This window comes from Camellia sinensis, chromosome 2 (assembly GCF_055761805.1).
Source record: "Camellia sinensis isolate YWXY chromosome 2, ASM5576180v1, whole genome shotgun sequence".
Lineage (NCBI taxonomy): Eukaryota > Viridiplantae > Streptophyta > Magnoliopsida > Ericales > Theaceae > Camellia > Camellia sinensis.
In genome coordinates, this window is record NC_138962.1 from 163,436,324 (window position 1) to 163,508,412 (window position 72,089).

Sequence of the window (72,089 nt, forward strand, 5' to 3'; positions counted from 1 at the left end):
TAATAAGGAGTATTACACTACACCTATCAAAACCAAGCATGAAGTGACTTCAAAAACAAAAATTAGAGTTATATCATGGCAAAATGAGACCAAATACACACTGATATGGCAGCTTACAAGCTTAGGCAAAATGACATACGCAATCGCTCATTTTTAAGGCATAAAGAACCAACTCCTTAAAGCATTGAAAGAGTGACAAATGCAAGTGTATGATCACACTACATGTACTGAAATCACATTTCAAATGATGCCAAATCATGAAAATAGTCCAAGTAATGCATGCTAATGGACTCAACACACAAAACTAGTGAGCTAGATTGAACCATGGCTATACAAAGCAATGCATGTATGACTAAAACAACATAAATCAAAGCTTAAGCATGCTAAAACAAGACTAAAAGCTTCTTAGAGTTGAGCCAAAATCATGCTAGAATGATGATCAAAGGCATGATGCATGTTAAGGCAATAAAGAGGATTGCTCTACAAGTGCATGGTGCATGCAGGAGGCTATCAAACCAACCTTAGAAAGAGGTATATCATGCTAAAATAAGGTCTAATACATGCTAAGATGGAGCCAAAACAAGCTTAACAAACATGTTATTTTTATGAGCTATCAATACAAGCATATAAGACATAAGGAGAGGGAATGACCCTCTCCTATTTAAGGCCTCAAAATACTCTTTCCACCACTAAAATTCCTTTGGAATTCAGTGGTAGAAAGGTCATGCAAAGACAAAAACAAAAGCCTAAAGGGGTGGCCCAAAACAAGGCAAAACAAGGCACTTAAGGGGGTAGATCACCCCCAACACCAACAAGACCTCAAACAATCATTTCAAACACATGAAAATGAAGCTTTTCACAGTCAAGAGTTAAGCCAAAATAAGCATGCAAATAAGGCTAAGTAAGCAATGAACACAAAACTTAAAAGGAGGTTAGTGACTCACCCTTGTAGAACCACTTCAAAGAGATAACTCTAGCAACTTTCTGCGTTAAAAACCAATCTTAGAGTTCAAACAAAATCCTCAAGTACCTCAGCAACAAGAGTATGGTGTTCTAGTAGGTGCTTTAGTGCAAAAGTGTGAAGAAATTACACTTTTGAGCACAAACAAGGGTAAATATAGAGAGAGGGTGATATATAACTTCTATATCAATTTTTCAGAATCTCTGGAAAGGGAGAGAGGTCTCCCTTCTTATAAAAATTAAATTCCTAAGCTTGTTGAACAAGCTAAGGACTTGAATCAATCCCTCCATACACGTGTATGGAGGATGAAATATGTGCTCACCAGCTGTCACAACTGGCACAAAAATATCTGCAAAAGCAGGTGGAAAGGTCTCGGCCAAAAGATATGGCCGATTGACCAAAAGGAGTGCCGATCGGCCACCACAAATGGCCGATGGGTTGTGGGGATGGCCAACAAGCCACCCTCTTCCCTCAGAAGTAAAACTACAAGTCCTTGGTCTATAACCAAGCACAAAACAGACAAGTTAAGAGATCTTAAGGCAAGACGCGCAGTCGAGACCTTCGAGAACTCAAAACGAACACGAGCATGGATGATCATTGAGTGTTCAAACGATGACGTCCAAATCTTGAGGACGGTCAAAAATGCGGTGTCTACACTTACAAACACATGCTCTGTGCATCATTATTCAACAACGGGGTTTTCATTCTTAGTATTAGGGCTGAGCAAGGAATCCGTGAAATCCATAATCCGATTCAGTCCAGTCCAATCCGATGGGTTTGGATTGGTTTTTTGAATTCGTGGTTCAGTTCCGGATTGAACAATTAAAAATCCGTAGTCCACGGATTGGTTCCGGATTGAACCCCACGGTTCCGGATTGGAACCGATCCGAACCGTATACAAGTAGTCTATATTTTTATTATACATCCTCCCCATAGTATCTTCTCTTATTCCATATAAAACCTAAACTCAAACCTAAATCCGCATAATACCTTCTTTTATAACTTTTGTTTGTTAGTTTTTAGTTTTAATTTGTAATGGTTTAAATACTTATGATGAAACCAATTTTCTTATGGTTGTTTAAATTCTAGAACAGTATGTCGCTATTATAGAAAGACATGTTGCTATTGTGGAACTAATAGAGCGCTATGTTTATGTTTTTATGAAATTAAAGTGTTATATATTCATTTTTTTGTTATTTAATTATGTGAATCCGTGTTCCTAAACCGATCCAATCCGTGTTTAAATGGATTGGTTCGGATTGGTTCCATGATTTAAACGGATTGGATTGGTTCCAATTTTTTAGGAACCGTAAATAATGGATTGGTCCTAGTTTTACACCCAATCCGGTCCAATCCGGACCATGCTCACCCATACTTAGTAATATCTCAAAAGATATGAAATGACAATAGCCAACAACAACCAAGTACATCATCTTTCTCAATACATCAACCAATATTTTCTAAATTCCCAAATTCACAAGTCTAGAGGGTTTCCATATTTAGGCCAAGTTTGGCATACTTTAAATAATCTATCTTTTTATCTTTTTTCCATCACATCACTTCTCTACTTTTCTGCACATCTTTTCGTAAAACGACAAAAAATACACTTATTTAGGTCATCCCAAACAACTCCTTAATTTCGGGCTTTCCCCAAAGTAGGTATCCAAATACAATTTGTTATAATAAAAATAGATTTGATAAATAACAATAGTGAAAACCCGCCCAAGTCACCAAACCCTAACCTAAAAACACATGCTCTTTCCAAATCAACAACAACCATAACATCAATATATAGATTTTATATTGAAACTAACACAAATATACTAATAAACTCATATAGAGTCAATGAAATAGAAACCTATCTCTTAAAGAGAAGCGGAGAAGATAGAAGCAACAATGAACATGATCAACTATTGGACGAGATTAAAATGATGCTCCCACCAAGCTCTACAATACCCGAGAAAGAGATGGAGATCAAATCCAAGCTTAGATGCCTCAAAACCAAGGTTGAAGCTCTTAAAACTAGGTCAAAATTGCGCGCGTGCGTGCAAGAGAAAGAGAGAGAGAGAGAGTAGAAAGTTGGATTAAAAGTGATATTTTCGTGCACTGCTATATTTTTATAGAGAACAAACCGCGAGAGTGATGGTCTTGATCATGGGTGCAAAATACACAGTCACCAGCAAGACTTAACTCTTTGCCAGCGCAGAACTACACACAAACAAAAGTATTAGAAGGTGGTATTGGTCGCAAGCGCTATCGCGGGAGCGAACCCAACTCGTGGTCGCGACATGCATATCGTGGGTGCGACCATGCAAATCGCGAGCCTCTATTGTGGTCTATCGCTGGCTATGCAATTTCTCAAGGTCTAAGGACCAGAAGGTGTGTATTGGTTGCGGCTTAGTTGTGGGTGCAATACATATACTGCAGGTGCGATCATGCCCAAAATAGATTATCACTCTGTTTTCCTAGAATAGTTCGAAGTGTAAATAATAACTCCCAACAATATGCAAAGTACCAAAAAGGAGTAAACAAGATAATAACAACATCACTCGTCCATTTACAAGCCCACAAGTGTGTCAGGCATCCATACAAGTGGGTTTCAAGTTAGATTATAAAATCGGGACATTTCAAATACATGCTTTAAAATCTCTACAAAATTCATAAAATTTATGTAATAAAATACCACTTATCCATCTATAAAATCATATTAAGAAAAATTAAAGAAATCTTTACCTCAAATTAAAGAAGAGAAGAAAGAAACTTGAAAATCCAAAATGCTCCAAATAGTGATCAGGTCCAGTAAGATCAAAGCCCTCGACACACTCTACAACTTTAATACTCATATTTTTTTTTATCAACTTGCACTCTAAGTGGGTTAGACTGGAGGATTTGTATGTTAAATGTAAAAAATTTACAAAGAGAGAGAAAAAAGAGTTTGAGAGAGAAGAGAAAAATGAGAGAAGAAAAGTGGGAACAAAAGAGGAAAGGAGAAATAAATGAAGCCCTCAAACCGATTGATTGCTCCAAAGAGATTGATCGCCAAGCGATCGAAGCATTTTGTTGAAAAACTATCCCAATAATACAAATAGAGCAGTCAATCACACCAACATATGCAATTGATCGCCTCGAGTTGGATCGATCCCCATTTGATCGCAACATTCTATTTTTACACTATATGAAATTCAAGTATGGTGATCGATCGCTCTTCAATGCTATTGATCACTCTGTTACCAATAATACCAACTTCTTATGCACCAATCCACACGTGTGAGACAACCCCACTACATGTGCAACCACACCTACCCAAGTTTGATTTCTATAGAGGGGCTTCTATACTTCTATTTTTCGTCCTTACACCCAAAACTCGAATATTAAAGAAGGTATATGCTAAACGTGAATTTACATTGATTCGATCACAATCATCAAAGCAAAATCTAACATATTAAGGGTCCAAAAACGTATCAGGATGTTCATATAAGTGGCCTCAAATCGGCTTTAAGGCTTGGGACACTACAATTATAAATGTTAATTGACTTCTTCCTTTGGGTAGGGATAATTCTAAGACAATTTTATTGTGCCATATGTATTATACAATTTGATATTTTTACCCTTTTTAACCAAATTACAAATCTCACCTTTCTATTTTTAATCCCTTTCTTTCACATTCAGTCTCTCTATTTTCCCTCATCTCTCATAATAATGTCATGATCTAGTTTTATATTATTTTTTTTTCTCTTTAAGGTTCTATTTGCTTTTTATACTTCTTTTGTCAAGCATCATTTATTCTTCTATGATTTTCCTTTCTTAGCTCAGATTCAACATAATATATAAATATATTTTTTTTATGCTTTTCTCAAACACAACTGAAAATATAGTTATCTATTTTCATTAACAAACCCATTATCTTCCGTCACTATATATCAGACTATACATTCATCTAATTTGGTTATCGTCTCTCTCATTTATTATTAAAAAACTTTCTATTAAACACACAAAAATTATGAGAAGAAAAAGAAATTAATGGTTGTTGAATATATAAAATTCACAGGAAAAACTTACTATATATTGATTGAAATGGTTTTGATTTTTACTTACAAAAAGAGTGCCCTATTATCCATCCTCACACCTCCTCTATTTGCCCACCATAAGAGGGTTAGGGTTGTTACAATGCTATGGTAAGGGGAATTGGGGTTGGTATGGGAGGGGAGTAGAAGGGCTAAGATTGGGCGAAGGGGGTTGGAAAAGAGAGTTGGTGGTGGGAAAATGCAGTTAAAACCATCAGGGCTCAATTTTGAGTTGGTGCTTGGTCAACTCATTCCAGATGTGGAGAACGTTGATTTAGATTTGACTTTGGCGCCATCGAAGGTGGATGACCGGCTGGCCCCACCATTAGTAGAAAGCTAGCAAGCACTTGTAGTTGTTGATGTATTTCCGGAAAGGGGAGAGATAGCATCATATAGTGATTGCCTTCCTCGGGGGGATTTCTGCCTATGCTTGTTGGCTAAATAGAGTTTCCTTTCACACGTGCATTGAAACCAGGGTCTTCTACTCCTCTTAGGCTAGACCTGAAGTCTCTTGTTTGAACCTCATTCTCCTACTTAAATAAGGCTTGAATGGTGACATAAAAGCCTTGGAACAGCTGTCGTTCCTAATTCGGGCTATGGAGAGGCGAGCAACTATGCTTCCTCGCTTCGCCAAGAAAAACATTTCTTTTTTGGTGAAGGGCACGCTACAGGCCTACACTTGTTTCTAAACGAGAATCTCCAGCTTTTTGGCCATATCTTGATCCTTTTTACGGGGGGCAGAAAGGCTAGTAAGTTCATTCCCTTTGAACTATGGGTATGGTCTCTGTGAAAGTCTTTAATGGCTCTTCATTGTTGGTTTCCCTTGGGGTGTAATGAAAAGGTTGGGGTGTTACCACAGTAAAGAAGAGGTTATGGATAGGTCTACTAAGGGAGGAATGGGTGCCATGGTAGCAACATTAAGGGTGGGGATTATAGCGAGTAGAGGAAGACAATAAGGGTGTTGTTGGGGATTCCATCCTTTTGCAATGGTGGATTCCTCCTGTTTGCAATTTCTTTTCTTTTATTTGTTTACAAATTATTTGCTTCGAACCTCATTTTTTTGTAATTTTTTTTTCTTGGGTACAAATATTTTTTGAAAAATATAATTGTTTCATATTCCTTGGAAGTGAAAATTGTATTCCCCCTTTTGATGATTATTATAAAATCAAGTTTAAAAACATGACATGATTGATTCACTAACAATTGGCCCATAAATAGTCACATGAGTGGTAATCAAACAAAACTAATATCACTCCAGTTTCCTTTGAGAAGCTAGGTTTATCATAAAAAACTTAAAAAATTATTATAAATTGTCAAGTTATTTCCTCTACATATTTTTTTTTTTATAAAAAATTAAAAATTTATTTAAAATAGTCTTCCTGAATGAAATACAAAAAAGCTAAGCAGAACACCCTATTTTTTACACGTGGCTATCCAAAAAAGGGAAGTGCATAAATTTTTCAAACATCCACATGAACCCACTAGCAAAACTCCCTATTAAAGGTCTCAACTCGTGTGCTTCTAGGGCATGTAACGCGTGCAACATCGAGCTAAGCATACTATCTCAGCTCCAAGAAAAGGCCCAAGCCCAGCAAGGTTTAGCTCATCTCTCTCTCTCTCTCTCTCTCTCTCTCTCTCTACAAAAGAGCACAATCAAATACAGGGCCCGAGCTCCGCCGTCCCAGCCATTTCTCTTCTGCTCTTCCTCTCCTCAAAACCTCAGCCTCTCTCTCTACTTTCTCTCTCTAAATCATCTTTATCTATATACAATCATATACACATATATACGTATACGTATCTATATCTATATACGTATGTATCGTATATCTCTGTTTCTCCTTTAATCATACAGTTGAGCTGCGATTGGAGCTTTTTGCTTACTGGTAATACCACTCTGTTATCTTTCTCTTCATTGTTCAAATTCATCAAATGCTTTCATGTTTATACACGCACATAGATACATGTATTTGTGCTTATCTGCAATGTTTTATGTGCCTTTTTTGCTATGTACGGATGCTTTGTTGATTATAACTCATTGATGGTTTGATTCTATTTGCAAATTTTTTTTTTGATGCTGGTTTATTTGCTAAATCACTTCGGCTCCATTTGTTTCGACGTAAAATCTTTTACACAATTAGCTCACTAAAAGGTCGTAAATATCATAAATGACCCTTTATTGAATTGAAATTTCTCTTTTAGGCAATAAAATATTTATATGCCGAAAACAAAACAAAAATATTTTTTCTCTATAAAATCAATTTATAAGAAAAATATTTTTTTTATGTAAAATACTTTGAAACAAACGGAGCCTTCACGTGTTATTGGTTTTTTTTTTTTTTTTCCCGTATGGAGACGATGGAGATTTCAAGTTTACTTTTCTTTCATTTGTTTAGGTATTTTAGGTCTCGTTATATATATATAGCGATTATGAGTTTGGAAATACAGGTAATTTACACGTGTTTTTGCGTGTCTTATTTGTTTGGTTTAATCTGAAAGAGGAAAGGGAATTGGTTCACTTTGTTTTGAATGTGTCTTTCATGATGCCGCTTATGAGCTTAGAACTTTGTTTAGTTTTTTTTAGGTCTTGTTGTATATATAGCAATTATGAGTTTGAAGCTACAGGTAATTTACACGTGTTTTGCATTTTTCTTGTGCCATATTTTTTTTGATTTAATCTGAAAGAGAAAAAGGACTATGTTCACTTTGTTTTGAATGTGTTTTTCACTATGCTGGTTATGAGCTTATAATTTTGCTTGAAATTCAAATGTTATACTTATGTCATTTTATGGTCATATTTTTAGTAATAAGAAGTAGAAATGGCCGGAAAATCGAACAAGGGGAAGAATCGAAGGGGGTCTCATAATACTACGAATGCTGTGGAACCAGCCAATTCTTCTGTTCCTTTGAAAGATAACGTGAGTTCTGCAGAGTCATCCAAAGCCAATGCTAATGGGAACATGCCTTTTAGTGAATCAGCTAGCACGGAGACAGAGGCTAAGCCGTTGGAAAATGCAAATTCAGAGAATCAGGCTAAGCAAGGTGATGTTAGTTTTTGGATGTTCTTTTATCTGTATCATAGCAACTAATCAATCTATTATGCTTATGAGCATACTATTTTGGTTGTGATCTTCGTGTTATTATTTTTTTCACTTTTACTGCTCGGTTGACTAGAAGATTGAAATTACGTATAAATTAATAAAATAAGCACCAAGTATCAAATCCAATGAAGTTTTTCCAGATTTGTTGGCTTGCTAGACAGACAAGGAGTTTTGACCTAGTTGGAATTCCTAAAAATGATACATTGCTTTATGGACTGTTTGGAATTGCTGCACTAAGTTGGAAAGCAATGAAGGCTTGTGTCTTAAAATTGCATTATTTGATAGTCTAGTATTTATAAGGAATAGTTGTGACTTTATAGGAATGCATAATTGCATATACATATATATGCATACATATATATGTAAAACGTGCAGATTCATAGATTTTCATTTCTATATTGAATAAACTTCGTCATCATTTTTTTGTACCTTGCCATTCAATTTAAATGCTTGAAGGTGCAAAAGGCATGCCTAATGAAGTGCCTATATGGTACATGCATCTACCTATCTATAAGTGCTAGTTTGTGCTCATGTGCATGCATACATGCACAAGTGGACACCTACATTTGTTCATATATATATTTGTATATGTGTACATAGGTATGTACATGCTTATGCTTGCACACTTGCACTCATGGATACTTGTATATGTGTTCAAGCATGTATGCATAAATTGACAAGAAGATTCAAGTCGAAATTCCAGACCCAACAATAATAAAAACCAGAACGATCATAAGTAGCAACTAAGCATGTAATACACTATTGTGTTTTTTTGGAAAAAAGGGATACCCTTGATATTTAAAGGTTCACTTTTGGATTTTTCTGGGAGAGATGAGATTAGAGTTCATGGTTGGTTTTGTTTTTGATAATGTGCAATCATCATATGCGTGTGTGTTTTGCCCCCTTGCTCCTTTTAATGAGTTGCTTTATTAATAAAAAAATTATTAGTACTTAAGCAAGCAAGCTATGTGATATAGGACAAGGGTAAAAAAGAAATGTTATGGAAGCTCTTTTTGAGGGTTTTTCCCTTTCCATTTCCTGGTGAACAGTTTAGAGGCTAATGATGTAGGTAGAATTAGTATGTTTGTTATGTTTTAGTACCATAGGAGTTAGTTATGTCTTTTATTCTATAAATAGGTGGTTAAGCTCTTCTATGATTCAGTTTGATGGAATTTGGAATTGTATTTCAGAGCTTAGAGCTCTTGTATCTCTGTTTAGAGATTTTCTCTCTCTGATGAAATCCATTTATTGGTTTGGCTCTATCAGCTAATAGAGTCCAAATGTAGGAGAAGAAGAAGAAAGAGAAGAACGAAAGTCATGTGTCACTTATTATTTTCTTAGATTTCATACCTATGGTTGAAATTGTGCATTGGCGATTTGATGAGAGCTTCACAAATTTTTGAAATTCCCGAATTGATCTCTATTTGATTTAAAGGAGTAAAAGATATCTTAGGTTGTACAATAACAACTTAGAAAACCAAGACCTTTTGTCTTAAGGGCTATTTGATAAAACTGAAAATCAAGCAGTAAAAGTTTTTAATATTGAATTTTCATGTTGAAATATTTGTATTGAATTTTGAAAATTTGGAATTTTAATGTAACTTGTCATTTAAGATTAAAATTGAGAACTACAATCTACTTAGGTTTGTAGGGTAGTAACGGAATGCGCGGAATCAAAATCTCTATGAGTTCCATTACCATTAATGTGATTTCTATGTCAACCTATTCAAGTGTTTGCAATGGTGTCATGAATCTTAAATGATAATTATAAGATATTAAATATTGTGGGACCATCTTACTTAAAAAAAATAATGTGGGCCTTTCTTTCTTTCTTTTTTGTTGTTGTTAACAAGTTAGGTTAGGAATATGAGATTCCTATGGAGTCATGTGGGAATGGGATTCCCTCAGGCTTGGGTAATCTCCATACTAAACGATGGAATGGAGGAAATATGGAACAAGATTCCCATTCCTGTAATCCAAACATGGCTGTAGCGTATTTAGCATTAACAAATAGTGTTTTTTTTACTTATAAGTAATAGACCTTTGATTTAGCTTTCATTTATAAGTGCTGGGTGATTAAGTGTTACAGTTATCAAATGCACTTAATTGCAAGATCGCTGAATATGTCAAATTTTACGTACTCGCTATGTTATGGAACATTCTTTTAGAAAGCCTATGTAAACTAACTAAAAATCATATTAAAGACCTATGGCCAATCGCTAAAACTCGTTAAGTAAAAAACTTTGAAGATTGCTGAAATATCCATGACCACTAAAATGTATATAAAACTGAATCGGATATAAGCAAAAGGAGTATATAAAATGGAACTTGACTAGAGGGTTACTGGAGCATTGAAGCTCCCCAAATGGCCCCAGTTTGAAAAAATGAATGAATTTCCAAGGTTCTCTTCTCTAAATCTGTTTTTCCTTGACGTTCTTATGGGTTGCAACACCATGTTAGACAAATGGAATAAATATGCCAGTTTCAGTAATCTGATGAACTATTCATACTTCCACCCCATTGGTGTATGTATGTGGTTAGTGGTTAATTACTTAAGTGCTAATTAGATTATGTTATCTCACATTATTAATTATTTTCACATATATATTCTTACATATGCCAGTATGTGTTAAGGGTGGGGATATTTGACCCAACATGATAACACAACTCGAACTGTACACAAAGTAAGTGGGTTAGGGTTGACTATTTTTTGACACAAACATGTATATATGACACGACTCGATAACACGAATATTAAATGAATCAATTCAGTGTCAAACCTACATAACACGAAGTTGAGACAGATTATCAGTTTAATGAAAATTAATTGCATTTTTTAATATTATTTCCACTAAAGGGTGCCATGACATTTTTGAATCCCTTAACTCCATCCAACTTACTGGAAAGTATGTAAAATAGGATTTTAAGGTTGATATAATTTTTAATTGAAGATAATGTATTTTGTCTACTATTATGTAGTTAACCTAGTAAAAAAATATAATAATAAAATATAATTTTTATAAATTAAGAAAATAAAATTGAGTTGAAATAAAATAATGTTATGATTTTTTTTTTAATTTATTTATTCAGTAGAGAATAATTTCATTAAATTTAACTTGTGAAGAAAAATTTTAATTTTTTCACACTTGATATTTTGAGCAAAGAGTACATTTTTTTGACATGACACATTACTACGACATGAACTGAAAATAACACGACATGATGACACAAAATAATAAAGGGGTTGGCTTAATGTTGAAATATTCTAACACAAATTTGAAATGACACGACATGACGCTCACCCCTAATATGAGTGATTGATTTGACATTTTTGTAAAATAGTTTTTGATATAATTTGGTTGTAAGCTGACCCCATTTGATAGGACTTAGGCTTAGTTTGGTTTGGTTTGTATAATTTGGATGTAAATTTGTTTAATTGAGCATATAGCCCTTACAAGAGCTACATGACGAAAAGGGATTAATTTAGCTACCTACACTTGATTGGGACAAAAGGCTTAGCTTGGTTTGTATTTGAAATAATTTAAAGACAATACACTAATTTGAATGTAAAACAATACTTATCCAAAAAAAAAAAAAAAACAAAAAAACCCAGATATAGTGTTCATACTAAAGTGGTGCACTTGAGCTTCAAACAAGGTGCTTTCTAATGCCAAGCCAAAAAGAGCCTTCTTGTGTGAGGAAGGTGGGCCACTTTTGGTGTGCCTTTCTATAGCATGCATCCTGGCATGCTTCACTGTTTAACTATCTATGTGTTTGTGCCTTGCTACCTGTTCTTACAGGAAATGGATTTTTAATCATTTTGATATTGTCTTTGTGTATCAGGTACAGTTTCTGTAAATTCCTTCTTTTAGCAGTCTCACTTATCTTTTAGGGAGCATTAATGTTTTGGCACGAAAGTTGAAAATGGGATTTTAGACCCATGATTTTCTGGAAGTGGAGTTTAGTCATGAAATATCACATGAAAAATGTGATTTAGGATATTTGCTAATGCACCAGTCAAATGTGGTGAATGTATTACTAGTTTCTACAAAATGTCACCCTTTTAATACGTGACGGTTGATTGTTTGACTAGTACATAATGCACATGACTGGTTCATTTGAGGGTGTCACTGGTACAGTTGGAGAGCTTGACTGAATCTTATTTTTCACATGAGATTTTGTGATTGAATCTAATTTTCAGTTAAACATGGGTGTGCTACCCATTTTCAAGTTTTTTTCTTGCCTATACATTATTTTTCCCTATTTTATTTTATTTTTATCATGCATCATCAAGGAAATCCAACAATTTGTAGTCATTCAAAAAAGAAGAGGTTTAGCTGGTTTGAATTTAAAGATTTATATGCTTGCTGAAATGGTAGGTGTAAAGCAGTCCTTCTGTTTTGACTAGATTTCCATTTGTAACAACTAGTCATCCTAATTTTCTTTTTCATATTACTTTTAGATAAACTTAGCCCGTCTCAAGTTGACAAAAGGTTATCCTAATTATCTCTTGATTATTTTAACTTTTTAGTTCAAGCCTATTGATCAGAGTTTATTGAATTGCCTTTTTAGCTTCTTAACGTTATACTAATATGGAAAATCTTTCTGGGGATGCAGGTGAAATTCATCTTTATCCTGTTTCTGTCAAAACACAAGGTGGCGAGAAGCTTGAGCTGCAAGTGAGCTAACTGCATTTAATGCTCCATTTCTAATGTTTTAACCCTCTGTTTAATTGCTTGCAGAATGAGACTACTACATTGAGTTCATTAACTTGTTGGCTGCCTTACTTTCTGTTTGTAGTTGTAACTGAATAACTTTACCTTTCATTTTTCCTTGTCCATTAGTTATTTTCATCTTGGGCTCAAGGTTGCATTTTTTTGAAAGATCATACTCTTGACAATGTTTAGGAGTTTCCTAATTGATTTTTTACTCACAGTTAAGCCCTGGAGATTCTGTTATGGACGTGAGACAGTTCCTACTTGATGCTCCAGAGACCTGTTTCTTCACTTGCTATGATTTATTACTGCACACAAAGGATGGTTCAGTTCATCAACTAGAAGATTATAATGAAATCTCTGAGGTAGCTGACATTACAACTGGTGATTGCTTCTTGGAGATGGTTGCTGGTATGTTGGTGCTACATTGTTTGGTTGGCTTTGCAAGTGATATGTGCAACACGATGAATACTTTTTCACACTCACTATTTTTCTTCTTGCATCCAAACACGGTGTGTTAGGTAATTTATATACACATAATGGTTGCAGGAAGCAAAAAGTGAGGTGCAAATTGAGATACCCTATATGTATATATTTTGCTAGTAGTTTTGATTTGTGGGCTCTAAATCAGAAATATCTGTTGCAGCATTATACGATGATAGATCAATCAGGGCTCATGTTCACCGCACAAGAGAACTGCTCTCTCTTTCCACACTGCATTCGTCATTATCAACATCTCTTGCTTTACAGCATGAGACAGGCAAAAGTACACCTGCAAATTCAGGAGGTTTTGGATTTTTATGGCTTTATTTCCTTCCTTTTATATTTATTTCCTTATTCTCTACATCTGAGCGCTGAAATACATTTTGGAGGAGAGTCACAATAACCTTGACTCTTGAATTTTCCTATGAACTAGATTCTGCGAAAACTGAGGTCCCAGAGCTGGATAGTTTGGGTTTCATGGAGGATGAGACTGGTTCACTTACTAATTTGTTGTCATCACCTTCTGAAGAGATCAAATGTGTTGAGAGTATAGTGTTCTCTTCATTAAATCCTCCTCCAAGCTATAGGCGGTTAGTTTTCTTGTGCTATGGGAACTCTTTATAACTTTGTAGAGAAAATTATGGCTTTTTCTGCGAAGTACTATACATTACATAATGCATATTCTTTATGTTGCCTTCAGGCTTGTTGGGGATTTGATTTATCTGGATGTAATAACATTGGAGGGAAATAAATTTTGTATTACGGGAACCACAAAAATGTTTTATGTTAACTCAAGTACGGGAAATGTCCTTGACCCAAGGCCAAGTAAAGCTGCTTCTGAATCAGCCACCCTTATTGGACTCTTGCAAAAGATTAGCCCCAAGTTCAAGAAAGGTAACAAAGCATAGTTAGAGCACCCGTAGTTTTTCCACTCTCTACATAGTCTAATCATTATCGGTATCAATTTCTTATTTGATTTTTCAATATTGAAGCTTTTCGTGAAATTTTGGAGCGGAAAGCCTCTGCACACCCATTTGAGAATGTCCAATCTCTGTTACCACCAAATTCATGGCTAGGACTGTATCCTTTTCCTGGTAAGTTCAATATTGAGGAACTTTTGTCTGATGTTATGGTGGACTTTTTAGGTCAGTTAGTTGTAAAAAGCATGGGATGTTAAAATTTCTTTCGTCTTATTTTTTAGATTACAAGTTGATTATGTTGACTTGAGAGCTTTTTGACTGGAATCAATTCCCCACTTCATGCTTTATTGCTTTCCCTGTAGGGACCATTACAGTGGTTATTCCATGGCAATTATAGCCTTTTGAATAAAAGCCCAACATTTCAACAGATACAAAATGAGAAGAAGAGATATGAATATCTGGGGAATTGACAAGACACCTCATGCTTCTGTGCTGTTAAGAGTATTCCATTGACTAAATCTTTCTGTGCTGTTAAGAGTATTCCATTGACTAAATCTTTCTTTCTTTTGAAAAGAGCTGTACAAAGGGAGGTTTGTGCAGCTTGGCCTAAAAGTAACTGTACCTCCCTTTCTTAGTGAAATGTTTGATCCTTGCTCAATTGCTATGTCTTCTTTTGTTCTCAGGAAAACACTAGTCCCCACCATCTCCAATTTCATATATCAAATAGCCATAGGTTTGCTTTACTTCCTTTTCCAGTCGTGTGAAGTCAAGTTAGTTACCACCTTATTTATTTTAGAGTAACTAGTTGGAGTTGCTATATTCTGGCGGCCTCTTGTCAATATCCATGCCTGGTATTCACATTGATGAGGTGGGTAGGCATACATGAGTTTGAGGAAGGAACTCTTACCACCTCAATTAAGTTGAACCTCATTTTAATTCAAAATCTGCATCTGAGTACAACATTTGTGTGTGTTCTCTCTTCCAAGTTGTCAAAACAATTGATATAGTTCTATTAATGGCATAATTTTGTTTGAACTTCCCATCCACGATGTATCCTACTGTTAGCACCTTAGGACTTGGACACTTAAGTTGGCATGCGATGGCACCTTGCACCTATGTCAACCGTCCAAGTCAGGCATGAAGGAGGCATGCCTAAGTCAAGGTAACAATGTGGTAGTGGCAATGCCACAAGACTTAAAGACAAGTGATGTTTCATGTGGGCAAATGCAAGGCTAGACTTAAGCCGAATGCTGCTGGCAGCACGGGCTTGTTGGGTCAGACAGATTAGTGGGCTTGACACTTAGTGGCAGACCAAGACTCACAAATTCGTGGGTCAAACTTAGGAGGGTTCGAAGGCTGACATGGATGGCAGTTCCTGGCAGTTATGTTGGCATGATGCAAGGCTGACATACATGGCGGTTATTGGCAGTAATGCTTGCAAGGAGCCATGACAAAGAAGGCTGAAATTAAGGACTGGTCTGAGGCAGTCCTGGTGGTTACCAAAAGTTATTTTTTGCAGCAGCTTTGTTAGTTTGAATTACCCTAGCAGTTGGGGGTGTCAACTGCTCACAACTGATTTGTAAATGCCTTTAAAATGCTAAGGTATTGAGAGTTTTAGGCAGAGGGTGTAGTTTGTACGAATGCTCTTGTATCCTTATATTATCTGTTGGTAACAAAGGTTGGGAATGGTTCCTATAATGTGTTTGTGTATGCTTTTTTGTTTACAAACCTCATTGTGAGTAATTCAGGCATGTTTAGCTGAGACTAAGTGCTATAACTTAGTGCCATTGCAAGTTGAAAATTTAACTCGAAAATTGATCCTGTAACAATTGGTATCAGAGTCAGGTTTTGCTCTAATAGTGTCGGTATGGATGCTTTAAAGGAAAGAGTGACGCGGTTGGAGAATCTCGTGGGTGAACTTACTGACGAGAATCGCTCGCTAACGGATCAATTAGATGTCGTGGCTTCTGGTTTCTTGCCTTTGAGGCCTCGATGGCAGATCAATTCAAGGAAGTGATGGTTGATATGCTTACCATCTCGGATGCTTGGAAAGACAAATTGCAGGAAGTTATTGACGAACTCTCCCTTGTGAAGAAGGTTGTTTGTGGGCATACGAATTATGGTGAGAACCCTTCGAAAATCAAAGTTCCTGACCCTAAGGCTTTCGGTGGTACTCGAAGTGCTAGGGAACTTGAAATTTTTTTGTGAGACATGGAGCAATACTTTAAGGCTGCTCATGTGCAATAAGGGGAGAAGGTTACCATCATAAGCATGTACCTTTCTGGTGTTGCTAAACTCTGGTGGTGTATACGTGTCGGAGATGATGCTCGACCAGAGATCTTAACATGGGAGACTTTTAAGAAGGAAATGAAAGAACAATTTCTTCCTTGCAACACATCTTGGGTTGCAAGAGACGCCTTGAAACGGTTGAAGCATTCTGGATTAGTGAGGGAATATGTGAAAGAATTCAGTTCGTTGATGCTCGACATCAAGAACATGTCTGAGGAATATAAGCTTTTCAACTTTATGTTTGGGTTGCAAAATTGGGCCCAATTGGAACTTTGAAGACTTGGTGTCAAAGATTTGCTTTCTGCCATGGCTGTGGCAGATGGGTTGCTTGACTACAAGTTGAGTAAGGAACTCATGTCAAAAACCAGCAAATCCAAGAAGAAAGGGAAAGAGAAGGTTGGGGAGAAGAAGTCTGGTTTCAAGAAGGGTAAAGATAGTTCCAAGTACTAGCAGAAAGGAGAATCTTCTCAGAACAGTTGTGGGAAATTTAATAAAGGGTGTTTCATTTGTGATGGATCCCATAGAGCCAAGGGTTGTCCCAAGCGTGAGAAACTTAATGCTATGGTAGCAGAAGATAACAATGGGGAGTCGGATTCTGAGGGGCCGACTAGGGTGAATCCCTTGCAATTCATGTGGACAAAGCCCCTTTGACGGGTTTAATGTACATCAAGGTGACATTAGGGGGTACTAACATTGCGGCAATGGTAGACACTGGTGCCATGCATAACTTGTCGGAAAAGGTTGTATAGACCCTTGGGTTGCAAGTTACCCAAAGTACTAGTCGAATCAAGGTGGTAAACTCAATGGCTCAATCGGTACAAGGAATGGCTTCTAAAGTATAGATCACAGTGGGAGATTGGATTGGACGGATTAACTTGATGGTGGTTCCCTTGGATGATTTCGATGTCATCTTAGGAAATGATTTCTTTGTGAATGCAAATGTGGCTTTGATGCCATATTTGGGTAAATTACTTATTTCGGATGAAGACAAGCCTTACTGGTTTCTGTAGGCCAGACAAAGGCAAGGGCACAAAGAGGAAGACGGAGACACTCTCAGCCATTCAAGTGCACAATGGTTTGAAAAAGGGTGCAGAGACTTACCTTGCTGCCTTAGTGGAAATCAAACCTGATCTGTTGGTAGAAGTGTCGTATGAAGTGGTTGTTGTGTTGAGGGAATTTGAGGATGTGATGCCTCCGTAGCTACCAAAGTCTCTTCCTCCTCGGTGTGCCGCCGATCACAAAATAGAGTTGGTTTCGGGTGCTAAGCCTCTAGCGAAGGCACCCTACAGAATGTCTCTAATGGAGCTCACGGAATTGCGAAGGCAATTGACGGACTTATTGGATGCTAGATTGGTTCAACCATATAAGGTCCCTTATGGTACCCTAGTGCTTTTCCAGAAGAAACAATATGGAAGCTTGCGCATGTGTGTTGATTATCAGGCTCTCAACAAAGTGACTATAAAGAACAAGTCATTTTGGTGGCAGACCTATTTGATCAGTTATGCAAGGCCACTTCACTAAATTGTATTTACGTGCTGGGTATTGGCAAGTTAGAGTGGCTGAAGAGGATGAGTTAAAGATTACATGTGTTACGAGGTATTGGCCTTTTGAGTTTCTAGAAATGCCGTTTGAGTTAACTAATGCCTCGGTTACATTCTGTAATCTTATGAATGATGTATTCCATGATTATGTCGGTTGGTTTGTTGTCGTATATTTGGATGACATTATATTCTATAGTGAGTCCTTAGAGGATCACTTAACCCACCTTTGGATGCTGTTCACTTGGTTATGAGAACATCAGTTGTATGTAAAGAAAGAAAAGTGTAAGTTTGCCTAGCGGGAAATTAAGTTCTTGGGGCATGTGATTTGCAAAGGCCTTGTGAAGATGGACAACAGAAAAGTGCAAGCAATCACGGATTGGCAAGCACCATGCAAAGTGGCTAAGTTGTGATCTTTTTTGGGTTTGGCGAACTACTATAGAAAGTTCATTGAGGGATACTCGAAGAAGGTGACATCTCACAGATTTGCTCAAAAAAGACGAGCTATGGAAGTGGGATGAAAGTTGTCAAGCAGCCTTTGACAGGTTAAAAGTTGATGTTGCAAGTAAATTGATTTTGTGGTTACCTAATTTTGAACTTCCATTTGAATTGCATACTGACGCTTCTGATAAGGCTATTGACGGTGATTTGGTGCGAGAGGGGCACCTGGTTGCGTTCGAAAGTCGGAAGTTAAATGATGTTGAGAAAAAATATTCTATCCATGAGAAGGAAACGGCAGCGGTTGTGTATTGTCTTTAAACTTGGAAAGTTTACTTGTTAGGTACCAAATTTGTAGTATTGATAGACAATGTGGCAAATACTTTCTTCAAAACACAAAAGTTGTCTCCAAGACAGGCCAGATGGCAAGAATTCTTTGAAGAGTAAGATTTCGAATGGCGACACAAGTCTGGGTGTCACAACCAGGTTGCTAACGCTTTAAGCCGAAAGGAAATTGTAAACTATGTTGCTGCGATATCAAACATTGAAGCTTAATTGTTGGAAAGGATTTAAGCAAATGTTGCAATTGATTCTGAATATCAAAGGCTGGTTCATCAAGTGAAGGATGGCACTGTACGTTGCTATTGGTTGGAAGATGATCTACTCCACGGCAAAGGAGATAGATTATATGTCCCCAGTGTTGGGGGACTAAGATTGAAGTTGCTCAGAGAAACTCATGATCCGCAGTAAGTGGGTCACCTCGGACAACAACGCATGATGGCTTTATTATCTTGTTCTTATTGTCGGCCAAAGATGGAGGAAGATGTAGAAGCCTATGTCAGAACTTGCTTAGTGTGCCAACTAGACAAGACAGAGAGAAAGAAGGCGGCTGGATTGTTGCAACCATTGCCTATTCTAACGAAGCCTTGGATATATATTTCCATGGACCTTATATTTGGGTTGCCAAAGGTGAATGGTATGCGCTCTGTTATGGTTGTTGTTGATCGTTTTTCTAAATATGCTGTGTTTATCCCTGCTTCTCATGCTTGTCTAGCCAATGTTGCGGTTGACCTGTTTTATAAATATGTGGTGAAGTATTTTGGGTTGCCAGAGGATATTGTTAGTGACAGGGATACCAGATTCACGAGATGGTTTTAGACTGTGCTTTTCAACTTGATGGGATCAGAATTGAAATTTTCTATAGCAAATCATCCTCAGACGGGTGGACAGACTGAGAGAATGAATGCCTTGCTAGAAGAATATCTCCAACATTATGTGGCTGCAAGTTAGAGGAATTGGGTTGATCTGTTGCATAGTGCATAGTTCTGTTATAATTTGCATCAGCCTTCTGCCACCAGTATGAGTCCGTTTGAGTTAGCCATAGGGCAACAGCCCCTTACTTTGCATGAAGTGGTAAGGACTGGCTCATGGGTTAGATGTCCAGCAGCATACCGATTTGCAAGGGCTAACAAGAGTTGCTAGATGAGGTACAAGATAGTTTGGCTAAGGCAAAGCAAGCGGATGAAAAAGTATGCTGATAAAGGGCGGAGGCCATTGGAATTCAAAGTGGGGGACAAAGTGCTGTTGAAACTTACACCACAGATTTGGAAGAAGATAAGCAGTAAAACAGCGAGTGCACCGAGGCCTTATTCCAAAGTATGATGGACCTTTTGAAATTTTGAAATGTGTGGAAAATGTTGCTTACAGGCTGAAGTTGCATGACCGGTTGAAGATACACTCAACAATCCATGTTAGTTTCTTGAAACCTTATCATAAGGATCAGGTTAATCTAGCACGTACGCAAGCTCGACGCGCTCCTCCAGTGATTAGAAAACAGTTTGACAAAGAAGTGGAACGAATTCAGGATCACAAGACAGAGGGGCAAAGTGAGAAAAATCGAAGAACTCATTATTTGGTTAAGTGGAATGGTTATCCTGAAGCGGATGCTAGTTGGGAAAAGGATATAACTTTATGGCAGTTTGAGAAACTGATTGTTGTGTACGTAGAGGCTTACCGATAAGGATGTCGGCTTGTTCTGGTGGGGTTGGTTTGTTAGCACCTTAGGAATTGGACACTTGGGTTGGCATGCGGTGGTACCTTGCACCTACGTCAACCGTCCAAGTCAGGCATGAGGGAGGCATACCTAAGTCAAGGTAACAATGTGGTAGTGGCAATGCCACAAGACTCAAAGACAAGTGATGCTTCATGTGGGCAAATGCAAGGCTAGACTTAGCCCGAATGTTGTTGGCAGCATGGGCTTGTTGGGTCAGACAGATCAGTGGGCTTTACACTTGGTGGTATATCAAGACTCACAAATTCGTGGGTCAAACTTAGGAGTTCAAAAGCTGACTTGGATGGCAGTTCTTGGCAGTTATGTTGGCATGATGCAAGGTTGACAGACATGGAGGTTATTGGCAGTTATGCTTTGCAAGAAGCCATGACAAAGAAGGCTGAAATTAAGGATCTGGTCCAAGGTAGTCCTGGCGGTTACCGGCAATTATTTTCTGCGGCAACCTTTGTTGGTTTGAATTTATCCTAGCAGTTGGGGGTGTCAACTGCTCATAACTGATTTGTAAATGCCTTTAAAATGCTAAGGCATTGAGAGTTTTAGGCAGAGGGTGTAGTTTGTACGAATACTCTTGCAGCCTTATATTATCTGGTGGTAATAAAAGTTGGGAATGGTTCTTGTAATGTGTTTGTATATGCTTGTTTGTTTACAAACCTCATTGTGAGTAATTGCTATAACTTAGTGCCATTGCAGGCTAAAAATTTAACTCGAAAATTGACCCTATAACACCTACCATATTGGTGTGAATAAACAATAAAAATTATCAATTATATAGAAGTGCCAAAGGGGTGGTGCCACCTGTGCACACCCTATAGAGCAAAAACAAAATGAAACTTGTAGCATCTTGTCCTTCTATTTCCAATTGAAGAAGAGCTTCAATTTCTTCCACCCTTGCCATTGATTCTATTGAAAGTTAAGTTGCAATTGAAATTGACTTAACCAATAATTCAATTGATTGAACTTCTTTCAAAGATTAAAAAAAAAAGGAAAATATACCATTGAGGGAAGAGAGCTAGGGATTCAATGAAGGTGATAGGACAGTGTTCCAAACTTGTCTTGGTCTCAAATAGGGCGCAAGCAAGGGACATGACTATACGAATGAGACTTCATCCTTATTACAAGTGATACCTCAAATTCTTGGAATGAGCATGAAGAAATTAACGATACTTCTTTTGAGTTGTTCTACTGGATCGGTCGCTCAAGATCTTTGGTCTCTTCTTGGACCGCAACATATCTACTCTAATAATGGATTAATTGTTTTCATCTAGCCTAAAAAGGTCATAAGTGTAAATTTTCAGTTCGTTTCGTTGTTTGATCCCAAATTGATTTCCCTTTTGGCAAAGAAAAGATGTTTTTATTCAGTGGCGATTCCCCAAGGACTTGAACTATTAATTTGTATCCTTTTGAAGCTTTCATTGGGGAAGTCAGACAATTTTGAAGAGGAAGGGGTTTTTCCTATTCTTATGCCCCTTCAGTATCCTGAACATCCTGTGTCACCACACATGCACAGAGAGAGAGATTTTTGCTGTTCAATAGATTTTTCCTACTCTTAGGCCCCTTTACGCTGTCTTTGGTTGGGGGATTTGGGAAGGGATTTGGAATTGGAAAGGGAAAGGGAAAGGGAAAAGGTATGTCAAATTAGGTGAAATGTAGATCTATTTTATTCACATTTCACCTACCTTTTCTATTTTCCTTTCCAAATCTCTCCGCAAATCCCCCAACCAAACACAACATTAGTATCCCAAACATCCTAAGTCACCACACATGCAGAGAGAGATTTTTGCTGTCCAATAGATTGTTCCTGTTAAGTAAATGCAGAAGCTTTCTTGTTAGTTAGGTTTAGTGTTGTTATTTCTTAAATTTCTCCACGCTGGAGTCCGCAATGTGGTGGGGGTAGTGTTGCATTAGCAACATACGTAGGTTTCAAAATTATCACCTGGTAACTCTTTTGTTGTTTCTTGGGTTCCAGATCACAAACGTGATGCTGCTAGAGCGGAGAATGCACTGACGCTTTCCTTTGGAAGTGAGTTAATTGGCATGCAAAGGGATTGGAATGAAGAATTGCAGTCATGTCGGGAGTTTCCCCATACAATTCTTCAAGAAAGGTGATTTTTTAATATCCATTTTACGTTATTCGCTACATTTTTGCTTGTGTTTGTCTTTTCAACTTTATTCTTCAATAATATTAGTTTAAGCATAGAAGTCTTAGTTAAATTTGGTTAGTTTTGGCATTGTCTTGATTACTTACATGGAGAGTTTTGTTGCAGGATATTGCGGGATAGGGCTCTTTATAAAGTGACATCAGATTTTGTTGATGCAGCAATAAATGGTGCTATTGGAGTCATCAGCAGATGTATACCACCAATTAACCCAACTGATCCAGAGTGCTTTCACATGTCAGTAAAACTTGGCAGTACCAAATATTTTAGTTGACTGACTTATTTATCCTTTTAATTGATTGGTTAGAAACCTATTTAGTAAAACTGAGTGAAAGAAAAACCATGAACTTCAGCCTTTGGGGTATCATACTGAAAACCATTCGTTAACACACTAGCCTTTCACTAATCTGCTCAGTGTTTTGGTGAGAACTATTATTTACATCTTTACATGCAATCTGCTATTATGCCTAGGGAATTGGGAGTTGAGTGAGTTGGCAAAATTTGAGTTGAGTGAGTTGGCAAAATTCGTTAACACACTAGTCTTTTGTTTTCTTCCTACCCCATGGATCTAGTGCTATCTTATTTTGGATAATGGTCATCTTCTTCGCATAATAGGCATTCAAGTAATGCTTTTTAAATTTTAAGTTATTCTTTATCTTGTATTAGTTTTCTTTATTTTTCTTTAATCTCCCGAATGTTGGTTACTTTCCCTTGACGGGTCACTTTATATACTTTCCAAATTTTATTATAAATTGCTTTCTTTTTGGTGGAGGCTCAACCTTGTCATCCTTCAGTGGTTTCACAAGCCCATTGAAAATGAGAAACAAAGGAAGGGCGACCTTTTGCTTACCATAAAGAATTGTTTTGTCACTGTCAATCACATGCAGTTTTTTCAAACAGTAACAGAAACATTTAAAAGATATGTGGAACTCAATTTAGAACGGGTGGCTTTTTTTCCGGATTGTGTCATCGTCACCTTTACAGTTTGTCACCAAATAATCTGTATCTTTCTTATCGTTTCAAATTATATAATCTGACAAATGGCTAGCATGAAGACACTTGCTTTTGTGGATTTGTGGAAACAAAAGTCGAAACATTGACTAGCATATAGATTTTGGAGCATACAAAATCTTTCAGCGGTTGCTGTTGCATAGTTTTAAAGCTTTTACTCAATCCTCCTCGTATGTGCTGCATCTGTTAGCTTTGACATTGTGCTGTTCCAATTTCTAGGTATGTTCACAACAACATATTCTTTAGTTTTGCTGTGGATGCGGATCTTGAACAGCTTTCCAGGAAGAGTGCATCTGATACTAATTCAAAGATTGAGAGCACAAGCTCATTACATAATTCATCTGAGAAGACTTCCAATAAGTTGTCGCATGGAGCTGCTAGAGTTTCTAGCGGGGATAAATCTAATGGCCCAAGTACAGAGGATATTGATAGTGGCACAGATTTGGCTTCTGATGTTCCTAATGAGGCACAGTTGGCTGAAAGTGAGCAAGCCACATATGCTTCTGCAAATAATGATCTGAAAGGCACCAAGGCATACCAAGAAGCTGACATACATGGGTTGTATAATCTTGCCATGGCTATTATCGATTACAGGGGTCACAGGGTAGTGGCTCAGGTTTGTATTCAATCTGAAATTGTCTTTATTTGTAGAGAAGGCTGATGTTTCAAAGATTTTGGAGGGCTCTTCATCATAATAGATAATAGTAGTAAATCATATATGTCTGGTCTGAAACTGTACTTTGCTTTTCTTGATGATAAAAATATGTAAAATTTCACCCTCTCTACTAGCTTAAGCTTTTAAAGAAGTTGTTAACATTTACTGGAGTAGGATGGTCCTGTGCTTGAAACTTGATGCTGACTCGATAATCACCATACATGCTCATGCTCGACTCTCTCAAACTAGGAGTTGGTTATTAACAGCTGTTAATCTCTTAAGTTTTCCTTATGAATTTTCTTTGATAGTTATATTATGGACAGTATATTGTTAGGAAGTTTGAATTTTTCCCTTATTGTCCTTCGAACTGGTGATTTGATTGGTTTTAGTGGTTAATGTATTTGCAGTGTCTACTGCTAGTATATTTTGTGTAGTTCCCTGTTGTTGTCTGCATTCCTGGTTTTCTGTGTTTCTTTCTGTATGTTTCAATGCTCATTTCTTACTCAATTGCCATTGGTCATTTTCTGCATTCTCTGACTTTTTTTTTTTCTTTCTGTGTATGTGTTTGGAGAAGTTATTTTTCTTACTAATTCTTGTCTTCCTGTGCGTATCTTTACTTCCTCCTTGCTGTCTCTTGTAGAGTGTTTTACCAGGCATCCTTCAAGGTGATAAATCAGACTCGCTTCTGTATGGTTCTGTTGACAATGGGAAAAAGATTTGTTGGAATGAAGATTTTCATTCCAAGGTGAGGACGGATATGGATTTTGACATTTTATGCTGTCGATATGTTAGTGTTGTCATTTCTGTATTCAGAGAACCTCTTGGCCTTGCATGACGTGAACTTTGCTTTTTTAAATTAGAAAAATATTTTGGTGTTAAGAAGAGGATGCACTTGATAATTATGTTGTATGTAATTCTTATATGTAATTCATGTTTTTGAAACATAAGAATTACATACTAACTACACTATGGTATTCCTATATTGGCCATCTTGACAAACTTGTGTGTTGGATATGAAGAGCTAATTTTTATCTGTAGCACTGCATAAATTTGTCTTATTTTTCTGGGATTATTGATGAAAAGACTTTTGAAGTAGGAAAAGTGTGCTTTTTGATTAGTTAAGTTCAGAGTTCCATGTTTCTCTTCGTAATATCAGCATCTCTGAAGATTCTGTGATTTTTGAGACATTTGTGAAGTTACTGTTATTTGGTAACAATGAGTTCCTTTTAGGGGATTGGACATTGGTATGAATGATTTAAAACCCTTGATTTTCACATGTTCCGGTTTAGTGGTTCATGGGAAGCAAGGTTCACACTGTCAAAAAGGGGTAGGGGAGTTGGATGACATGTTCACTTGCATGGCTATCCAAGGGTCCTAAGAATCATGGATTTGGAGACAGACACATGACATGACATGCAAACACGCTGATATGACCATTTTCAAAAAATATGGAACACTACATGTGGGAGACGTGTGCAAAATATATGGTTTTATATATGTATTATGTGTAATGCATATGAAAATCTCATTCAAAGTTAATAAAAATATGAAATGTAACACAAATTTCTAAAGTTTAAAGGATGACGAAATAATAGATATTAATCTACTTTGTTTTTTCGTTTATCATTAGATTCTAAGCTATTTTTGTTCCCTTCCAAACTTGTAATGTATGTCACGTGTCTCTAAGCCATAGACGTGTGTCTCCCAACTTTCTGAAGCGTGTTGGAGTCTATTTTTTTTTTTAAAAAAAAAAAATAGGGCATGTTTGGGCATTTTTTCGATACATATCGGAAGTGTCCATTGAATTTTCATTTGTAGAGCCAAATCAGACTCGAGAACTTTGTATATTTTTCCATTCTCTGAGAACCATTGTAGAATGCTGATTCCAACTTTCTGCAAATGGCAAAAAATGATTCATGTAGCTGACCCCACTTGATTGAGATACAAGTTAGTTTGGTTTGGTTGCGCATTGGGTGTCTAATTATTTTTGCTTATTGGAGTGCTCTACGACAAGTATGAAGCTGAAAACTTGGAAGAATTACAAAACATTATTCCTAGTTTTAAAACCTTGTTGCATCTGGGCTTGGAGCCCATTTATGTGAAGACTTGTGATGGGGCATTATAATCAAAATTTTGTTAAAGAATTATACTTTTCACTTCTTTACGTAGTTTTACAATTTATTTAGCATTGTTAGTTTTGTTTCCCTTTCTGAATCTGTCATGAGCACTAAGCCTTGTGTATCCATAGGTACTAGAGGCTGCCAAATGCCTTCACTTGAAGGAACATACGGTCTTTGACGGATCTGGAAATGTTTTCAAATTAGCTGCACCTGTGGAATGCAAGGGTATTGTTGGCAGTGATGACAGGTGATTACTATTTCTTATGTTTTTCATTAGGTTGATTTATTTCTCATTACTGTCTACTGCAAAATTTTGAACTCTGTAATTACTTGAGAGCTTTGATTTGTGCTTTGAAGTCTGAACTAACAGGAAAGTGTCACATTAGAGATCTTGATACTTAATTCTTCCCTATCTTCCTCTTTTTCAGTACATTATGAAGGCTAAATTTTTTGACATGTTAACTCTTCACATTAGTTTTATGGTTTGTGGTTGCAATTTAATGTGTCTAATTTTTTGTTCAAAATTTCGCAATGCAACTGTAATCCAATGCCAAACTCTACCTATACGAGCATTAACTTTTGTTATGCTTTAATGCTTCATTTTACCGCTCTTTTGAAGTTCAGGCATTATCTCTTGGACTTGATGAGAGTCACTCCTCGTGATGCAAACTATATTGGCCCAGGGTCCAGATTTTGTATTTTGAGATCTGAATTAATTTCTGCCTTTTGCCAGGTAAGTTGTGCTATATACTTGTGTCAAAATTATTTCTGACCTCATTTTTGTATATTTCTTTTTTAATATTATGATTGGCTTGATTGTTGGGATGGTGGGGGTGGGAAAGGCTGAAGCAGCAGAGAGATCAAAAAATAATTGCAAACCGGAGGTGGAGCTTCCTGGAGCCAGTGATTCTCCAAAAGTTGATAGTGTTGAAGAACAGCTGATACCAGAGGCAGAAGCAGCACTGGAAACTTCCGACACACAGGTAAAAGGGTTTCATTCGCTCAAAATATTTTCATTAACGCAGTGGGTTAATATGACATAAAATGACTCCTCAAGATGGCTTAGGTGCATGAAACATGGAAAATTCTTTACCTTTAATGGTCTCCTTACTGCAGACTAATTATGTGATGCTTATATGAATATCGACTGAAATCAGTTCTACTTTCATGTATATGGATATATGTATTTAATACATGTATATATATGTGTGTACTTTGTGTACATGTGTCTTTGGCATTACTTGCCCTGTATCTTACATACTTGCATTAAATTTGTATGTGGGTGTATTTCCTCCATATTGATGCTTTTGTGCTACGTGGGGATACAAAGAATATTTGTGTTATTGTGGTGGCACATGGCTTCTTGCTTTGCAGAGGATATTGGACAATGTGTGTGCATTGTTTGCAAGAGCAGTGTGTGGAACATGTCTAGTAACTTTAGTTATAAACAAAGGTTTTTAGATCCCTACATGACAGCTGTTCTTTAGGAATTAGCATGTCTGATCATTTTGCATTAGTTTTTACAAAACCATTAAATGAAATCTTATTACAGAATGCTAGTAACAAGATTTCTAGTGTCATTCTATCAAATGTTTGAACAAGGCAGGACTGTGAATGGGATATTTGATATATTTTGTTTTATTTTGTTTAAAAAAATGTGACCAATCTAATGTTGGTAGTTATTTTGATTGGCTGAGAGAGTATGAATGAGATTATTATTCCCATTGGTGAGAATGGAGTATCCAGTATGAGTGGGGATCTGATTCCGGGACGAATGGGAATCTCATCACTGATAGTGTCCCAAATGCAGGAGTTGGGCAAAATATGAAAGGATTGCCAGTGTGTGATTCCTGCCCGTGAAACATAGCCTGATGGAAATCTGGAAAGGATAATTTGTACTCTCTTTCTCTCTCTCTCTCCCCATTTCAGCATCTTTTGTAGCTCCCTTACCTCCTTTCTTTTGGATTACCTGCCTGTAGATTTTCAAAGTGCAAAACGACGTCTAGAACGGGCTTCTTAAGTGGTTAAGTTGATCTTGGTTTTAACAAGGAAACATTAAACCTGTGAATTGGAAATTTAGGAGTTTGGTCTTTGACTAATTTTTAACCCTAGTAGCCATAGTAAGAATCAAGGAACATGATTCCTTCACAGAAACACGCATCCAGATTTTTAACTGTTCCCATCTTCAGTCTATTTTGTAACAATTAGTATTTGATTATATGTTTCTGTACCTGTCTTTCTGATTTACAGTGATTGACGCAGGACAGCCTAGTATGTTTGTATTCTAAGGCTGTATTGCAATGAAAATTTTTTGGGTTTAGGGATGGAAACTAGGGGAATAAAGCAAAGGTTTTGCAAATCCAAGATGTCAAGCCTTTAGTTTAGATTTTGAATATTACGCAAATGTAATTAAAATGAAGTAATTCAGTAGGTAAGAGAAATAAATAGAAAGAAATAATAACTCTACTCCACGAGGGTGGTTTTAGATGCACACCCGAAGTTTTAGAAATGAACTCATCTTTATTTATTCCACTATAAAGTTATAATACAGCGGGGGCCCTTTATATTGACACAAATAAGCTTTCTAGAAAGTCCCATCAGATGTAGAAACTATTTCTAAACAATTAATTGGCTGGATTGCTGTCCAAGAACTTGACACTCTAACCAACTTCAGAAAGCTTTTTTGAAATGGGAAGCATAACCAAAATTGAAATTGGAGAACCAAGTGATTCCTAAAAATAAAAATTTCTAACACATTCTAAAACTCTTTTAAGGACATAACCATAAAGAATAATAATAATAAAAAAGACTCAATCAGACAAACTTGACATTATTTGCCTGGGAGTTCTCTTATTCTATTACTTAGAAAATATGAAGAAGAAGAACTCCGAAAATATGAGGAAGAAGGAATATATTTCTGTTATATTAAAAAACTTCTTATCTTACAAGACCAAATGACACTCCTTATATAGGAGATATTACAAACATCATCATAACCCATTATATGCCACTTACATATTATATATTACCACTATCTACCACTATCATATTATATACATGCCACTATCTACCACCAACACCACTATCATATTCTATACATGCCACTATCTACCACCAACACCACTATCATATTATATACATGAACACAATTTCCAGCACTCCCCCTCAAGCTGGTTTGAAGATATCTTCCATAGCCAGCTTGCTAGTCAGCTTATCAAATTGCTTCTTGTGTAGTCCCTTCGTTAGCACATCAGCTAATTGTTCACCTGTTGGAAGGTAGGTCATACAGATTATGCCAGCATTGATTTTCTCCTTGATGAAATGTTTATCCACTTTTATATGTTTTGTGCGATCATGTAGAACTGGATTATGAGCTATAGATATAGCTGCTTTGTTGTCACAATAGACCTTCATAGGTGTCGGGTGAGAAAGCTTTAATTCTTCAAGAATTCTTTTAATCCACATTACTTCACAGATTCCATGGGCAACAGCTCTGAACTCTGCTTCTGCACTACTTCTAGCTACCACATTCTGTTTTTTACTCCGCCATGTAACTAGGTTCCCACCTACAAAGGAGCAGTATCCGGATGTTGATCTCCTGTCTGTAACACTTCCTGCCCAGTCTGCATCTGTGTATACTTCAACTTGAAGATGTCCATGTTTCTTGAACAGTAAGCCTCTCCCTGGAGTTCCTTTCAAATATCTTAAGATCTTATAAACGGCCTCAAAGTGCTTTGCCCCTGGTGAGTGCATGAACTGACTTACCATGCTGACTGCAAAGGCAATATCAGGCCGCGTATGAGACAAGTAAATCAATTTCCTTACAAGTCGCTGATATTGTTCTCTCTGTTTGACTTCTTCAGCCTTAGCAGCTTGTAACTTCAAGTTAGGCTCGATCGGAGTCTCCGCCATCTTACAACCAAGCATACCTGTTTCTCCAAGGAGATCAAGAACATATTTTCTCTGATTAACGAATATACCTTCCTTGGATCTTGCAAATTCATTCCGAGGAAATACTTGAGGGCTCCCAGATCCTTAATGTGAAATTCTTTTGCGAGTTTCTCTTTGAGGGCTGCTAACTCTGCTTCATCATTACCAGTTAAAATGATGTCATCAACATAAACAATCAAAATTGCAATTTTACTGTTTTTTGAATGTTTATAAAATATTGTGTGATCTGCTTGACTCTGCGAGAAGCCACAACTGATAACTGCCTTCCCAAAGCGTTCAAACCACGCTCTTGGTGATTGTTTGAGTCCGTATAATGACTTGCTCAATCTGCATACTCTGTCACTTCCAAGTCTCTGCTCAAATCCCGGCGGTAGGCTCATGAACACCTCCTCTTCAAGATCACCATTGAGAAATGCATTTTTAATGTCAAGTTGATGTAGAGGCCAATCTGAATTTACTGCAAGAGATAACAGTACTCTGATGGAATTTATTTTAGCAACAGGAGCAAACGTCTCCTGATAGTCGATCCCATAAGTTTGAGTGAAGCCTTTAGCCACCAGTCTCGCCTTGTATCTCTCAACGCTTCCATCTGCGTTACATTTTATCGTAAACACCCATTTACACCCAACTGTTTTCTTGTCTTTGGGTAGATCAACTATCTCCCAAGTACCACTTCTCCTTAAAGCATTCATCTCCTCCATGACTGCTAATTTCCAATTTGGATCATCCAATGCTTCCTGTATATTCCTTGGAACAAACAAGTGTGAAATCCTAGATGTGAAAGCTCTATGGTTTTTAGACAGTCTTTGATAGGAGAGGTAATTTGCAATAGGATGTTTAATGCAATTTCGGACACCTTTCCTAATTGCTATAGGTACATCAAGGTCGGAAATAGAAGGAATAGGATTACCTAAAATTTCGATGCCAGAACTCGGGTGGACATTCGGGTCATTAGGATGGACATTCGGGTCATTATTCCTCAGATGAAATCGCTTCCTAGTATAAACCTGAAGCTCAGGATTTAGATCATTTTGTAGTACTTCTCCCCCTAAACAAGAATCTTCTTGACTAGGCACCATAGAACTTGGTTCTCCTAAGTGATCATTATCAGACAGATGTGGTTTTTGTGTAGGATAAATGACATTGGGGAGCGGGATAGAAATATCCCAAAAACGGTCTTCTACTCCACTTGTCTCCCCCTGAAGAGAAGTGTTGGGGAAATAGGATTTTGTTTCCACAAATGACACATCCATACTCACATGAAATTTCTTGTTTTGAGGATCGAAGCACTTATACCCCTTTTTGTTTGAGGAATAACCCAAAAAAACACATTTTATAGCACAGGGGTCAAGTTTTGAACGAAATTGACTGGGAACATGAACATAGGCAGTACATCCAAAAACTTTGGCGGGTAAATCAGAAAACAACTTCGTGTCAGGAAAAAAAGTTTTGAGACAATCAAAAGGTGTTTTATATGTTAACACCTTTGTAAGCATCCTGTTTATCAAATAAGAGGCTGTTAAAATTGCTTCACCACATAAATATTTAGGAACATGCATGTAAAACATTATAGCACGTGCTACTTCAAGTAGATGTTTATTTTTTCGTTCTGCAATGCCATTTTGTTGAGGGGTATCCCGACATGTAGATTGATGAAAAATCCCATTTTTTTCCAAAAACTCACCCAACTGCTCATTGAAATATTCTGTTCCATTATCAGAATGTAAAATACCAATTTTGGTTTGAAATTGGTTTTCAATCATATTGTAAAAATTTGTGAATAAATTTTTCACGTCAGATTTTTTATTCATCAAATAAATCCAACATAAGCGGGTATGGTCATCAATAAATGTAACAAACCATCTTTTACCAGAAAGAGTAGTGATTTTAGAAGGGCCCCAAACATCACTATGAATCAAATAAAAAGGTTTTGAAGCCTGGTAAGGTTTTGGCAAATAAGTAGAGCGATGAAATTTTGCAAAAATGCAACTTTCACAATGAAAAGAAGAACAATCAATCCCTTTAAATAATTCTGGAAATAAATGTTTCAGATAAAGAAAACTAGGATGTCCTAGCCTATAGTGCCATAGCATTATTTTTTCTCGAACAGAGATTGAACTAGTACTATTATAGCTCTGAGCTTTTTTATTACTAACAGGTACTTCATCAAAGTAGTAAAGACCTTCAAGCATCCTAGCACGCCCAATCATCATCCCCGAGTTCTGGTCCTGAAATTCACAATGGGATTCAAAAAATGTAACACGACAATTAGAATCCTTAGATAGTTTATTGACAGACAAAAGGTTACAGGCTAAGTTGGGGACGTGAAGAACAGCATTGAGATTAATTTTCTCAGTTAGTTTAATAAATCCTTTTCCTGCAATAGGTGAAAAACTACCATCGGCTATTCTGATTTTGTCATGACCAGAACAAGGGAAATAGGTACTAAATAAATGGGAAAAACTAGTCATGTGATCGGAGGCACCGGAATCTATGATCCACGGAGAGAAGTTTAGGCAAGAGAAGGCTTTAGGATTTCTACCTGTTTGTGCCAACAAAACACTAGGAGTACCGGTTGAGGAGTTGGATTTTATCAGCTTTAAGAGTTGATCAATCTGCTCTTTGTTGAAGGGACCTGAATCGGCTTCATTAGCGGTAGGAAAGCCATGATTCTTCTCTCCTTGTTTGCTGCTTTTCCAGTTGATAGGTTTGCCATGGATCTTCCAACACGTTTCGCGTGTATGGCGAGGCTTGTTGCAAAAATCACACCAGACCCGTGGCTTATCATCAAACCTGCGCTGGTAATTTGCAGCCTTGTTGGCCGCAGCATCGTTAATTAAAGCAGAAATTTCAATTGATTCACCATTACCTTTTTTCTTAAGCATGACGCTCCTTCGGCTCTCTTCCCTTCTGACTTCGGCAAATACTTCGCCAATGGATGGGAGAGGAGGTCTGCCAATAATTCTTCCTCGCACTTCATCGAACTCAATGTTGAGGCCGGCAAGAAACTTGTAAATACGGCTGTCTTCCACAGTTTTCTTGTGGTGGTTGCAGTCGTCAACCGATTTCCATTCGTATGTGTTGAAGATGTCAAGATCCTGCCACAACCTTTTCAACGAATTGAAATATTTGGTGACGGAATCATCTCCTTGACGAATCTCTCCCAACTTCAAAGTTAATTCGAAAACTTGAGATTGATTTCCTAGGTCAGAATACATCTGACTAACATTATCCCACAATTCTTGTGCAGTAGTATAGCACATGTAATTAGAGCTTATATCCTCCTCCATGGAATTGACCAACCATGTCATAACCATGGAGTTTTCAGCGTCCCAACTGTCGAACAGCGGATCATTAACAGCAGGAGCCTTCTTGTCACCAGTGATGTAACCGATCTTTCCTTGCCCACGGATATACATCCGGACAGATTGTGACCAGCGGAGAAAATTATCACCATTTAGGCGGATGGTGGTGATTTGGACAGAGTGAGAGTTGGACGTTTTCACCGGAATGGCAGCGGCAGGGGTTGAAGTGGTTTCGGACGTGACTTCCGACATGGCTATGACGGTTTTAGGGCTACTGTGTTTTTTGTTGCTCTGATACCAACTTAGAAAATATGAAGAAGAAGAACTCCGAAAATATGAGGAAGAAGGAATATATTTCTGTTATATTCAAAAACTTCTTATCTTACAAGACCAAATGACACTCCTTATATAGGAGATATTACAAACATCATCATAACCCATTATATGCCACTTACATATTATATATTACCACTATCTACCACTATCATATTATATACATGCCACTATCTACCACCAACACCACTATCATATTCTATACATGCCACTATCTACCACCAACACCACTATCATATTATATACATGAACACAATTTCCAGCACTATTAGTTACATTTATCCTCTTTTTTCTTTTTTCAAATTTTTAATTTTACTTCCAAGATATCAGCTTTCTTTTTATTCTGCATCATGACCACTTGTATTACAATGAAGGTCACCAGGCTGAGAGATTTTTTGAATTAGTTCTCTTCTTCATGATAAAAACTAGGGTAAATTACATTGATCTCCCTTGACAATTCGGAAAAATACAATAAGGTCCACTAATTTGGAAAAATTATAGAGTTTGGAATGGCATGACACAGCTCCATACTGTTAGTTTGACATGTCAACTGGATAAAATAAAATAATGTGATCCCATTTTAAATTAAAAGTCTAATTCTAACATTTCCCTCATAGCCCAGACCTATCTTCTGATACCATTTCCCCTCTCTTTTCTCTACCTTGCCTCTCTACCCCCCCTGTTCCCCCACCACAATGAACCCTGCACCATAGAAATGAACTCATTGCTATCTCTCTCTTACACTACTACATACAAATCCTGACTAAGTAGCACTGACACAGACATGCTGAGTTTCAGAAAATGCAAGACGCAAAACATGTTAGAAATTTAAATTTTTATAAATTAATTTATTATATGTCAAATATATCTATAGTTAATTCAAAAGTAATAAAAAAAAATTAACTTTAACAGTAATTACCATTGAAAAAAAGCATATATTCAATAACTTGAAATCAATATATCATTTACGTAACAATTACAATTTAAAAACTGCAAAACAATTATAGAACATTAAAATACACATGATATATTCAAAACAATTATAGACATTTCATTATTTTGATTTGCCTATTAAACCCATCGGCTATTAGATATCAGACACAATCTCCTAAGATATGTATTTAAAATGTATACCATCTACTGGGGCCTAACATCACCACCTATGAAGCACGGACACGTTCCTGAGGCTTGCGTATGAGTGTCGGACACGTGTCGGACACGGACACGCGTACGACACGCTGTGGACATGTGTCCGACACTCTCCCCTACGTGTCCCCTTTTTTTTTAGAATTTTTCAGAGTCGGACACGAGGTTGGACATGCGAGGACACGATTCAGACACGCAGGTGGATCGAAGAAGCCCTAGAACTGTTGGAGAGGAGAAAGAGAGAGAGCCAGATCCAGAGACAGATCGAGGGGAGAGAGAGGGAGATAGATCAAGGGAAGAGAGAGACAGATCGAGGACAGAGAGAACAAGCCCTAACCTATTCTTCTTCTCTCTTCTGCTTCTCTGTTCTTCTGCCTTCGTCTTCATCGCTTCGTCTTCGTCTTCGCATCGTCTTCCTCTTCCTCTGTCTTCGTCTTCCGTCTTCTATCTTCTATCTTCTTTCGTCTCTCCTTCTGTCTCTCTCTTTCTTCTCTTCCCTTCATCTGATTTCATGTCTCTCTCCACTCCACCCTTTTCCTTTTATTCTTTCTTTTTTTTTTTTTTTTTTTTTTTCCGTTTGTTTTATTATTTATATCCATATTTTTATTCAAATTTATAAATAAATTATTTTTATTTAAAAAAAATTAATTTTTATTAAAAAAAATTTAGATAATATATTTATTAATTTTATTATTATTGTAATTTTATAAGAATTAATATTTTTTTAAATTTTAGATATAAAATAAATAAATAAAATTATATATATTAAACGTGTCCCCAATGTGTTGTGTCCCCTATTTTTGGAAAATTTGCGTATTTACGTGTCCGTGTCCGTGTCCGTGTCCGTGCATCATAGATCACCACAAACCACCTTAGAGATCACAAATTAAGAAATCTTTTTGTGACTCTGAAAACTGGTGCATGTCTTCAAAATTTGATCAAAGTAAATGTAATCTTGTATCGCACATGCATTGCATGTACCCCTTGCTGATTGTGAAAGGCTAGAAAGAACGGACACAGATATGAGGTACGGATAGGATAGGATACGATATGAATATGGCGATGCAGCAATACCTAAAAAAGTAGGATACGAGTACGGCTAGGATACGTTTGTAAAAAATAAAAAAAAATAAAAAATTATTAGCAGTGAGTTACACATAAGCTCAAGAATGTTGAGAAACCACAGTAACTTTATGATGCAAAATACTAATCTTTAAGAATTAGGTACTAAGTTAAGGCAGTAGCTAGTTTAATCTTTAAATTTTCAGAAGTCTTGCAAATATTTCATTTCAATATCAAGTCGAATATGTTGATATTATAATATCAAAACAATCCACAACTTGACCCTTGCTTTTTCCTTTTGCACTAGTCAAAATTATTCTATGCAAGTTTATTTGCTTATTTATTTATTGATATTTAATTTTACTATTGTTATATTAGGGGTGTTTGTTTCAGCTTTTCAGAGTCAACTTATGGCTTTTAGCTTTGAAAAAGTTATTTTGGACTGTTTGGTTAAACTTATTTCAAACAGCTTCTGATTCTAACAGCTTATTTTAACTCAAAAAAGCTGATTCTGAGAAGCTGCTCACCCCTTGCTTCTGATTATCAACTTCTGCTGTGGACATATTAATTTATGGTTATACTCTTAATTTTTTTTTATTTTTTATTTTTTTAAAAATAGAAAAAGACTCAAATGGACTATAGATTATTATTATTATTTTTTATGAGAAATGTAGACAAACAAAAAATAAAAATTAATTGAAAAAGCTATTTCACAGCTTATTTAACAAACACTACTCAGCAACTTAAATCTATAATCTGTTAAGCTATAATCTATAAGCTGTTTTAACAGTTACACCAAACGGGGCCATTATCTTATTGATCCTTACTTCTATGTAGTTATAGGGGACATGCATGATACAATGAAGATATGCCAATTTGATGTATTCTATTACTTTAGCTTACTGTGTTATTTTTATAAAAAAACTAAGCAAAGTATTGTAAAAATATTCTATTTATCTTTACAATTATATTATATTATGATGTTATGCAAGAAATGATACAATTCTAATTTCGTAAAAAGAGTAATATGTGACTTGGAGCATTTGATACTTCAAAATTAATTAAGAAGTATCTGATAAAATATGACTTGGAGCATCCGATACTTCAAAACTAAGTATCCGATACTTCAAAATTAATGAAAAATTAATTAAGAAGTATCCAATACTTTTAATAAGTATCTGATACGTATCCGTAAGTATCCAAGGAGTATCGATTTCCGATACGGATACGATTAAGATACGTCTTTCTATTTGAAGTATCTGTGCTTCATAGGTGAAAGGAAACTATAATTTTATGTCATGAAAGATTTAGGGAATTTTAGGAAAAACCTGACACTTATTGAAGATGCATAAGTAGATGTTCTTGTTGAAGATGAAAACATTGAATTTGAGGTTAAATGTGACACTTATTTCTCCCCTTTTTTCTTTTTAACTTTTTGAGTACTGACTATAATAAAATGTTAAATTTGTAATTACGACGATTTGTATTGTATATGTTGAATGTTTGTATTTGTGCTCAATTCTGCCCAAACAACTTTTGGTAAACTCTCTCCCATTCTTGCTTTTCACAGGATGTGCCAAAAGAAGGTAAACATGAGGCTTCCCAAGAATGTTGTTCTGCGTGTGAGGAAATATCTTTCAATCCTAATGTCTTTACGGAGTTTAAGTTAGCTGGAAGTGAAGAAGTAAGTCTTGTATATTTGCCTTGGGAATATCACCTTCTGGTCATATTCATGTGTATCCGCACTACATTTATTTTTTCATTTTCCTGGGTATTCATCAGGATATTGCTGCTGATGAAGAAAATGTTAGGAAAGCAAGTTCCTATCTTAGAGATGTCGTGCTGCCAAAATTTATTCGAGATCTTTGTACACTTGAAGTATCACCCATGGATGGCCAGACATTAACTGAAGCACTTCATGCTCATGGAATTAACGTTCGTTATATTGGAAAGGTAAGTATATGCTATTGTTGAGTTTCTTTCATTGTCTGACTTGGATTTTGGATCATAAGCAAATTGTTGGCAAGTTAAACATTTTCCCTAGCTTGAATTGGAATCCTAAATATGGGAGTGTTATTGTCAAGCTGGACTCTATGTGGTCTTTCTTCTCTGACTATTTTTCTTTTGACACATTTGAACTGCTTCTCCAGGTGGCTGAGGGGACCAAACACTTGCCTCATTTATGGGATCTTTGTTCCAATGAGATTATGGTCAGGTCTGCAAAGCACATCCTCAAGGTGAACATTTTTATGCCACTTAAGAATCTGTTCTTGTTATGTGTTTCCCTGAAAAGTCGTTTGATGAACTGTTTGTGTAACCATATAAAGATAGGGTGATAAATTAAAACTTGAAATCATATATTCGGTTGACCAACTTAATTCTTTCTTCTCAGATAGAGATTCTGCTTGACTAATTCTGCCTTTCAAAATTTATTCTTATTTCCTTTGATTGGGTTGTGTTGACCACCATTGCTTTGGTTGTGCAGGATGTCCTAAGAGAGTCAGAGGATCATGATCTTGGTCATACAATCTCACATTTTTTGAACTGTTTCTTTGGAAATTGTCAAGCTGCTGCTGTAAAAGGTACTCCTAACAGTATGCAATGCAGAACCCAGAAGAAGGTACACATATAGATGTACATTATCATATTCCTGCTCTATTATACTTGTTTTTTCGTTGTGAGATCACCTATGGTAGTTCTAGGCACCAGGATTCTTTAATTGCACATGCATGCTCTGCAGTTTCTTTTATGTGTATGGAGAGTTCAGAGATAACTCAAATTAAGGTGTCTTGTTGTCTAGTCTAGATAAAAAGAAAAAAACAAGTACTGGAACTGAAGAATTTTTCAGTCTTGTTTCTCAAGAATGAACTTGAAGGTTGACATGTGTGTAAATCCTGCAGGATCACGTGAGCCATCAAGCTTCTGGAAAATCTAGGGGGCAAACAAGGTGGAAAAACGGAGGATCTGCAAAAAAGAAACAGTCATCATGTTTGAATATTACGTCTGATAGTTTGTGGTGTGACATTCTAGAATTTGCAAAAATAAAATACCAGGTATTATAAACTTGAGTAAATTCACTGCTTGGTCCTTTCATTAGACCTTTGATGGTCTTGTATATTAGTTTGTGATGGCGGCATAATTCTCCCTACTGCAGTATGAGTTGCCGGAGGATGCAAGATCACGGGTGAAGAAAATTTCAGTCATACGCAACCTTTGTCAGAAGGTAGCTTTTGATTCACCTGTCTGTTAATTTGATTCTCAACTTGGAAACCCTTTTCTTCCCATTCTCTTTTATCTTTGTTTTTGCTTGGTTACTTCTTATTAGGTGAGTCCCTCTGGTTAAAAGTACAAACTAACTGCTTTTATTTTATCTTGTGAATTTTTGGTGTGTATGCCTCCATTTTATGCTTGTGCTTTCATTGATTTTAGATTTTGAATTGGTTGCATGGCATATGACATAACTTCAGTATTGGTTGCATGGCATATGATGTAAGTATTGGATTGTGTAACTATAGCTGCTCTCTTATTTGGGAGTCCCTTCCGCTTGTTGCTCCCACCAAATCCAAATGTGCTTGGAAACCTGTTATGAGGTGTGTGGAGTGAAATCTGTATTGGAAGCAACTGAAGATGGTTTACTTGGTTGGGAGCTCAGCTCACTCTCTAATTCCCAACATGAATTTATCAGTCTTGAATCCACCATGCAAAGTGGATGGAGAGTACAAAATGTCTTAATGGAGAAACAATATTAGGGAAGGGCATGAGGTCAAGTATCATCTTAGTGCTTTGGTTAATGTTTCGTATGTGAAAATACTAAAAGACATTTAACAAAAAGTTTCTTGAGAAAAATGGTGATAATTTAAGCATTGGGAAGGTTCCTTGCATGACATGCCCCATTAAGGAGGACCTGGACTAGTAAAGTGTAGCAAGGAATGGTGATGCAACTGCCTTTGCCCTTGTCTGCTTTGGGGAAGGAGATATGTCAATGAAATGTGGAAAGACAGATAGATTCTAGTGAATTTTAGTATATCCATTAAGGAGAAAGGAACTGAATACCCAGAAAACCTGGCATTGAAGTGTCCAATTGTATTGAATCATCTTCAGAATGAGGATTTTTCATCTGCCAATGTCCTTTTTATGTTAATTAGTATTTGTGCTTGCCCAAAATATTTGTTCTCTTCATCAAATGGTAAATTTGTAGGCTTCGGGTTTATGAGTTACTGAGATGTTATCATCATCACAGGCCACTTATGTAGTGCTCTGGATTGGTTTCCTGGATAATTATCCTTTTGCCCCCTCTGGTGTATTTGGTAAATAAGAAAAAGAAGAGTTGTTGGGAATGATTAATGGAGATTGTTACCTGCATTAAATTAGTTTGTGGACATTTGAGACCGACTGATACAATGTAAATCTCTGAGAAAGGAATCTGAACATAAAATAGCCTGGACACTGTTGACAGTGGTTACTGCTTGCTGTCTAATGGTACTATTCGTGTTCTGGGTTAGTGTAATGATACCATAGCAATCTGTTATTTTGGGGCTTCAATGAAAACTTCGAACTCTAGAGTTTAGTTGTTGAGGTATGTTAGCTTACTGAGGATGTTGTGGAGCATCAGTCGCATGTACATTGCCAAAGCTTGTTTAGATTATGGTTCTTACGGTATGTTTACATTGGTGGATGTCATTGCACAAGTGCAATGGATAAGCTTATTTCAGCAAAAAACAAGGTCTTTTGCGTATGCTGTCAGAAAGGTGTTCTTTGTTGTCTGAGTGTATCATCTTGGAAAGAAGTGGAAGAAACATAAGAAGCTCATTGCCTCTGGTTGTTTGTTAATCTTTGATTCAGATTTGCAACTGGAGGCAAAGTAACGGATTCAGATGCAGTGTATTTTAGGAATGGGATGTTTGCGTTCAGTTTACTCTTTCTTCTAAAGTCAGGTTCAGATTGGTGTCTAGCCTCCTCTCAGGGATGCCTGGTGCTAAGCACTGATGACTCCTATGGCCAGGATAGGAGGGCTTTAGAAGATGTCCTTTGGAGCCATGAGTGGTAGATGATCATATGTTCCTGTGACACTATCCCAATTATATGACTTGACGGCAATTAAGTTTAAAATGGAGGTTGTAGGAGGGTTAACAGAATTATTATCGTCGCTTCACATTTGCAGACTGCCAGGAGAATTTTGTGAAAGGATGGTGACATTCCCTAGAAATCTGGGCCCCTCGTTGAGGTCTTGGTAAGACTAATAAATCCTGTATTTTGTGATTTCTACGTGTGCAGAGAGAACAAATGCTATTGCAGATTTTTTAGGGCTGAGGTGCTGTAAAGAGGAGGTTGGAGGTGCTAACTTGGACAAGTTAATTTAGCCTTATTGTCTATCCCTCAGACTCTCAGTTAAAAACCTATATGTACATTTTATATTTACAATGATTTAAATAATAGATATACATATTCGTATATAATGCACATATATATATATATATATATGTAAGAATTTATGTATTATTGATTGATGTCTTGATTGATAGATTACAAGATTCATTAATTACAATTCCTATACAATCTATATATAGAAGAAAATGTGGTAGTAGGTGTAGTGGAGGTGATAGTGGGTTAGGTGAAGTGGAGTGTGTAGTGGAGTAGAGGTAGGTGAAGTGGAGTGTGTAGTGGAGTAGGTGAAGGTAATGTGGTAGTAGGTGTAGTGGAGGTGATAGTGGGTTAGGTGAAGTGGAGTGTGTAGTGGAGTAGAGGTAGGTGAAGTGGAGTGTGTAGTGGAGTAGGTGAAGGTAAAGATGGGAAATTCTAACAGCCCCCCGCAAACTCAAGGAGGAGAGAAACTAACCAACTTGAGTTTGGAGAGAGTAACAAAACAAGAAAATACATAAAAATAAAAAAGGATAGGAGACACTGTATGGTCGTGTCAGACCGTTGGTGAAGACACTGTATGGGGTGTCATAACGTTGTAGAGGACACTGTATGGTGGTGTCAGACCGATGTAGAAGACAGTTTATGGGGTCATGTCGGACCGTTGTAGAAGACAATGTTGTGACAGTTTACGGAGTCTTGCTGGACCCTTGTAGAAACTAACCGGAATCAATGTCGGGACAGTTTACAGAGTCTTGTCGGACCCATAAAGGAGCTAACCGGAATCAATGTCGGGACAGTTTACAGAGTCTTGTCGGACCCATGTAAAAACTAACCGGAATCAATGTCGGGACAGTTTACAGAGTCTTGTCGGACTCTTAAAAAGTTACACCCTCAAAAGGTGTGCCCAATTTTGTCAAAAGGCGTGCCATCAAAAGGCGTGCCCAATTCATCAAAAGGCGTGCCATCAAAAGGCGTGCCATCAAAAGGCGTGTCCACTTTGTCAAAAGATGTGCCATGAAAAGGCGTGCCAGTTTGTCGGGCGGCAAGAGGCGCGCGATACGCGTGGCTGCCTCGGCTATTTAACCAAGACGAAGGCTGAGGCTGAGGCATACCATTCTGAAACCTCTGAAACCAACCCTTCGCTGAAAAAACTCTGCCTCTGCGGAGAGAGAAACTGTGGAACACTTTGTTGCCATTCTGTCACCAACCCTTCCGAACATTACCAGTCTGAAATTGCTATTTCGCTGAAACACTTAGCAACCCAAAAACATGGCCTCTTCTTCCCGTCCAGCTACCCAGAACCTGCTCACGCTCTTTCCAGAACTGAACGAGCCCACAAGAGAAATAACTGGTGCGGTGGCCAGTGAACCTCAACCAAACACCTCTGGTTTTGCTCCATTGAACTTTCCGATGCGGTCGGTGGAGCAAAAAATGGCGGTGCAAACTGATATTGAGGCTAATCAGTATACTCTGAAGTCATGCGTGGAAACCATGACGGCGGTCACAAATTTGTCGAACCGGCTGCAGAGTAGGACAAATGAGGTGCAGCATTTAAATTCCTAGCTGGCTCTGCTCCAACGCATGTATAAGGATGCGCGAGCAGAGATAAGTGTGCTGAAAGCAGAAAATAAGGAGCTGAAGCGGAAGGCCACTGTGATGTTCCGATTTGGAGGTCCGCCGTATGCTGCAGTGGAGGAGTATGGAGGAGTGAACGTGCTCGGCGGCGTAGGAAACACGGAGGCAGCACCGTCAAGGGCCGCCCAGGACGGAGGAAAGAAGAAGAGATCTGCAGCAGAGTAGAGAAGAAAAATTCCACTGTGGGTGTTGGGTGTGTTATGGTGGTTTTTTTTTTTTTTTTTTTTTTTTTTTTCGTGTAAAATTATGATCGGGGTTGATCCTGACATGAATAAAATAAGTGTGTTTGGCAAACTCGAATGGTAGGTGTGGTAAGGCAGAAAAATCAACTGGAATGAATTTTTTTTTTTTTTTTTTTTTTTTTTTGTGAAAATAATAATAATAATAATAATAATATTAATATGGAAATCATGGAGTGGGCGGTGGTACAAAAATATTGTGTAGAAAAAGAGGGAGATGGTGGAAAAGAGAGGCCACTCATGTTATTAAAATAAATTAAGGAATTAAAAAAAGTGATATTGGTTTTGTTTTCAAAAAAGATGGATTAAAATAAATATAAAAAAAGAAAAAGAAAGTGGAGACCATGATGAAAGGTGGGAACAAGTGTGCTGGTGCTGTGTTGTAATGGTCAGAAAGAGAGATAAGAAAATAAAATAAAATAAATTTCAAGGTGCTGTGTTGTAATGGCATTGAAATATCCACCATCATAAAGAGTATCAGTGGTGCTGCATATGTTTATGAGCATTATTTGAGGCCTTTCTTTCTTAACCCACAGCAGACTGTTAACGTCTAGTATGTCCCAAGGAAGAAGGACATCTTCAGTAAGCCAGATGACATTCTAACTGCTGCTGAGAAGTACATAGAAGAACATGGCCCGGAAGCATTTGAGAAGCTTGTTAGCAAGGATAGGGAAACCAAGTTCAGGAGTAGCAATTACACGTATTTTGATGAGGACCACAGCTATTGAGCCTTGTTTGGCTGAGGGAAACACCTTTTTTCCGTTGCTGTTAGGAGTATCTTTCCGGTGGAGAAGCTGCTATGGACTATTTGGGGAGAGTGATGTCGAAAGCCGGAGCCTTGGATCTCGCCACCGGCGTCGGCGGAAAGATCGAGAAAGACGATGTTCTCTCCGCTGTCCAGAAGTATGAGCAGTATCACGGCTACTATGATGCCGAGAGAGAATGAGATGTTATGAAGATATGATGAGGAGGTAGGTATGTAGTAGACAATTCTAGCGGACTAGGTTGAGGTCCGGCGGGCGGCCAAGGCGAGGTTGCCGCCCGCCGGTGAAGCGAAAAAATATTAAATTCTTAACCTTGCTCTGATACCATGTAAGAATTTATGTATTATTGATTGATGTCTTGATTGATAGATTACAAGATTCATTAATTACAATTCCTATACAATCTATATATAGAAGAAAATGTGGTAGTAGGTGTAGTGGAGGTGATAGTGGGTTAGGTGAAGTGGAGTGTGTAGTGGAGTAGAGGTAGGTGAAGTGGAGTGTGTAGTGGAGTAGGTGAAGGTAATGTGGTAGTAGGTGTAGTGGAGGTGATAGTGGGTTAGGTGAAGTGGAGTGTGTAGTGGAGTAGAGGTAGGTGAAGTGGAGTGTGTAGTGGAGTAGGTGAAGGTAAAGATGGGAAATTCTAACAATATATATCAGTAAGCTGAACAATAAATGTGTATGATCAAGCTAAATTAGTGCAAGCCCTACAATAGTTCTGCAAAATGGTCCTGTAAATTTTGATCCGAAACATTTCATTATGTAATGCCACAAAATAGTTGATTACTATGAGATATGGACCGTCAAAAGTTCATTTATGAAAATTTGGTATTTTTTCAACTATGTGCTGATAGTTTTATTTTGCTCTTGGTGTGTGATCATTCTCATTTGTGGGCATGTAAAATGTCCAAATTCTAGGAAGTTCGGCCGTGGATGGAACTGTAAGAACTTGTGTGAATCTTCAAATATTCACTAACTTCTAACTATGTTTCAAATTCGGTTAATAGCTGTTTTGTCTCCGAAAATGATATCTTATGGTATAGTGTGTGCTCTTGAATGGTTTATTTGACACTTGTATTTGGTGCTTTGAACAGGTAGGCATAACCATTGCAGCTCGCAAATATGATCTTGATGTTGTGGCTCCTTTCCAAATATCAGATATTTTGAATCTCCAACCAGTGGTTAAGCATTCTATACCTGTATGTTCGGAAGCTAAGGATCTTGTGGAAACAGGAAAAGTTCAGTTGGCTGAGGTATGAATAGTTCTTTTGTGTCATCATAAACCTAATACAAATAACTCAGGAATGTTTACAAATATGTCTAAAAGTAGGAAAATAGTTCTAAATAAACATTTAGCATTTACTTGTAGAAGAATTAAAAACAAAAGTCCAAGGTAGACCAATAATGGAGGTGTAGCAATGTGTGCGCTAGGCAAAAAAATATGTTACTTTTGTTGAATTCTTTTAAAGAATTAAAAGCACCTTTATACTATTTGTGATATAAGAGATTATTTGCAAATTATGAAAGCTAGATGTTTTTATCATGAGCTATTAATAATGGTTGCAAGTGAAAATGTCCCTGTGACTTTTAACTGTATCAGAGATTCTTCTAATTTAAGCTCAAGTGTAATTGCAACAATTTTGTGATTCCAAAGTCTAGTAGGAAGAAACAGACCATTAATTCCTTTGTTACTTATTTCAGGGAATGCTTAGTGAGGCGTATGCATTATTTTCCGAAGCATTCACAATACTTCAGCAGGTATGTTCTACTAGTTAAACTTGATTTATGTGTCAACAAAGAATTCGAAACACCTTGACATTTTTAGAACGGGTCTGAGGCAAATATATTGTTCTATAAAGTTAAATAGTCAGTTTGTGATAAACTGCAGGTGACCGGTCCAATGCATCGGGAGGTTGCAAACTGCTGTCGGTAATTATCTTCAATTAGCCTATTAACATGATTCTGCTTTACTTTTCAGTCTGAACAAAATAGCCATACTGGTGCTTCATCTTGGTCTTTGAATAGCTGGTTATACTACTTGGATCTTCATGTCACCTCTTTTGTTGAACAAAATGTCCATCTCTAAGACAGCTTTTAAGTGTCTCATTTACTAGTGATCAACATTCTCAACAGACGGTTTAGCATGGAGTGTAATGTGTGGTGCAAGACTATTGGTTTTGACTTTTGAAATATATTTCTGGGAGAAACTAGTTTTTGAAGATTGATTACTGATGTTTCTAAATTGAATCATTATCTGGTTCTGTGTTACCAGAAAACGCTATTACCTTAGCGAATTATGTATTGGTACACACGTTCCGAAACATGATACACTTTCATTTCAAAATTGTAAATTTAGTGATTCAAAGCGATCCCAAAAGTTTTTTTCTAATATATTTTCTTAAGTGAGAAGGAAAAAAATCAAATATAATGAACTAAAATCTAAGATGACTTAAGTTTTGACAAGACAAAAACATAAAAAATGAATATATATTTTATTGGATGCTTGATAGTTAAAAGAAAATTACTCTAGAAGTACTTTATATTCTTTAGTGTAATATATGCCACTCCACCCCTATTGTTCCACATTTTAGAGCATGTGGCGTATCGCGATCCCGTTCCCGTTCCGCGTATCGAAACGATCCAAGTAACATAGATCTGGTTTAAAAACATTGTTATTGAAATCTATAGGATCATGTATTTCATGTGCTTATGAATATACTATTTAACAAAATAACGCATAGGGAAACTAATCCTGTGGTTTTTTTTCTTCTCAGTTACCTTGCCATGGTTTTGTATCATGCCGGAGACATGGCTGGAGCAATAATGCAACAACACAAGGAACTTATTATAAATGAGCGCTGCCTTGGCCTGGACCATCCTGATACTGCTCACAGGCACCAGTTCTTTGCCTTTGTATTCGTAGTATATTTAATTGCTTCAGTAAGGCTATATTGGGATATCACAACTAAAATGAATTTGCTTCTTTTGTTTCTGGTGTTTGAAGACTCAAAACCATCCTTTTTGGATGGAGGAGTCATCACCAGGAAAAAAAGAAAAGAAAAAAGAAAGAAGAGGGTGCATAGATTCACCCAATAAAAGGGAAATAAAACCATAAATGAATAAAGATTTGAAACATTGTTATTTATTATAGGAGTATACACAAACGTAAAAGTAATACACAAAATCTATACAAAATGATGTGTCTACCCAATATTCATTCATTTCAAATAATAAAATCCATAAAAATGGCTTATTATTTCGAGATTGCCATTAACACATCATTCTGATAGGATTTTCTGTACATAAATTCTGTTTACAAATCATTTTTATTCTGAGTCATAAGAATTATGTGTTAGTTTACTTGTATCAAATGCAAGTTGCAAAAATAGAACTCTCTTTCCTTTTGGGCTGTGGACACCCTGATAACAGTGGATATAAGAAAAAACTTATTTTTTACATCTATCCTCATGCTCACGTGATCTGGTGGCTACTGCAGTTATGGCAATATGGCTCTTTTTTACCACGGGCTTAACCAGACTGAACTTGCACTTCGTCACATGTCCCGAGCATTACTTCTCCTAAGTTTATCTTCTGGCCCGGACCACCCTGATGTGGCTTCAACTTTTATAAATGTTGCAATGATGTACCAAGATATTGGAAAGATGAACACAGCTCTTCGTTATTTGCAAGAAGCATTGAAAAAAAATGAGAGGCTCTTAGGCGAGGAACATATTCACACTGCTGTGTGCTATCATGCTCTGGCCATTGCTTTCAACTGCATGGGTGCTTTTAAGCTCTCTCACCAGGCATGTAACTTGGGATTTTATGTTTTCTATGTGATTCATGGATGAATATAGACACTTGTGCTTTTATAATGACCAATCAAGGTTTCATTATGACAGCATGAAAAGAAGACATATGATATACTTGTCAAACAACTTGGAGAGGAGGATTCCAGGACACGTGATTCCCAGAACTGGATGAAAACATTTAAGATGCGTGAATTGCAGGTAAATGCAAGAAACTGTTGAAAAGTTTTTTTGTTTTGCGTACTTCAAAGACTTTTAAATGTTATTTGCTTATTTATTATTGTTAATTATACTCCTACATTGACAGATGAATGCACAAAAGCAGAAAGGTCAAGGTCTGAATGCAGGTTCTGCTCAGAAGGCTATTGATATCCTGAAGGTACTTTTGATCTGCCTTCCCCATTCTTCTTTCCCCTCCAGGTCCAAAAAAGAAAAAGGTCAACTATTATCAATAAAATTATTATTGGCATGGAATGCAATCCTAAAAGGTGAAAGTATTTTTGTTCTTATCTACTGTAATATTATTTTTTAGGGAAATAAAAATTAAATAAACCAAACTGCTTAAAAATCTAAATCTGTATTAACAATAGACATGGAATGGTTGAACATTCAACTTTTTTTGTCACTCTTTGTTAAATATTGCAAAATACAAACAGTTACAATTCATTGTTGTTTGTGATAATTTTAAGGGTAAATTACACTAACACCCCTTGAGGTCTCTGTTTAATACAGATTCTCCCCACGTTTGAAAAATTACACTTATCCCTTTGTCAGATTAAAATTACATATTTACCCTTTAGCCTTTATACATATTAAATAATAAAATAATGTTAATATTTTGTTTATGTCATTTCAAGAAAAATAACAATAATTTTCTTTGGTTTAACTCACACAAAAAATTAAATTTTTTTATTTTTAATGTTTTTTATTTTTATTGATTTTTTTAATATTTTAAGCATTTATTTATTTATTTTTTGGATACATCTAATTTAGATATATTTAGGAAGTATAATATTTTTTATTTTTTTTTTAAATTCACCAAATACAAAAAAAAAAAAAAAAAAATTACAAAAATTCAGTAATATTGTAATAAATGTGAATGAAGGTGTTTGTTAATACTGTAATAAAATGTGGGTGAATAGACGAGAAAGAAAAATAATGGTGGAAATAAAAATGAAAAATTATATTAATATATAAAAATTTTTACAAAAAATATCATAAAATTGTTGTGATAGTAATGTTGTATGGATGTTTTGTTTTAAAGTGAAAGATCACTATTAAGTTATATCATTGTGTTTGAAAATTTTATATAAAATTTATGTTGGTATATTATCACTCAATAAGAATATGTTAAGGTAGAATTAATGATGGAAAGTTGTGAATCTGTATTAAACAGATACCTCAAGGGGTGTCAATGTAATTTACCCTAATTTTAATATTGAATTATTCTGAGTTTATAATATTTCAGTAACATATTTAGGCTTCTTTAAATACAATAATTGTTGAGTTTTATTTTGTTTTCTTGTTTGGCATTCAAAAGATAAAATGTTTGTTCATATGTATTGTGTGCTTAATTAAAATGCTAGCAATTATTGAATTGTATCATATCGTCATTAAGCATTTCAGTAGGGTTGCCTGCTTAATTTTTTGGGTATTTTGAAGGATTTCATCTGAAGCTAAATTTACTGGACAGGCCCATCCAGATCTAATACATGCATTTCAAGCAGCTGCTGCAGCTGGAGGATCTGGAAGTTCTGGCACCTCTGTGAATAACAAATCCCTTAATGCAGCAATTGTTGGAGAGGCTCTTCCACGAGGTAGGGGAGTTGATGAAAGAGCAGCTCGTGCTGCAGCGGAGGTGAGGAAGAAGGCTGCGGCGAGGGGGCTTTTAATTCGCCCGCACGGAGTGCCTGTCCAGGCCATGCCACCACTCACTCAACTCCTCAACATAATCAACTCAGGGATGACGCCAGATGCGACGACGAACAACACAGAAACTGGTGAAGCAAAGAAAGAAGCTAATGGTCATTCTTCAAGTGGACCTGGAGATGTGCTAGAGGATGACCAGTCCAAACAAGTGCAGCGAGATCAAGCTCCGGTTGGTTTGGGCACGGGCTTGGCCACATTAGATGCCAAGAAGCAGAAAACAAAACCTAAAGCTGCAACTTGATTGATTGATTGATAATTAAATCATGGTGTGGCAACTTACCTTTGGTTCTCAAAATGAAGGATATTCTGAGCTTTGCTTGATAGGTAAACCGTCTCAACTGGTTTGAGCCACAAGCTTCGAGTATGAAGGCATGCGCGGTAATCCTTCTACCATATGGCATTCTTTAAATAAATACGCTCATAGGAATACAATTTGGGACCAGAGAGCATGCGGTCACTTTTTTTTGATTAAAACTGGAAAGAGAGATTGATATTTAGTCGGGTATAAGCTCATGAATAATCAGTTCAGTTGGCAAATGTAATTTAATTTTGCTGCTGTTTTCAAAACCTCTTTGCCATTTTTATTTGTAGAAGCAGGTTGTCATACTCGTAAGAATTGAGTAATGTTTTCTCGAGACATACAGGTCTTGAGGATTTTTTTTTAATTGAAAGCTCCATTGTTGTTCTTGCAATTGGGTCCATTTATCTTGCTCAATTTATCAATAGATGGATAAACAATAGTTCAATGCCTAAGAGTTCTAGATTTGATCATCTAGTCTGGGTTCGGTTCATGGATTTGGTGAGAGAATTGAAAAAAGAAAGGAAAAATATGAATGAAATATAATTACATTTTATGTATCTTTTACACATTTTTTCCTTTGCTCTTTTTAAATTTTTGGTTAAATTTATGAAACAAAAACAGCTTTAGAGAGAAGGGGGAGGACTAAGGGTGGATGCTGTGCTGCATAATAGCCACTGTTGTGGGGCTCATTTTGGAGTTCATTTTAATAATTTGAATTGTTCAATTTTTGGGGTACATTGAGTAAAAGTATATGGAAAAAATTAAGTTGGTTAGATATTAATGATTCTTTTATTGAATTACAGTTGTATTTAGTTTTATAATTCAAATCACAATTATTATTATTATTTTTAGATCAAATGTAATTTGATGAAGGGGTCATTAATATATGATGAATTTAATTGTTTGTATGTATATTTTATTTGATTTACTTTAAAAATTAACTGTTTCAATCATTAAAATGGACATTGAAATAATGGGTTGCACAACAGCCGGTAAGACTTATTTGTATTAAAAATTAAGCCGACTTTACTGTTGGAACAATCTTCTGTATAAATAAATAACTAGAAATAAATTTAAACAAAATAAATAAATAACATACCGGATTTATTTTGTCGAACCAAATAAAAATTACAAGACCAAGTCGAGTGTGTGGCACTCTGTCCTTAAGATAGATTCGTCTCGCTACGGTGCTTACGGTTGAGTGGCGTTTATCTCTCAGGATACAATGATCTTCAAAAACTTGTAGTAGCACTCCACACAAATTTTTACGGCGAACCAAACCTTGTGTTTTATACTCTCTTAATATTATTCTAAAATTAATAAATGAAGAATAAATGCAGTAGAGCAAATGGACAGCAAAGAGACCAAATTCAGACTGATTTTTTGATTGGAAAACATGCTGGACAGTGCTGGTATATATAGAGCCGAACAGGTGCAAAAATTTGAACTGAACAGATGGGTATTTGAATTGAACAGGTGCTGTTTGAATTCAAACAGATTTTCAAACTGTTTCAACAGATAAACTGCTGGACAGTTATACCCGGAACTGCTGGGCAGTTTCTGGAAGTTAAATAACTGAAAACCAGTTTAAATTTGTTGAGAAATTTCGGACAGAAGTTGTCTTAAATGTTGGACAAAAAATTAGAATTCAAATTTGAATTAAATTCTCGCAATATTATTTTGAAAAAATTCAAATAAATTTTGTCCAAAAAATTAATACAAGAACCGACCCGACCTACCCCTGCGCCTGGCACGGCTCGACTCGGACGGCGGTGGGGCGCGCGTGTGTGGTAGTTTGGGTTAAGGTTCACTTTGTTCATAACTCCCCCCTTCTACAAACTTGGGGTGCCCCTTGGGGCCCAACCCAAGTATTGTAGGGTAGAACTTATAAACTCAACAAAACTCTCTTTAAGTTTCAATGTGGGACAAGCCTCTCAAGGAAACCCACATTCAAAACTTAAATGTTCAATTCCACGAACCCGAAAACGACGTCATGTTCCCATTCACTCATAAATGGTTTTGACGAACCGTCTTCACCGTGTGACTTGCCACGCGGCAAGGAACATTTCACCTCTTCGGACCCGCCCCAAAAAACGTTCGGGGCCCACTCAATTTTGGGCTCAAAGTCTGCCCAAAATAAGCCTATATAAACCATTTTTTCCAACAATCCCCCACATGAATGGAATTTGACAGAGAGAAGATGCAACAACATGATCTAAATACAGAGAGTACAAAAATTGAAAATATTCTGCAAAGGATAGGTAGCTTTTGGCTTTGAATCTTCCCTTGTGAGACACTATCGGATTTACTAGCTAACCAGTGAACATGATGTCTTGAACTGTTCAGTTGTTTGTGTAAACCTAGACAATAGAACTCACACAGTATATCCCCAGACATAATTTAGTTCTCACTATTGTGTTCATTTTAGCCCTGAACAACCTGGTCTTCCATGAGTACTCTAAAGACTTGTAGCCCTTCACAAATTTTATATAGCCGGCCCAGTTCACACTCACATAGGTGATTCTTATGAAGAGTATCCTGCCATATTCCACTAGGTTTACCTATATATAAGAATCATTAAAATTTTACTTAACCTCAAACGCTGCAGACATCACTATTTCATCAAAGAAATGGGTAGGAGTTAGACTCCCCAGTGATCCTTCTGTGTCAATCACAACTCGGTTGTCCCTTTGAACCTAGATCTTGGGATCTCCAGTCAACTAGGCTGGGTTGCCGTTGTGGTAACTCTTATTTAATAGGCTTAAGTCTCATTCCCCTCGATGAATTCTCAACTAACTCTCTTGCTAACCCTTTGATTAGTGGATTCGCTATGTTGTCTTTAGACTTAACATATTCTATGAAAATAATTCCATTAGAGAGTAGTTGTCTCACGGTGTTATGTCGATGACGAATGTGTCGTGACTTACCGTTATACATATGATTCTGTGCTCTACCTATTGCTGATTGACTATCGCAATGCATGTATATAGCAGGCACCGGTTTTGGCCACATTGGAATATCTTTAAGGAAGTGGCGAAAGCATTTTGCTTTTTCCCCAGCTTTGTCTAAAGCTATGAATTTTGATTCCATAGTAGACCTAGCAATACAAGTTTGTTTGGAAGATTTCCAAGATATAGCCGCCCCACCAAGAGTAAAGACATACCCACTGGTGGACTTCGAGTCTCTAGTATCCGATATCCAATTTGCAACCACAGTATCCTTCAAGTGCTGCTGGATATCTAGTATAATTAAGCCCAGTGTTACAAGTAAATCGGAGATATCTTAGAACCCTTATAATTGCTTTCCAGTGTTCTACTCCCGGATTACTTATATATCTACTTAATTTACTTACTGCATAAGCTATATTCGGGCGAGTGCAGTTCATCAAGTACATTAAGCTTCCAATAATTTGGGCATACTCTAATTGAGAAATACTTTCCTGTATATTTTTAGAAAGATACAAATTAACATCTACAGGTGTTCTAACAAGATGATTATCATCTTTGCTGAATTTGTCAAGTATTTTCTCAATGTAATGAGATTGTGACAAAGCATAACCTTCTGATATTTTGATAATTTTCATACCAAGAATTACATCAGCAATGCCTATGTCTTTCATGTCAAAATGTTTATTCAACATTTTCTTGGTAGTTTTAATCATATCATTATTATTACCTATGATGAGCATATCATCTACATAAAGACATACAATGACATAACCTTTGTCTGCGTTTTTAATATAAACACATTTGTCACACTCATTAATTTTAAATCCATTTGACATCATTGCCTTGTCAAATTTCTCATGTCATTGCTTTGGCGCTTGTTTTAAACCATATAATGATTTAACCAATTTACACACTTTCTTTTCTTTCCCTGGAACAGAAAACCCTTCTGGTTGTTCCATGTAAATTTCTCTCTCTAACTCACCATTTAAGAAAGCGGTTTTAACATCCATTTGATGAATTTCTAGATTGTATAGAGATGCAATGACAATTAGCATTCTAATGGATGTTATTCTAGTAACCGGTGAGTATGTGTCAAAGTAATCAAGACCTTCTTTTTGTCTAAAACCTTTGACCATAAGTCTAGCCTTGTATTTGTTAATTGATCCATCTGCTTTCATTTTCTTTCTGAAAATCCACTTGTACCCAAGAGGTTTACAACCTGGTGGCAAGTCTACTAATTCCCAAGTGTGATTTTGCAAGATGGATTCAACTTCACTGTTGATAGCGTCTTTCCATAAAGGAGCTTCAGGACTGGACATAGCCTCTTTAAAAGTTAAAGGCTCATTTTCTAACAAAAATGTTAGAAAATCTGGACCAAAAGATTTTGAGGTTCTAGCACGTTTACTACACCTAGGTTCTTCTTCCTCATTTTGGTCTAACTCTTGTTCTTGATCATGTTCTTGATCCTGACTAGTAATGGCATCACGAGATCTTTTATTGTTACTAGTCTCTTGTCTAGTCTTCTTTGGAAATACATGTTCAAAAAATGATGCATTTCGAGACTCAATAATAGTATTTACATGCATTTCGGTATGTTCTGATTTATAAATCAAAAATCGATATGCACTACTATTCTTGGCATAACCAATGAATATGCAATCAATGGTCTTAGGACCTATCTTAGTCTTTTTAGGACTAGGAATAGCCACTTTAGCCAAACACCCCCACACTTTTAAGTATTTGTAGGATGGTACTCTTCCATGCCACAATTCATAAGGTGTTTGATTCACTTTCTTTCGGGGTACTTTATTAAGTATATAATTAGTAGAAAGTATTGCTTCCCCCCACAAGTTCTGAGGTAATCCAGAACTGATTAACATGGCATTCATCATTTCTTTTAAAGTCCTATTTTTCCTTTCAGCAATTCCATTTTGCTGAGGTGAGTAAGGAGAGGTGGTTTGATGAATTATTCCATGTTCTTTACAAAACTCACCAAAAGGTGATTCATATCACCACCTCTATCACTTCTAAGTTTCTTGATTTTCTTACTAAGTTGATTTTCAACTTCATTTTTATATTGAATGAAAGTTTTCAAAGTTTCATCCTTGGTTCGAATTAAATAAACATAACTATATCTAGTATAGTCATCTATAAAAGTGATAAAATACTTTTTCCCACCTCTAGTTTGAATTGATTTAAAATCACAAATGTCACTATGAATTAATTTAAGTGGTTCCGTACTTCTTTCAATTGAATGAAAAGGAGTTTTAGATAATTTTGTCTCAACGCAAATTTCACATTTATGATTTGAATCAATGTTAAATTTAGGTAAACATTCTATATTAATTAATCTACGCAAAGATCCATAATTAACATGTCCTAGTCTACCATGCCATAAATTTGAAGACTCAAGTAAGTAAAAAGAAGATGTAGTATTATTAATAACTGAGGGTACAACGGTCATTACATTTAATTTGAAAAGGCCATCAGACATGTAACCTTTTCCTACATACATCTCGTTTTTAGTAAGTACAAACTTGTCACTTTCAAAAACTAGCCTAAACCCATTCTTACTCAACAAAGATCCGGAAACAAGATTCTTGCGAATGTCCGGTACATGCAGCACATTGTTGAGAGTGAGTTCCTTTTCAGATGTCATCTTGAGTACAATCTTTCCTTGTCCTTCAACTTTGGAAGTTGAGGAGTTGCCCATAAAAAGTTGTTCACCATTGTCCACTGAAGAATAAGATGTGAACATCTTTTTGTCGGCACAAATATGGCGAGTAGCACCAGTGTCCACCCACCATTCTTTAGGATTTCCGACAAGATTTGCCTCGGAAACAACTGCAGAAAGATTGATATCATCTACACCATTGGAAATATTATCCACTTCAGTCATATGGGCTTGAGCAGGCTTTTTGCTTGTTCTTCTTTTGCTTTTGCCTTTACTACGACAATCTTTGGCCCGATGTCCCTCTTTGTCACAGATGTAACATTTGCCATTAAACTTGTACTTTTTATTATCCCCCCCTTTAGAGCCCTGTGATGAATTTTCTCCAGAAGACTTTTGTTTCTTGGTTTTTGAAGCATGTTCCACCACATTTGCCTTAGACTTCATAGGATGCTTACCAGCCTGCTTTTCAGAATTGCGGTTATCCTCCTTAATTCTCAAATGCATAATTAATTCGTCCATAGAAATTCTTTGCGCTTGCGTTTGAGGCAGTTCTTGAATTCCTTCCAGCCTTTTGGTAATTTTTCAATTAAGGCTGCAACTTGGAAGGTTTCACTGAAAGACATGCCTTCTGCGTGAATGTCATGCAGAATGAGTTGGAAATCTTGAGCTTAGATCACAGTTTTTGAATCAACCATTACAAAATCCAAGAATCTGCCAATCACAAATTTCTTTGAGTCAGCATCTTCCGTTTTATACTTTTTCTCCAACGATTCCCAAAGTTCCTTTGCTATCTTGATTGGATTGTAGACGTTGTATAATGTGTTGTCAAGTTCGTTCAAGACGTAATTCCAGCAAAGGAAATTGGCATGTTTCCAAGCATCAACCGCAACAACCACTTGCCGGTCGGTTTCATCCTTTTTCGGGATAAGAGCCTCTTCACGGAGAAAACGAGCCAGGTTCAGAGTTATAAGATAGAACAACATTTTTTGTTGCCATCTTTTAAAGTCAGTTTCTGAGAATTTCTCTGGCTTCTCTCCATGATTTATTGGTACTGTCATTACAGGAGAGGGGGTTGGTGTAATTGCAACCACCATAGTAGTACTTGTTTGGGCATTTGTTTCAGTAGCCATCAATTCTAATTTATAAAACAAAATTAGAATTAGAATTTATACTACACAGAAAATTAAACCAAATGTACAGAATTAAATTCTGTAAAAATTAAAGAAACAAGAATGTAACTTTTATTTTTCAATTAATTTGGAAATAAAATAAAATTTTATTCAACCAAATTAATTCCACACAGGAAATTAAATTTTGTAAAATAAAAGAAATAAGAATATAGCTTTTTTTTCAATTAATTTGGAAATAAAATAAAATTTTATTCAACCAAATTAATCTACACAGAAAATTAATTTCTGTAGCACTTCAATAATTAAAATACTAAAACAGAATTTTAAGTAATGAAAACTCATAAAATAATTTCTAAAATCCAAAATTAATTTATGAAAAAATTCCACAAAAATATATTCTGAATTGTTAATGACACCAGTATCGTACTACTAGTTGTTGTCAAAGAAAAGAGACAGTATATTACTACTATCTGTCAAATAGCATATAATCACTATTTATTTTTCCAACTAGAATATTATTTTGTAAATCCATAGAAAATAATTTTCTTCCTAAATTATTTACGAAGAATGAAAAAAGGAAACAAACGAAAAATTCTGTAAACAGAATAATTCGAATCTGTCTTAAGATTGTTGGAACAATCTTCTGTGTAAATAAATAACTAGAAATAAATTCAAACAAAATAAATAAATAACATACCGGATTTATTTTGTCGAACCAAATAAAAATTACAAGACCAAGTCGAGTGTGTGATACTCTGTCCTTAAGACAGATTCGCCCCGCTACGGTGCTTACGGTTGAGTGGCGTCTATCTCCCAGGATATAATGATCTTCAAAAACTTATAGTAGCGCTCCACACAAATTTTTACGGCGAACCAAACCTTGTGTTTTATACTCTCTTAATATTATTCTAAAACTAATAAATGAAGAATAAATGCAGTAGAGCAAATGGACAGCAAAGAGACCAAATTCAGATTGATTTTCTGATTGGAAAACATGCTGGACAGTGCTGGTATATATAGAGCCGAACAGGTGCAGAAATTTGAACTAAACAGATGGGTATTTGAATTGAACAGGTGCTGTTTGAATTCAAACAGATTTCCAAATTGTTTCAACAGATAAACTGCTGGACAGTTATACCCAGAACTGCTGGGCAGTTTCTGGAAGTTAAATAACTGAAAACCAGTTTAAATTTGTTGAGAAATTTCGGACAGAAGTTGTCTTAAATGTTGGACAAAAAATTAGAATTCAAATTTGAATTAAATTCTCGCAATATTATTTTGAAAAAATTCAAATGAATTTTGTCAAAAAAATTAATACAAGAACCAACCCGACCCATACCTGCGCCTGGCACGGCTCGACTCGGACGGCAGCGGTGCGCACGCGCGTGTGGTGGTTTGGGCTAAGGTTCACTTTGTCCATAACTCCCCCTTTCTACCAACTTGGGGTGCCCCTTGGGGCCCAACCTAAGTATTGTAGGCTAGAGCTTATAAACTCAACAAAACTCTCTTCAAGTTTCAATGTGGGACAAGCCTCTCAAGGAAACCCACATTCAAAACTTAAGGGTCTGTTTGGTAACGTTTACGTTTTCAGTTTATATTTACAAAAAATTTATAAACTGGTTTTTGTTTATTTTTAAAAAAACATAAACTACAAACGCGTTTGGTAATTGACAAAATGTTTAAAAAAATTTAAAAATATAAAAAAAAAATGAGAAATGGCAAGTGGCGGCGGAAGACGGTGGTGGAAAGTGGTGACGGTGGGTGGTGGGTAGCGAGTGGTGGTAGGTGGTGACGGTGGCGGGTAGTGGGTGCTAGCGAGTGGGTGGTGGTGGTGGTGGTGGCGGGTGGGTGGCAGATAGCGGGTGGTGGTGGGTGACGATGGCCGGTGGTGGTGGGTGGTGGCGACAGGTGGTGATGGTGGGTGGGTGACGGTGGCGGATGGTGGGTGGGTGGTGGGTGGGTTGCGAGTGGGTGGTGGTGGTGTTGGTGGCGGGTGGTGGTGGTGGTGGGTGGGTGGGTGACAGTGGCGGTGGCGAGTGGTAGCGAGTGGGTGGTGGTGGTGGCGGGTGGCTGGTGGTGGCGGGTAGTGGATGGTGGTGGCAGATGGGTGGTGAGTGGAGGTTTCGGGTAGGTGGTGAGCGGTGGATGGTAGTGGTGGGTGGATGGCAGGTGGGTGGTGGGTGGTGGTGGTGGCGAGGGGTGGGTGGTGGTGGCGGGTAGTGGGTGGTGGTGGTGGTGGTGGCAGGTGGGTGGTGAGTGGTGGTGGTGGGTGGTTGTAGCGGAAGACGATTGTGGAAAATGGTGGCGGGTGGTAGCTAGTGTTGGGTGGTAAAAAAAAAAAAAACTGAAAACTCAAAATGGAAACAACTTTTTTGAGTTTACATTTTTTGGCCAAATTTATAAACTGAGACTACTGATTTATAAATCAAAAATTTATCAAACAGGTTTTTATTTGAGTTTTTTAAATTTTTGTAAATATAAAAAGAAAATTGAAAACATAAGTGTTACCAAACGGCACCTAAATGTTCAATTCCACGAACCCAAATACGATGTCATGTTCCCATTCACTCATAAATGGTTTTGACGAACCGTCTTCACCGTGTGACTTGCCACGCAGCAAGAAACACTTCACCTCTTCGGACCCACCCCAAAAAACGTTCGGGGTCCACTCAATTTTGGGCTCAAAGTCGGCTCAAAATAAGCTTATATAAACCATTTTTTCCAACATTTACTTTTCTATGTGTGTATTCAAAATTATTCCATTCAGGATTCCTTATAACTTCTCCAAAGGACACTTTTTAAAAGAGATTTGTTAACTATTGTAACTAAAACCTTATCCTTAGTCCCCTCAATGGGGTAGCTATTATGATAGTTAATTTACAAAACAAATTCAGGCTAATTAAATTTGAAGAGTTTGTAAAGATATTTTAAACAGTTGTGTGAATAAATAGGTAAAATAAATAAGTGTTGGAGCACATAGATGAAAAAAAAATTTCATTTTTTATATTTTAACTAGTAAAAAATGAAGAGTAGCATTGAAATTATTCTTACGCTATCAAAGCGAAAGATTTCTAAATTCATGCAAGGTCTGTTGAATACTCTGTACATTTTCCAACAATGTATCTTTGTAGTCCATCCAAACATTCACTGGACAGAATCGCCTGGGCCAGAAGTCTCGGACGACACAACCACTTCTTTAGCAGAATAAGTTTCAAGGACTACAATCAAGACGCCGTCTATAACGTCATATATTCGAATCTTCGAGTCAATACTTCATAATCTATGGCTCCTATTTTTCGTTAATGGAATAATAACCATTCCCATAATACACTAATTCGCACTAACAGTTTAGAAATTTCTTCCAAAGCCAGTTAAATATTTTTTTATAGATTGTCATTTTATTAATTTGTACTAATGCCTTATTTGGTATTTGGCTAAAATAGTCACAAAAAAAAAAAAAATTATATAACACTCTACTTTACTTTTTTGGATTTATTACACTTTATATTCCTAAATTATCGCCAAATTATCTACTTAGTCCCTAAACTATCAATTGAGTCTATGTCACTGAAGTATATAAATCAAAATCTATTTAGTATTTAAACTATTGATTGAATCCATTAAGTTCCTGAAGCATTTAATTCAAACATATTTAGTCCATGAAAAATTATAAAGAAAAAAAATATTTAAGTCCATAAATATTATAAATTAATAAAAGACCTTATTTAGTTAAAATTTTATTTCAAAAAAAATTTAAATTTTATTCTGTATTTGAAAAGTGAGCGTCGGTACTTATCATGATTTTTATTCTTATTTTCATTTTAAATGTAAGGGTAATTATTTATAGTATTTTCTTACTTGTATTTTACAATGATTACGTGCTTGTTTTTATTTAATATTATATGCCAAATTTTATTTATAATTTCTAATTAATTATTTTTAAGCTTTTCGCTAAGTTCTTTTTATAACTTAGTTAATATATTATTTTGTTGTATTATTATTTGTAATACTCATAATTTTATCAGCAAGATTGAGAAATCAGACTCTAATTTTAATTTAAACACACAACGAAATAAAACACTTTTTAAAGAAAAAAAATAAAAATTTAAGATTTTTCTGTAATAAAATCTTAATTAGGTAAGATCTTTTATTAATTTATAACACTTATGGGCATATATTTTATTTTTTTAATCATTTCAGGAACTAAATAGGTTTGAATAAAGTACTTTAGTAACTTAATAGATTCAATCGATAATTTATGGACTAAATAGATGCTAATTTATATGCTTTAAGGACTGAGTAGACTTAATCAATAGTTTAAGAATTAAATAGATAATTTGGTAATAATTTAGGGATATAAAGTATAATAAACCCTATTTTTTACAATTATTTTCATAAAAAATGAAAAAAAACTAATTAAAATAGCTAATTTCCAAACAAGACATAATAACAAGCTAATGAATCCCTTTCATTTTGCTATTGGACTTTCTTGTGCAATTGTTCAAAACACTCGTACCAACTTTATAATTATTATTTTAATATTATTGATGTTATTATAATTTATTTTCCTTTTTATCATTGCCACTATTAATTCTTGATTCAAGGTAAAAGTATACTGAATCATAAGTATGCCTAATGTAAACTCATAAGCTCACCTACTCACAATATATGTATATATATTTTAGACTTCATACTACAAGACATTCTAAGAAAATTTTCTTTTATTTAAATAGTATCTATTTTAGAAGATACATTTAAACGTAGAGTTGATATTCAAGTATAAAAATGTTTCTCTCCTTCATAGAGAAACATAAATGTATATTTCTATATTTTCTATTAATTGGAAAAATGCAAAAAGTAGTTTGCTAATTAAACTCCAAGTCATTTTTCATGTTTATACTCATGGGATATACATAAATTAAGGATTTATGCACATCATGGTTAGAACAACAATCTAAATCCATTCCCAACAATAGAATTACTAAAGGACAACGTCTACAAATTGTCTGGCATACTTTTGTCAAGGTAGCACTTTCTTATTCTTTTTGAAATGGAAAATGCTTTACAATCAATCTTCTTTTTTATTTATTTATTTTTTAAAATGTTTTTTTAACAAACTTTTCACCACAAGAAGAGATTTTTTGACGGTTTAAAAACCGTCACAAAAACTTTAGTGATGGAAACGAGGGTTAGGTGAAAGGGGACGAGCCAAAAGTTTTTTGCAACATGAAGTTTTAGTTAAGTTTTTTTGCAATTGAAATTTAATACCTCTTGCAATGGCAATTTGTGTCACAAAAAAATGGGAGAGAACACTTTTTTGTGAACGACATGTATAATTGCCGCTAAAAAACAATTTCTAGAGACCGGTAAATAGTTTCTACTAGAGGTTCTAGAAATTGTAGCACCCCCAAGTAACAACAATAGATAATCTCATACAATACGATAGTTATGCGGAAACTAGTAAGATTTTGTTCTTTCATCAATTCACTTAATGACATTACAAAAGGTATCACATGCATTATACATTCGTAAACCCTATATTTTGAATCTATAATATGTGACACATGACGATATACAAAAAATGAAAGGAAATTTGGATAAGTTCATACTTTAATGGCTACATATTTCTAAGACAATACTTGGTTACAACAAAATGGGTCAAACCCAAAACAAATAAAAAGCCCGAGACTTGTACAAAAGATATTTATAATAAAAGAAAGACAAATGAGCCTTCAACTCCAAGATCCTCCCAAGTTAAGTCCTTGGCATAGGCATACCATCAGCACTAAAAGTTGATTTCCACATAGGGTGAGCTAAAACCTAGTAGAGAATGCCTTAACACACTGTATGATACTTAACAAAGTCATATGGTGAATGCATATGCATGCCATTTACCAAAACGTTACACTTCTCTCTTTCAAAATAGTGCAATGTCATGATTATAAATCAATTTGTAAAACAATACTTTTTGAATCAGAAAATAGGCAGTGGATACACAACTCTGGGAATCTTTAGATACGTGTCTACCAATAGCACTACCAGAGCCATTTTATTAGTACTAACCGGAAGGATTGACACCTAACCATGCGGGTTTCTGGACTTTCACTAAAGACATGCATGCCAACATAAATAACACCAAAACCACACCCCCTAATCAGATTCACCAAGGTATTCACCTATTTTTCTCAAAATGATACATTTATGAAATAATGTTCAATGCAAGATGTGTGGATAATTGTTTCAATTAACCTAATCTTTATGCAATTTCTACAATAATTAAAGATATTCTCTATCGATAACCCAAAACAGGAACTCTATACAAAAGATAAATCTCCAAACAACATATATAATTTCATAATCTCAATATATGAGTGATAATATATATTCAACTCCACTCTCATCATCAACAACATATTCACATTATCATTTCAAAAGCTCACCATCTTTCTCTTCGTTCTTAGTTCAAAAATCAATGATTTCCAGCAAAACATCAATTCCTTTCAAAAACACATTTAACGGAGAGATTTTTAAGATTTCAATCCAACTTAACAATATACTCATCCCCACAACATTTCCCACGGACCCATTTGAAAACTCCTATTTTTTACTCCCAAAACCAAATTCAAATCAAACACTAAATCAAACACACAACTCCAAAATCACTACACTTTCAAGGAACACATAACGAGGCTAAGAATCATACAAAGAGGTTGAAGAAATCCCTACCTCAAGATTAGAAGTAGAGAAGAATAAGACCCAAAGTTTGATGGAGCCGAAAACAAAAACTTTTCCGATTAGAATGTTCACCTCTACGAGCTTTACACTTTTTCCCAAAGCACTATGGCGGCGAGACTAACAAATTTGAGTGTATAGGTGTGTTTAGACAAGAACTAGAAAGAGAGAAAGAGTGAAGAAATCTGATAAAGTTACCTTTTAGAGAGAAAAAGATTAAAAAGTGAAAGAAAATATCTTTTTCCCGTACTGATATACGTACAGATCGCTCGAGCAACCAAAACACCACTCGAGCGTTAGACATAAAGAACTGCTCGAGCAAACAAAACATGGCTCGAGCGTATAATGACCCCCTCCTAGTAGTTCAAATCTGCAAAGAGATCGCTTGAGCAAAAGAAAGACCTCTTGAGCGTTAAATACAAAATACCGCTCGAGCAACCAAACCATGGCTCGGGCAAATAACTCCCTACTCCTAGAAGTTCAAACTGTAGACATAAATTCTTTTGAAATATTAATTCCCAACTGTGGGATGCCTTTGGGGTTACCACATGCACCCAACAGTTCAGACTCTCAATCTTCGATTTGATGTCACTAGTACAATGTGAAACAAAAAAATGAGAGTCTAGATCCGTCAAGTTTTATAGAAAATCCATTTTATTGCAAAATATTTTTTAGAAATTGACTACATCACTAGATTTTAGAGCCGCCGCTTAGTCTTTTGGAAAAATTAGGACATCCATGATTCATGCCAAAGGCCATTACCCATCATAACCAAAATGTCTCAGCTTGGGAACTTAGGTATGAGGGGGGAAAGTCATTAATTGGGCATCCATGCTCACCCGATCACAAGATCGGCCTCTATTAAGTCATGATGTGATTTTTATAATCAATATATATTCATGTTCTAGTTATTATTAATGCTAGCATTACTAGCTGAGACAATCAAATATAGATTGTGTCACCAGTTTTGGTCATGCTTTCATTTCATACATTTTTTTGAAAAGTCTTTTTGTACAAACTCTGAAGCAGAAGAATCAATGGCATTCCAACTGGAATTCAAACAGATATTTCAATTAAGCATTTAGCCTCATGGTATATCAATGAGCATGATAAGTAACACGCACATACAACATGCTAAAGCAAAGAAACGCTCACCCAGTACTCCGAATTGAGCCAAAGAAATAGTTTAGTATATGCATGATCCTATATGCGATCAACTAATGCAATACATACATGACATGTATCTATAAGCCCGGATACTAAGATATGGCATGGCTATCATCCGAAGGCATGGGATGGCGCACATATTCAATTTAGAAATGATGAACTTTACAAATGCAAATGAGTTGGACCCGAATGCATGAAAAATTGATGTAATACATGAGCGTGATAAATAAGATGTGATATTATGCAAGAAAAATTGTAAATAAAAGGGTTAGAAAGACGTGAGGTTGGAAGATTATTACAACAATTTGAATGGGAAAGCAGAGGAGAAGAAGAAGAGAGAGAGATTATTACAATAATGAACAAATAAAAGAAAAGAATGAGAGATTAAAGGAATTATTACAACAATGAATGTATTCAACCAAAATTCTGTTGAATCTAACAAATCATATTAAACAGAGGAAATAAATCACCCAACAACTCCAGAACCACCTAGGAGAGCACTCCTCAAAAGTTGTTTGCTTTGTTCTTGGGAGAATCATCTGGTCAAACATAAAATGGGCCGACTGAATAGGAAATTGGCCTGCTGAACTCTTCTTCCAATTGATATTTAGGTTAGTACATAAATTCCAAAACAGAAGCCAAAAAACAACTTCCGAAGGGTGCTCATCCATTCTACCTCCATTCACAGGAAGCGTTTGGGGAAGAGGTAGATGGGTCTCAACCATTAACAACAAAAACAGATATATACAACATGTATTTTTCTATAAATTAACAAATTAAATCGATCAAAACAAGAACAAATTCAAGCCTAAGAAATTGTTGCGAACCTACATCATCTCTTTGTGAATTAGGGCAAATCAATACCCAAATCCATGCTATTAATTGGAGAGAATAGATTAATGCAAATCATTTCTTAGTAGAAGCTTTGTTTTTAAAACAAGGGATTCATCAAAGCCATTGAAAACTCCTTTTCTGTTCATAGAACAAGGATGCTTTCACCCCTTTTTATGTTTTACAAATGATTGAGAAGGAAGGTTTTAATATCCTTTGAACAAAATCTCTTGCTTTACTTCCAAAATACTCAATAAAAGGAAAGAACACAACTTTTTCAACATCAAATTCCATGGATCACCCAAGCAATCCCATGAAACAACCTCCAGCACTCATTGACATTGAGTAAAGAGTTGAGACACGTAGATTAAAGTTCTTAGAGGAAGGGATATGCGGAGAGAAAGTGTGTAATAGCAAGAAAAGCTACTCTGCATATTAAACTTGTGAATTGATGGCTAATTGCTACTCCCAAACATATCCATAAGGATCCAAAATAAGCAACAAGAAGAGATTATAACTAAGAAAAGCAAGAAAAGAAGGAAAAAAGCTATCAACTTAATGGATGGATGGCTAAATTTTACTTCCTCCGCATCCATGAGGACTTGTTACATATTTACAACAATTACATAATGAAACTAAGACTAGAAATGAAAAGCATAGGAGAGAGGGATGATGAAAATCATGAAAATATCACCTCTTAAAAATGGCGAATTCTTTTTGTTCTACAAACTCTCCTTTGGTTCCCTAAAGTCTTTTTAGATATGTTATATAATGTCCAAGTACCTGGGAGCCTCGAAACATCGTAGAAACATTTGGAAAAATATTTTGAAAAGAGGGTTTTAAGGTCTAAAATAGTTTGGCCAACATAGGGCGTAAGGTTGGGATTAAAGCTCAAATTCCATCTATCTTCTGAGGATTCTGTGAGAAACACATTTTGATTGTCATCATCGGGTAATCAATAGAAAGTGCCCAAGTCTTAGGACCGGTCAAAATGGTGTGTCTACAGTTTCAATATCCTTTGACCCAAAATCTCTTGCTTTACTTCCAAAATACTCAATAAAAGGAAAGAACACAATTTTTCAACATCAAATTCCGTGGATCACCCAAGCAATCCTATGAAACAACCTCTAGCACTCATTGACATTGAGTAAAGAGTTGAGACACATGGATCAAAGTTCTTAGAGGAAGAGATATCGTAGCGATCCCAGTTTTGCCACTTCGCTGAATATGTCGGGGATCGAGCTACCCGGTCAGCTCGCGGGGGTCCAGGGGGCAACGCCCTGGCGGGGTTGAGGAGCAGCGTCCCCGAAGCAAAAATGAAAAATGCATTAGAAGTTGCTTGTCTGCTCGAGCGGCCATTTATGCGCTCGAGCGGAGAATGTTTGGTTTCAGAAATTTGACCTGTCTGCAAAAATGTTGGGAAAGTATATTTGACGCTCGAGCGAGGCTTTCCACGCTCGAGCGGACCGTGTTATATCAGTTCGTGAATCTGATATTTCAGATCACTTTTGTATATCTCTCTTTAAAAAACCTTTTCCTCTCCCTTCTCTCTACATTTCCCTACGCCAAATTAGATCAAAACCTTGATTTCTCAAGATCCATTAGAGTTCTGCCATAAGTTCTTCATCAAAGTTGGTTAACTTCTCGAGGGTTTCGTTGTGTGTGGTGAAGATCGAGTTTTGACATCGTTGATTTTAGGGGTTTCATCTCATTTCTTCTTCCAAACTTGAGGTAAGGATTTTCTTAAGGTTATATATATATTTTTGCAAGATCTATATGATTTTCGAAATCATCTTTCGATAGCTTTGAAAATTGATTGTTGATTCAAAAAGTTGAGCGATTTTGAAAGTGGGTTTGTCTCTTATTCTTTTAAAATGATCTTATGGGTTTTAATCTTCATTGATTGAGGAAAAGATGATTTTGAAAAGTTTTCTTTCAAAAGATTTGAGTTATATAGTTTTGGTGAGAAAACCTAGAATTTGGAGATATTTTTTAAGGAGACTGAAAATCTATGAATGATATTGTTATATTTATTTTGTGTATCAAAATAAATGGATGTTTGGAAAATTTATTATTTATATTTATATAAATGATGAATTTCAGGGAATATGAGAATTGTTGTTCATTTTGAAAATTATTGTTCAAAACGTTAAAATAATCTTGAAATGACTAATTGTTGAGGATACTTGAAAAAAGGGAATTGTGTTATTCCTTGGATGATGAATTGGAATAAAAATATTTATATTCATCTTGTGTTATTGGCATATCAATTCATTTGATTACATTAAATTTTGAAAGTTGATTTGAAAACTTGCATTGAGAAAAGAATGTTGAGAAACAAGTTTCCATGAATTGTTTTGGGGTAAATACGGTGGTAAGTCTTGACAGGTGGTGTAGATGAAATTGAATAAGTGTCGAGCCTTCCAGTTAATACTAGTAAAAATGACAGATTATAGGTGTCGAGCCTTCCAGTCAATACTGGTAAAAATGACAAATTGGTAGTACTTGTATAGTCTACTTGCAGACACCAACTTAGGGATTACCAGAGTCGTATTTATCGTCCTTGAAATAAATTGTTAAGTTTTGAACAATTGAAATTGCATGATATCATTGAGCATGATGGTTTTCAAAAGATGAAAATGTGATTTATCTTCAAAAAGGGCATAGCATGGCATATGCATTTCATCTCTTGAGACTTGTATAAAATGTATATACTTTGTTAAGAATTTCCTACTGGGCTTTATGCTCACCCTATGAGATTTTTGTGCAGGAAAAGATGTGGTGATCTCACCCAACTAGGGGTGTGGAAGTATGTCTGTTGGGAATACAATGCTCTCATTTTGCTGTGACTCTGTGTGTAAGCCAAGGGCTGTGTTTGTGTGGGTTTGAATAACCGTTTTTTGTAACCAGGCTTAAGCCTTGGAAACTTGTAATTGGGGGTATTTATTTGTTTATTTACTTGTTGTTGGATTAATTTATTGTTGCATGAAGGACTATTGTATCATGTAATGTAAGTTTGGAGATTTATATTCAGTTTTCCTTGAAAGAGCCATAATTGTTGTCTTATCACTTGGGCTAGAAATTTGGGGTGTTACAAATATGTAGAGAGAAAGTGTGTAATAACAAGAAAAGCTAATGGATGGCTTATTGCTACTCCCAAACATATCCATAAGGATCCAAAATAAGCAATAAGAAGAGATTATAACTAAGGAAAGCAAAAAAAGAAGGAAAATAGCTATAAACTCAATGGATGGATGGCTAAATTCTACCTCCCTCGCATCTGTGGTGTAATGGATTTAGAAATACTCCCTCGTGCAAACTGAACTCCTTAATCCTCTTCCACTATCTTGTTTATCATTTTCTCTTCTTTTTTTTTCGTCCCCTTCTTCTTGACTATGGCTCTTCCTTTTATATTGTTCCTTCAGGACCCTCTAAGGGCCTACTGCCTTCTCTTGGACTTTGACCTCATTTCTGGGCCTTCTATATATCCCATAGCGTACACGGCTTCGATGGCCCTTCAACTCGGTTGTATTTGGCTACGGCCCTTCACTGGGCCTGGCATGGGTCGATTTTTCTGCAGCCAGCTGATGGACCTGGTATGGACCGACTTGTACTTGGTCAGTTCATGAATCTCTAGATCTCATTTATTCGACCACCACAATTGCCCCCCGAACATCCAATTAACATCCGTTATTTGGCATGGTTGGCCTTTACTCGGTTTATAGACTTGAATAGACCTCAAAAGTCAAAAATACGGCGCACACGCGCCTTTTAGTACTGATATTAGACGCGATATGGAATCATCATTGCTTTCCGCCTCTTCGTAGTTTGACATTCATATAATACGATTTGAAATTTGTATGTATTGAACCTTGGCTCTTCGGCATTCTTCACACCGTTCTTTCTTCCTCCTCACAAGACTCTTGCGTTTTCAACTTCGCTCCATATTACTTCTTCGCTTTGCTCCCTCATTCTGACCTGTAAGTCCCTCGCTCTTTTCCTCTTTTGTTCGTAGTCCAATCCTTTTGCGTATTTTTAGTTGTATATCTTCTGTTCCGTCTGGAATGACGACTCATTTGAAAGCTCTCATCTTTGAGAAGCGAGTTACCGCCTTTCATCGTCACTTTTCGATCCCAGATGATGTCCACATGTCTTTCGTTGCAGATAGTGTGGTTGACATGGAGAGGGCTGATGTGAACACCATCATTTTCCCTCTTATGTCAATTGCTAAGGGTGGGGTTCGTTTCTCTTTACACTCTTTCCTCAGAACTGTTTTGTGTTACTGGGGGCTCATTCCCTTTCAGCCTAATGTGAATTTTTACTGTATAATTATGAGCATAGTGGAACTGAACTGCCGACTTGGGCTCAACCTGGGAATCCCAGCTATTTGGCACTGCTATGTCATGGCGAAATCAATCAGTCGTCAGGGCTGTTATTTTCTTAGAGCCAAGGACATAGATCACCACTTGGTGACTATGCTTGCCAGCTCTGGAAAAAGAGTTGACGATGTTATGGTCACCGTTTAAGGCAATTAGGAATTCAGCGAGGAAGAAGATCGCCAAGACCCTGTGTTGAGATAGAACGACGAGCCAAGTGGTTGAACGCAATTACTAGTTAAATGTTATATTCGGCGCTAACAGATTACTGACCAGTTTTGTTGTGCAGGTGAAGCCGTTCTTAATCAAGTGAAGACGGTCCTTAAGTACAAAGGGCGTGCCAACCTTCAAGGATAAAGGCGCGCGCACATTCTGTTAAGATACGATCCAACCTACTCAACGTTTTCGGCGGCAAGATCATATTCCCGTGGTGATGGGAGATCAACAACTTATGACACTTATATTTCCCAATTACAAGAGCCTAAAGAAGAATGGCCTTGAGGGTTTAGACGCCAAAAAAGCTGGGCCGGAGGGCTGTTTAGAAGAAGAAAGCTCAGACGCCGAAGATGCTGAACGAGGGGGCCATTTGGAAGAACAAGAATTAAACAGGGGAATTGAGTTAGCCTTTGATCAACTCAACCCAGAAGGCAACGACCAACCTTTTACTTCTGGCCAAGTGGCGATTGCTTCTCCAAAGGACGACATCTTTACCGAATTAGGAGATTTGCCTGGGGCTGAGTCTGAAGAGATGGGCGGAGAGTCACTTGCCCAGTTTGCCAGAAGAAGGAATGTCGAGAAGATTGCGGCGAGAAAGAGAGCCATTGGTGTTGGGGAGAACCTAGAAACTCCACCTCCAGTGGCCGTTTCAGAAACAACGCATGAATTGATTGTGGCTGTTGAAGTCCCTGATCGGCAACCAATGAAAATCTCAAGCTCAGATCAAACCGATCATAGGGGCGAAAAGCGCTCTGCTGAAGTCCTTACCAAATCACCAGAAAAACAGGTTGATAAACGGCAAATGATAGAGGTTCTTTCTCCGGATTCGGCCGAGCCGTTCATCATCCAGCCAAGGATGAAAAGTGCGCCGATTTTGGCCAGTGGGTTGGCCATTAAGGATCCCACCATGGCTTTAAGTATAGCATTATAACTTTTGTTTCCGTCGGACAAAACAGTATTCCGTGCCGAGCCGGACATCGTCTCTATTGCCTTGGCAGCTCAGTCGACTATATTGGTATGTATTGGGATGGATCTTTTTGTGCCATTTTTATGTTGACTAATATGATTGCTACATCATGCTTGTTAGGCGGCGAGCAGGATAGCAGAAATCGGCAGTCGGCACTACGACGTATTGGAGAAACTCGGCGTTATAGAAGGCCAACTTGAGGGTGAAAAAAATAAGGCCGAGGTTGCAATGGCCGATTTGATGGCGGCGATTGTAAAGGCAGAGACTGAAGCCTAGAGGGCGGAAGATGAACGAGTGAAAGCTACTACTGAAGAGGGGAAAACAAGACATGCCGATTTGTTTTGGCGGGCTGCTGAGGAGAGGGCTACCTTTATAGACGGCGAGTTGAAGTTGGTCAAAGCAGAGAATGCCAAATTAATGACCGAATTGAAGGAGTCAAAGAGAGACTAGGAGTGCGCGGAGGCAGACGCGGCCAAGGCATTTGATGCTGGACAGCTTAAAGCTAAAGAGTTATATGTAGACGAAGCATTTAAGTTTGAAAACCAAGGCTTCAAGCATGGCTGGCTCAAGGCTTTGGTGGCTGCCAAAGTGACTCTTGACGTGCCGATTCCATACGAGCAGCTGGAAGTTAAACCTCTGGAGTCTGACCCAGAGGACTTTGAAGATATTTGAAGATAGTTTGTTTATTTTTTTC

At 36.5% G+C, this 72,089-nt stretch overlaps 1 protein-coding gene across 2 annotated transcripts; it reads left to right on the forward strand.

The window, feature by feature from the left end:
* Positions 1 to 6,547: 6,547 nt before the first annotated feature.
* Positions 6,548 to 50,745, forward strand: NOXY38 (tetratricopeptide repeat (TPR)-containing protein). Of its 2 annotated transcripts, none has more exons than XM_082916006.1 (29): positions 6,548 to 6,908; positions 7,827 to 8,064; positions 12,741 to 12,802; positions 13,060 to 13,249; positions 13,485 to 13,625; positions 13,755 to 13,911; positions 14,022 to 14,215; positions 14,314 to 14,415; positions 22,544 to 22,679; positions 22,842 to 22,970; positions 23,964 to 24,360; positions 25,040 to 25,144; positions 26,648 to 26,766; positions 27,144 to 27,252; positions 27,362 to 27,502; positions 37,887 to 38,000; positions 38,099 to 38,269; positions 38,467 to 38,553; positions 38,802 to 38,936; positions 39,217 to 39,369; positions 39,471 to 39,539; positions 45,410 to 45,568; positions 46,017 to 46,073; positions 46,204 to 46,244; positions 47,090 to 47,209; positions 47,812 to 48,121; positions 48,218 to 48,325; positions 48,432 to 48,503; positions 49,818 to 50,745. In XM_082916006.1, the coding sequence occupies exons 2-29, from the start codon at positions 7,842 to 7,844 to the stop codon at positions 50,292 to 50,294; spliced, it is 4,278 nt and encodes a 1,425-aa protein (XP_082772132.1). In that variant the 5' UTR covers positions 6,548 to 6,908; positions 7,827 to 7,841; the 3' UTR covers positions 50,295 to 50,745. The 2 variants fall into 2 exon arrangements, with proteins under 2 accessions (XP_082772132.1, XP_082772133.1); XM_082916007.1 differs by having other exon boundaries at positions 6,620 to 6,908; positions 7,837 to 8,064.
* The last annotated feature ends 21,344 nt before the right edge of the window (positions 50,746 to 72,089 follow it).

Excerpts from the sequence above, each read along its gene's own strand:
- NOXY38 (XM_082916006.1), top strand. The coding sequence starts at position 7,842 with ATGGCCGGAAAATCGAACAAGGGGAAGAATCGAAGGGGGTCTCATAAT. Across the intron at positions 38,001-38,098 it reads AGTTAGCTGGAAGTGAAGAA|GATATTGCTGCTGATGAAGA; the intron begins GTAAGTCTTGTA and ends GGTATTCATCAG. Across the intron at positions 38,554-38,801 it reads CTGCAAAGCACATCCTCAAG|GATGTCCTAAGAGAGTCAGA; the intron begins GTGAACATTTTT and ends TTGGTTGTGCAG.